Source organism: Hydractinia symbiolongicarpus, chromosome 8 (assembly GCF_029227915.1).
Source record: "Hydractinia symbiolongicarpus strain clone_291-10 chromosome 8, HSymV2.1, whole genome shotgun sequence".
Lineage (NCBI taxonomy): Eukaryota > Metazoa > Cnidaria > Hydrozoa > Anthoathecata > Hydractiniidae > Hydractinia > Hydractinia symbiolongicarpus.
In genome coordinates, this window is record NC_079882.1 from 8,318,416 (window position 1) to 8,373,663 (window position 55,248).

The 55,248-nt window shown below is 34.5% G+C and overlaps 4 protein-coding genes and 1 long non-coding RNA gene across 8 annotated transcripts; 4 read left to right on the plus strand and 1 right to left on the minus strand.

Moving 5' to 3' along the window:
* Positions 1 to 2,520: 2,520 nt before the first annotated feature.
* LOC130655801 (4-hydroxybenzoate polyprenyltransferase, mitochondrial-like) lies at positions 2,521 to 8,700 on the plus strand. 2 transcript variants are annotated; one of them, XM_057458602.1, is made up of 6 exons: positions 2,521 to 3,296; positions 4,387 to 4,508; positions 4,582 to 4,667; positions 5,875 to 6,008; positions 6,493 to 6,681; positions 7,026 to 8,700. In XM_057458602.1, exons 1-6 carry the CDS (start codon positions 2,754 to 2,756, stop codon positions 7,176 to 7,178), a joined length of 1,227 nt encoding a protein of 408 aa, XP_057314585.1. In that variant the 5' UTR covers positions 2,521 to 2,753; the 3' UTR covers positions 7,179 to 8,700. The 2 variants fall into 2 exon arrangements, with proteins under 2 accessions (XP_057314585.1, XP_057314584.1); XM_057458601.1 differs by lacking the exon at positions 5,875 to 6,008 and adding an exon at positions 5,689 to 5,822 and having other exon boundaries at positions 2,527 to 3,296.
* A 3,227-nt stretch (positions 8,701 to 11,927) lies between these two features.
* On the minus strand, positions 11,928 to 15,921 carry LOC130655806 (uncharacterized). Of its 2 annotated transcripts, XR_008984750.1 has the most exons (5): positions 15,823 to 15,921; positions 15,612 to 15,678; positions 15,183 to 15,289; positions 13,830 to 13,911; positions 11,928 to 13,526 (listed from the first exon to the last, which is right to left on the minus strand). It is a non-coding gene; the product is annotated as an uncharacterized LOC130655806 (long non-coding RNA). The 2 variants fall into 2 exon arrangements; XR_008984752.1 differs by lacking the exon at positions 11,928 to 13,526 and having other exon boundaries at positions 13,836 to 15,289.
* A 756-nt stretch (positions 15,922 to 16,677) lies between these two features.
* LOC130655802 (uncharacterized) lies at positions 16,678 to 20,385 on the plus strand. The gene is made up of 3 exons (XM_057458603.1): positions 16,678 to 17,211; positions 17,320 to 17,437; positions 18,891 to 20,385. Exons 1-3 carry the CDS (start codon positions 17,018 to 17,020, stop codon positions 19,431 to 19,433), a joined length of 855 nt encoding a protein of 284 aa, XP_057314586.1. The 5' UTR covers positions 16,678 to 17,017; the 3' UTR covers positions 19,434 to 20,385.
* A 2,513-nt stretch (positions 20,386 to 22,898) lies between these two features.
* On the plus strand, positions 22,899 to 30,269 carry LOC130655804 (uncharacterized). The gene is made up of 3 exons (XM_057458604.1): positions 22,899 to 26,462; positions 26,809 to 26,929; positions 28,780 to 30,269. The coding sequence occupies exons 1-3, from the start codon at positions 26,233 to 26,235 to the stop codon at positions 29,266 to 29,268; spliced, it is 840 nt and encodes a 279-aa protein (XP_057314587.1). The 5' UTR covers positions 22,899 to 26,232; the 3' UTR covers positions 29,269 to 30,269.
* A 5,598-nt stretch (positions 30,270 to 35,867) lies between these two features.
* LOC130655805 (uncharacterized) lies at positions 35,868 to 38,262 on the plus strand. 2 transcript variants are annotated; one of them, XM_057458605.1, is made up of 3 exons: positions 35,868 to 36,291; positions 36,360 to 36,474; positions 37,145 to 38,262. In XM_057458605.1, exons 1-3 carry the CDS (start codon positions 36,104 to 36,106, stop codon positions 37,655 to 37,657), a joined length of 816 nt encoding a protein of 271 aa, XP_057314588.1. In that variant the 5' UTR covers positions 35,868 to 36,103; the 3' UTR covers positions 37,658 to 38,262. The 2 variants fall into 2 exon arrangements, with proteins under 2 accessions (XP_057314588.1, XP_057314589.1); XM_057458606.1 differs by having other exon boundaries at positions 36,054 to 36,256.
* The last annotated feature ends 16,986 nt before the right edge of the window (positions 38,263 to 55,248 follow it).

Genomic DNA, 55,248 nt, shown 5'->3' on the forward strand with positions numbered 1-55,248 from the left:
AAAACTCAAGAATACCTAACCTTTTCGCTTAGGGGTCGTCTACAAATTTCGTATGATATTTTATACGAATATATACGAATTTAATTGCTTTTAATTCGTATAAAAATCGTATACAATTCGTATAGTGTTAAATAGTTATACGATTTTTAAAAAATCTAATACGAATTTTATACGATTTTCATACGAATTGTCATACGAATTATATTCTCTTTTATACGATTTTCATACGAATTTTCATACGAATTATATTCTCTTTCATACGAATTGTCATTCGAATTATATTCTCTTTTATACGATTTTCATACGAATTATATTTCGTTTTTAAACTTTTAACATGCGATCTAAAAAAACATTTCTATCGCCGTTTTTCGTTTTTAAACTTTTTAAAATGCGATCTAAAAAAATATTTCTATCGCCGTTTTTCGTTTTTAAACTTTTTAAAATGCGATCTAAAAAAACATTTCTATCGCCGTTTTTCGTTTTTAAACTTTTTAAAATGCGATCTAAAAAAAAATTTCTATCGCCGTTTTTCGTTTTTAAACTTTTTAAAATGCGATCTAAAAAAGCTTTTCTATCGCCGTTTTTCGTTTTTCAACTTTTAAAAATGCGTCTAAAAAAACATTTCTATCGCCGTTTTTCGTTTTTAAACTTTTTAAAATGCGATCTAAAAAAACATTTCTATCGCCGTTTTTCGTTTTTCAACTTTTAAAAATGCGATCTAAAAAAACATTTCTATCGCCGTTTTTCGTTTTTCAACTTTTAAAAATGCGATCTAAAAAAACATTTCTATCGCCGTTTTTCGTTTTTCAACTTTTAACATGCGATCTAAAAAAACATTTCTATCGCCGTTTTTCGTTTTTCAACTTTTAAAAATGCATCTAAAAAAACATTTCTATCGCCGTTTTTCGTTTTTAAACTTTTAGAATGCGATCTAAAAAAACATTTCTATCGCCGTTTTTCGTTTTTAAACTTTTTAAAATGCAATCTAAAAAAGCTTTTCTATCGCCGTTTTTCGTTTTTCAACTTTTAAAAATGCGTCTAAAAAAACATTTCTATCGCCGTTTTTCGTTTTTAAACTTTTTAAAATGCGATCTAAAAAAACATTTCTATCGCCGTTTTTCGTTTTTCAACTTTTAAAAATGCGATCTAAAAAAACATTTCTATCGCCGTTTGTCGTTTTTCAACTTTTAAAAATGCGATCTAAAAAAACATTTCTATCGCCGTTTTTCGTTTTTAAACTTTTTAAAATGCGATCTAAAAAAGCTTTTCTATCGCCGTTTTTCGTTTTTCAACTTTTAAAAATGCGTCTAAAAAAACATTTCTATCGCCGTTTTTCGTTTTTAAACTTTTAAAATGCGATCTAAAAAATATTTTATTTTGAAACTCATATACGAATTTAATACAATGTCAAACGATTTTCTTTTTTTTAAAACCATACGCATCTAATTAAAATCTCATACGAATTTTTTGTTAAACTCGTACGAATTTAACTCATACGAATTTAATTTAAAACTCATACGAATTTAATTTAAAACTCATACGAATTTAATTTAAAACTCATACGAATTTAATTTAAAACTCATACGAATTTTATACGAATTTAGAAAAATTTCATACGAATTTAATTACTGTATGGCAAAAAAAAATTCGTATAGCATATACGAATTTTTTTGATACGAATTGCTACGAATTTTGTAGATGACCCCTTATAAAATCAATTTGGAGCTACGGTTTTGGCTCACGTTATAGCGATTATAATATAGATACATATATAGACATATAGATATATATTATTAATAGCAGTAGAACCTGGTTCGGAAAAGTATTAAGAAATATAGTATAGTAGTTTTAGTTGAGTTCATTGTATTCTGTGTTTTTATATAATAATAAAAAAAAGCTTTAGATTGTTGCATTGATTCTAAAGTAAATTGAAATTTTTTTATGAAACGTTCGTCAAAGTTTCACATCCTTAAATTAACCTTGTCGCAATTTAATTGTGTATGATGACGTGACTTTTTTAAGCAGTTATTTTATAGGGTGCCATTAGAACAAAATATATCTGAAACATTTTATGGAATGGAACTCGGCAGAAAAGGTTGAAGGGTGTAATTTTTTTATAAGGAACGTGTTAGTAAACCAGCGAAATGGAAAAAAATTGTTGATAGTGAAATATTTTGGTGAAAAATGTTTTTAGAAATTAAATGTTTCGTCTTGGTCTTTCTTGTCTTTTACGTTAAAGTTAGAAAAGTTCATGGTGGGACCTTATTTAAATAAACCAGAAGAAAAGTACAATCTGACCTAAAGCTGCTGTTCTTATTTTTCGTGGTTTTTCCAGCCTGGTGTGTTTTTATTTTATTCGTGAGCACAACTTCACAATTCAGTCTCATTTTTTGTTATTTTTGGATTATTATCGGTGAGAAAAGAAGCATCCATAATAGAAAACTATGTTACGTTAGTTTGAAAAAGAATTGCAAGAGAGTTTCCCTGCATTGTTTTTGTTTTATTGCAAAATCAAAAACGGATTTGAGATGTCTTAGAATTGATAAAAATAATTTGATCCTGGGCCTTTTTTTGGCAAAATCAGAGGGTATTACTCTTGTAGAATTGTTCTAATAAATAAGTGTATTGGTTTAATATGCATTATTTAGAAAATATTGATGGCAATGTTGTTGTGAAGTAGATTGTGAGGAATCCTTTATTATGTATGTTTATAATATGATCCAGCTTTATATCTTTTAGATTTTTTTGATAAAATGATAACCTTGCATGGCAAAACCGTCTTCCGACATTCTTTATCAACCTTTCGAGAAAGTCAAGCCTGTGTATTGTACTGGAACCATTCTGTTATTGAGAATAAGATTGAAAATAAAGTAAAAACGAAAACGTTTTGTACATGTGCAGTAAATCAGTCAATCCACAAGAATGCATATCAAACTCGAAACTCTGGTTATCCACTTAAAAAGTATAATTTTAACAGATCATTTTCGAATTTGAACCGTACTTTTGCTGCAGTAAATATACAATCCTTAAATGTTTTTAAACGACATTCTGTAACAAAGGCTTTATTAAACGCAAGTCCAGATTCTATTAAGCCATATTTAAATTTAATTCGATTTGATAAACCAATCGGAACTTGGCTTTTATATTTACCTTGCACGTGGAGTATTGCTATGGCAGCCAATGAAGGTTGCCTACCAAATGCTAAGATTCTAGCATTATTTGGTACCGGTGCTTTTATTATGAGAGGAGCTGGCTGTGTGATTAACGATATGTGGGATAGTGAATTCGATAAGAAGGTAAGTAATGCATGACTGTATTAAATAGCACCTTATTTATAATCATTCACTTAAAAACTTTGTTTCCTTGTAACGCGCCTTTTGTGGTTTTTGGCTCAGACATGCTGTCTATAGAACTTGTTTTCGATAAAATCTGCTACAGTGAACAAATAATGCATGCTGAGTATAATGGTGATATCAGAATGTTGATTCTTTGTTATCTGAAAATGTCACTTTAGGCTTTAATTGGTAGGTATGTCATCTTTCGCACCCAGTACTATTTTCGCTCTAAACTGGAATAGTAATGAAAAATAAAATCTTATTTAACTGTAAGAGCTTTTAGGTGGTTGTCTGTAAGACTTTCAGAAATAACGCGTAACCATCTGTGCACTTTAGGTAAATAAATTTAAAAAGAATAGGGCCGTTTTAATTTTTTACAGATGTTTTTTGTTCAGAGGAGAGAGAAGTCAGGTAAAAAGGTACCGAGTGATGTCCTCAACAGTAATCTATTTTTTTTAACACATTTACTTTGTTGCACTGCTTAGCTTGAATATTGGTTGATTTTTGTAGTTGTTTTATAATTACTATGTCTACTAATATTTATTTTATTTATTTAACCTATCTTAATAAATAGTCTATGGCTTTTATCGATATAATTTCGCTGTCCATAATGAGGATTTCCGTAATTCCCGGACGCGGCCGGTATAGTTGAATGAATACTAAGAATGTACCCGCACGGTAAATTCACTTCCCGACCGATTTTTGACATGCGGTTTTCACCACCGGAAAGCATGATATTTTTATTTTTCAAAAATGGTATCATTTTTTATTTGACGCCGAGTAAAAGCAGTCCAATCGCCAAAAACGGGAAATGCGCGGTTTTCCGTAACTACCGGCCCTTCCCGACCGATTTTGACATGCGGTTTTCAGCACTGGAAAGCATGAGACTTTTTTGCCTCGGGAATGACTTAGTTTAGACATATTACCTCCTGGTGAATTATGCATTTTTCTTTAGTTGAACTAAGGATACTGACTCTTCGTAAACTGTTTTCGAGGATTGACGTAATAAAGTTGTGTTCCCAATATTGAAAAAGCTATTTTTATCAATTAGGTTAAAAGGACTTTATCACGTCCATTAGCGTCTGGAGAAATATCTCATCAGCAAGCTTTGGTCTATCTTGCTGGATTGTTATCATGTGGTTTAGGAGTATTGCTTTCTTTAAACTGGTACAGGTAGGTTTATCAGTGACATTTAGTTGTATCACGTCTTTTGTCCGGCCTTCCATTTGTATTTTCCTTTTTTCAGTGTCTTTCTCGGAGCTGCATCCATGGGTTTAGTTGTATCTTATCCACTCATGAAACGATTTACATATTGGCCTCAGCTTTTTTTGGGTGAGTTATTTAGTCTTCATGTTATGGAATCAATTAGATTTTTGTCCTAATTGAGGTTGGAAAACACTATTTTCTCCATTATAACATAGTAAAACTTTAGAATAGCGTTTGTAGCTTCAGCCATGGTGATGCCTCTTTGCCACTATGTTTTCTTCTCTACTTTTAAAACTAATTTTTTGGCTCTGTATTGCCTTGCAATTTCAATTCAAGGGATAATATAATTGTATTAGACTAAAATAGCAAACATTTGTACTGCATTATTCTCTGTATGTATGTAGGAGGCCAAGGCTAGTATAAAATTTCGCCAGTATTAAATTTTGCAATTTTAAGATTTTGAAATTTTTCGCGGGTATTTAATTTCGCGAATTTTCGCAAAATCGCAAAATTAAATACCCGCGAAATTTTGTACCTGTAGGGTATCTTTGTCATCTTTTCATCCATATCGAAGTTTAGCTATTTACTAAAAAAACGTTAAAAAGCCTTTTTTCTGTCTCCTCACTTGCCGCAATAATTTTTAAGTATTGGTTCGTTAAAAGTTCGTACGAATCGTAGAATTTGAACATGTTTAAACCTTTTTTTGTCGCATGTGACTTCCCATCCATAACAACTTATAAAAAAGAATTTAATTAACGCGAATTAGCTCAACTGGATTACGAAAGCATTAAAATAACGCGAATCAGGAAATTAAAAAACAAAATTCGATGTACATGTTTATTTTTATTTTGAGAATAGGTTCATTAAAAACAGTTTCTCTTGTTTTTAAAGAAAACAGTTTCTCTTGTTTTCTTTAAAAACGTCTACAATATCAGCTGCCAGTTTTTTTCCGGGTTTTAAATTAATACTATATTTTTTAACATCCTGAATATTTACGTTGCACTAACGGGGCATTTAATTCACGCGAATTTTTATAATCCCCTTTAATTTTGTGCGGCATTAATTTTCTGGAAGAAGGTAATCTATTCATACAACCACATACATCACAGACGCATCCTACTATCAAGACATCGTTCTTAATTTTCAGGATTGACTTTTAATTACGGAGCTTTACTGGGCTGGTCTGCAGTTCGTGGCTCGTGCGATTGGTCAGTTTGTCTTCCACTCTATTGTACTGGTATCATATGGACTTTAATTTATGATACTATTTATGCACATCAAGTGAGGACCTTTTCTTCTTCTTTTATGTTAAATTACTTTAAACATTTTTCAGGTATGGCCCTTAATTGGGGTGCTGTGTTAGGCTGGTGTGCGGTACGTGGCTCTTGTGACTGGCTTGTGTGTTTGCCTTTATACACCGCCGGTGTGTCGTGGACGATAATTTACGACACCATATATGCACATCAAGTAAGGGCGTGGTTTCTTTCTGATACATACCTGTAGCTAGTGAGATGTTACTGATCATATTAGACTTAACAACTTCTTAAGTTGGCTAATGTTCGCGGATTTTAGTGTTTTCTGGGAAGTTTTTAATTTCGTTAGAAGTTAAGAAAATTCCCGCCTGCTGACTTAAATCGGCACGAGATTTTAAATCTGATTTTAGTTTTTAAAAAGCGATAGACAAAATCAAATAGGATGAAACAAATTGGTTATCCGCGATATTTTATCCACGCGAAAAGGCTAAAAATCATCGTCCGCGTAATTAAATACGCACAAAAAGTCAATCCACCTAAGTTCAAGTTAATGCTTTCTCAAATAGTTTAAATTAGTTAGATTTTTAAAGCATGGGAGGCTTCTGTTTTCTCTTGTTATGACAAGGCATAACGCTTTCCCTTATATGGTTAGTAGAGCGTTCTTGCTTTAACTAAGTCAAGAATCACTTTTTACACAGGATAAAGATGACGATCAACTTATAGGCGTTAAATCTACTGCATTGTTGTTTGGTGATCACACTAAATTATGGCTATCCTGTTTTACTGCAACCATGACAACAGGATTATGTATCTCTGGTTATTTTTCCGAACAGTTGTGGCCATATTATCTAGCTGTGGCAGGAAGTTGTTCACATTTGACTTGGCAGGTATAGTTTTTTTTATGCGTTTCAAAGTAGCTGGGCAGCTCACAATGTATTATTGTTTCCTTGAAGCTCTACAAGTTTTTTATTCAAAATGGCTATCGCTGCTCTAGTACCATTTTGCGTTAAAACAGGCAGACGAAGTACGGGTATTATCGATATAGTGCAAGGTTCTGTCGCTGTAAAGCTATAATGTGGCATGCCTCGAAATACCTCTTTTAATTACGCTAGAGTTTTTCCCGCGTTTATATACGCATTTTTCCCAACACGACAGTTGTGAAACAAAAATCTAAATGTTTGATATTTTAGGACGATAGGATGTTAATCATTGTTAATTTTTTTGTATTTAGATCTCCACTGTCAACTTAGACGATTCCGATGACTGCTTCTCAAAATTTCGTTCTAATCAATTACTTGGTGCTATGTTGTTTTTTGGTATTGTTGCCAGCACGCTTTTAAAAAATTCAAAGAAAGAGGAGACTGGTGTAAAAGATAATGAATGAGAATGTAAAATATAATAATTTGATAATAAATAGATCTTTTTACATGTAGCGTTCAAAATTTTTTTAGTGTGTGTATGAGGTGTAGAAGATTTCAATTTTTCCTCACAAAAAAACGTGTAGTCGCGAAAAGAAATTCCTGAGAAATGTATACCAATCGATTTGTTGAAAGGATTGCTTGTGAATAGTATTAAATTTTAAAAATAGTGTGATTCACAAAGATTTCTGTATATAAATGAAAATTTTCAGTAAATAGCTAAAGCTGATGTTTCCTTTACTGACAGATCTTGAAAAGGGAGATTTTCTGGTTTTGTAGTTTTAGTAGGTCGTCTTGGTGTTTTATGAGTAGAATATTCTAGTTCATGCTCACAATATTTTTTGATACAATTTTTTTGTCCTGTTTGATCTATATGATATGTATATACGAAGATGGTGCTTTCCTTTTTTGATTACCTGACTGATACAAAACAACAGTTGTATGAAAAATGCGATAGTTCGATTTATTGCTCATTATAACAATTTAAAAAGAAATTTCTATACCACACAAGAAAATATAAATGGCTATAATCATCTTTTCGTTTCAGTTCTTATAAACACTGATTCGAATTTGTTTTTGTGAACTTAAAAAAGTTTAAAATCGAACGATATTGAATTCTAAAAGTTTCGAAATCGAACATGTTTTGTTTTTCTATCTTGCTGACTTGGAAATAACAACTTTAAAGAAACATCTACAGACTTTTTGTGTGCAAAAAAAATTGTATTCTGGATCTAGATGCAGGTAATAAAACGAATACTGATCACGCAAGCTCGGTCTGTACTTTTGACCTTGGCCTTTGTATTTTTCAGTGCCACATAAAAAACAGTGCCTGTTTAGTACAAACTTTAGCATATTTATGTAAGTGTAGAATTATGAACTTTGCAGAACATCAATTCTTTATTTATTTATTGTAATTTGTCTTTCACATTTTTATTCGTTAATTTGGACTTTGGTTCAGTTCTGGTTTGTAAATTACAGTGAGTTTGTTCAGTAAAAATGTACTTTTTAAGACATAATGTGATACTATACCTCTTAGTCATATTCTGACATATTATTTGAAGTTTTTGTGTTCTAATCAGGTCTTTTTTGATTCTGGTCTGTAAATTACAATGCCTCTGGTCTGCATAATGTAGTTTTTAGAACATCACATGGTAAGAATGATTTATTTCGCAAAACAGTTGCCATATACCATCCTGATTATTCACATCCTTACCTATATTTTAGTTATTTCAGTTTTTGGCGGTAATTTGGACCTGGTCTGCAAATAAAAATAAATCTGGTCTGTAAAATGTACATTTAAAAGATCACGTGATACCACATAAAATTGTTTGCAGAATAGTAGGTAGTATAACCACCATGTTAATGCATTTTCTTTTCATGTATTGACGTTTTCTACTATATTCTTAACATTTTTGACCATATTTGGTATTGTAATTTGGCGCATGCGCAATAATATTTCGTAAAAATATACGACTTTGTCATGTACTATTTACTTTGTCTTTATTCTTACCAAGTATTAGCCCTGCTTGATTATTTTTTAGCAAGTTATGTTAATCTGCATTATACCATCATTTTGACTATTTCTTGAGTAGTAAAATCATAGTTAATAGAAAAAAGTGTTTTTTCTATTAACTATGGTAAAATACGCCTTTTGGGGCCAAAAATATTGCCAGTGTTTATATGGAAGGATGCGCAAGAATTCGTCTAATTTTTGACTCCAATTAGGTATCTTCAAATCTTTATAACTTTGTAACGAAAAATGTTTGAGACTTAAATGACCCTCGTTAAAAAGCTAAAGCTCTTTCATGCATTCAAATTAACTCAGCGAGCAACTACGCCGTTAAAAATGGCCTGAACAGCCTATAGTTAAGGTCGGAAAGATGAAACTTTGGACTATTACAAAAAGAGTGAAACATATATGTGAATTGCATTATTTATTTTAAATTACATGTACTGTTAAGGTATCACATAAAAAACCCAATTGTGCACTAATTAATTCTGCACTTCCTAGCAATGTTTCACTCCAAATGTAAAGTAATCATTCATCAGCTTGATAAAGATTTATATACTGCATCACATGAAGTATTAATTTGTCTCTTTTTAATAAATGCCCTCTTCAAATCATTGAGTGCTGCCTTAAAGAGACAATGATTGAATAGTAACCTGGTGTTAACGCAGTTTGTGTTACAATTGTATTATTGTTCCTCATTTTTTGAATATTTTCTTTTTAGATCAGTCTTTATCAAAACATCCAACCGTCAGCATTTTCAAGAAATAGAGCAAGAGAAAATTTTCTAGATCAATTTTAAAGACATTGAGTTAAAGCTTTTATTTTTTTAGAGAATACTATATGTAAAATATTTTATCTTTTTATTTATATATAGACATTCTTTTTTTTTTCTTTTAAGAACATTAAAACGGAACTTGCAATGTTTTCACGTTTTAAAAATGCAGCCTATAAATGTCCTTGGGATGTTCTTAAATTACCGTAAATGACGGGCAGGGGTGCTTATTTAATTTCGGCCATTAGAGGGGGCGCCTAATTGGCAGGGCGGTTAATTAAGTAGGGTTGCTTATTCAGCAGGGGATGGCTATTCTGTAATTTACGGTATTACCATCATTCAGTGATAATTGCTACAGAGTGTAGCACTTGGATCTGTTAGTTCATATTTTATTAAAAACATTTGCAGTAAATCTCCACAAAGCCTTATAATAATCTTAACATGTTCTTAAATTTTGAAACTTATGTTCTTATATACTTGTCTTGGGAGGGCTAAAAAAGCGTTTCGAACGTAAAAAATGTCGCCCACCATTGTTGGGTAATTAGGAAAAATTCACACTGAAAACGCAGTTTCCTGCGGCGCGCCGCTTTGTCGCATGATATTTGCGTTTTTTCTCCACATTGGATTTTTATTTTTGTATACAATCGAAAAAGTCACGTGATTTCAGAATATATTTAGAAGGGCTACTTTAAATCAATTTCGTCCTCAAAACGAAAGATAGTTAGGCTTACTTAGTTATTTTTTGATTTTAGACTTGTTAAACTTTGGTTGCAGATAACATGCATCGCGTTTTTGTTCTTTGAGGATAGTCTCACACTTTATATGACTTATTTGACTCCTATACTTATTATTTCTGCTGATGGCGGAAATATTCAAGCCATCCGGTTTCTTGTTGCTATTTAATTACCATGGTTCTGAAACAACAACAAATGTCATATTTGTTGTTGCTTTTGAACCATGGCAGACAGATCATGTTAGAAGTATATCTCTCTTGTTTCATTTTATAACTACATTAGAGTTTGGGGGAAAGAAGGGAGGGGGTGTCAGGTTCGATATCTGGGAGCCGCAATGCGTGATGCGTGTGTTTCCTTCTTTACCCTTAAGACGTATTTCGTGAAAACGTCTGCGCCTCTCGTGTGCAACTACATTAATAGCAACGTCTATATCTATCAACTCTGACTCAAAGTAGATATTTTAAGCAACATTTAGTATTCAACACCATTCGATAAGAATGCTGACCTAACACTTTCTACTTTACAATCAGTTACCAAAACGTTGCATTAGGTTGTACATGTTGAACGTTTTGACGAGAACAACAGCTATATCCAGGTTTTTGTTCCAGAAAAAAATAATCAAGTGATTGTTTACAAAACATTTTTTAGCATTGCCGGAGATTACTTGTATGACAGTAATCTGAGTCATCATGATTTTGCTTATATCCTGCCTGGAAGTCAAGGTAGCTGTTTTGATTTCTGGTATACTTAATCGCTCCAGATGAAGATGTGCCTATTTCAATGGATATCACTATACAATGGCTGCCTTTTAAAGAAGATATGGTCAAAATGTTCAACAGCGTGATATACTTTTCTGTAATTTGCGATTTAAATTTATTAATTCATGTGGTGAAGAATAAAAGTAGGTACAGTGGTCCGTGATGTGTTCATTTCGGAGTGAATTTTCAAAACAGAATAGGCATGATATGTCAAGGGATGATTGGGGTGCAGTTCCCAGAATTTTATTTTATAGATTTAGGGTTGGATACTATCCCATACGCTTTTCTTCTTTATTCATGGTATACACGTTGTTGTTTGAAGAAAGATTTTTAACTGACGAGATTATTATAACTTCTACCATACCTTTTTAAAAACTAAATATAACTGTCAAAGAGCGACAAATTTTAAAAACTTTGAAGCAAATGCAAATAAAGGTACTGAAAAAAAATATTAGACACATTGGGTGTCTTTAATTTTTTCACAAAACTGACAGGATTAAATAATACAGTAATTTTTAAGGAGCTTGGTCTCCAAGAAATTATCCAAAAACAACGATGCATAGCAAATTACATAGCAACTTCATCAATCACGGATTATCGACGATCAAATTTTTGCGCAGTTACATAAACGAGAGATAATTACCAACTATTATGGGCGGAAACATATTTATGCAAAACTATACTTTTTTACCAAACAGCACAGTATTATTTATTGTCAAAATGTTAGGTCTAATATTGTGGAAACTGACGTTGGCAACCGGGGGTTTAAAAATCATTTTGAGTATCCTGAAATTTTAGAATTTGGATCTATTGTATTTTGGTAACTAATCTTTGATGTTAAATCAAAGTCATATTCTTAAATTGCATACATCTCAAGAAAAGGATAGTGTCCTTCGGTTTGTAAATCATGGAATGGAACATCCACGATGTCCTCGCCCTTGAACATGTATTTTAATGTCGATGTTATCAGTTGGTTACCATGATTATAATGTAACTGCCTATGTATTTATTTATCGTTTTAATCAATCAATTGAAGATGAACTCAATATAAGCTAATATACATAAAAAATTTTACAATATCTAGCACACTCTGAATCGATGTTTCTGACCTGTATCTTCCTACAACATGAGTTAAATATAAGTTATATACCGTAATAATCCGATTAAGCACCCAGAATTTTTAAGCGCCCAGGTAATTTCCTCAAAGTTCAATAAGCACCCAGCACTTATTAAGCGCTCCCCTCGAATAAGCGATTTCCTGATAAAAGGGGGTGCTTAATCGAAAGCTGCCTTGAGAAACTGGACGCTTATTTGAAATTTTTCTTTCTTATATTGAGAATAAAAAAACATATATTTTATGGTCTGAACATCTATTCTATGTTACATAGAGTGGGCGCCTAATTTCCTATACAGTCCTTTCTTTCTATGTTTTAACTGAAAATTACCGTTGTCTTTAATTTGTACAAAATTAGGAAAGATTTATAAGCGCCCAGTGTTTTTTAAGCGCCCTACTCGATTAAGCGCCCATGCAAAAAATCCAAAAATTTAATAAGCGCCCAGGGCGCTTATTCGGATCAATACGGTATGTGTCTAAATCAATGTGTGTCTTAGCAACAAACTTTATGTGCCTCCGAATTAAATCTAAAAAAGTTAAATACACTCTTTATTATAAGAAACAGTGAAGTTGTACGTAGCTTATTGTAATAGTGATAAGTGTGCGTGGTAAGGAAAATGTGTAATTCTTGTTTCAGTGTTAAATGGATTCTATTTCTTGTGAATGTCTTTGTGGTTCTTGTGTATAATATTCTAGCTGTGGGAAAAATCTTTTAACATAACCGGCTGTTTGATCGTATTTTGGGTACATAGGGGAAAAAAGAAGGAAGATGTTTGGGTTAGATTAAAAATGTGAATCACACGCAAAAAGAAAGAATTATAAATATGACAGCTGAAACTTATTCGAGTACCATTCTTTCACCTAAACGCGAGCTTCGAATTCTTGTTTTTAAAACTTTTACGTCATTTTTGTCGTTTAGTCCCAGATCATCGGTACAAAAGGCGTTTCGTAAAAAAAAGGCAATTCTTTGAGGTAAAACAGCAGCTGGGTTACGAAAAAAACACAATATTTAGGAATAAAGTCATATTTTTTCTTGATTTTATGGTTAAGTTGGATCAAATATCAAAAAATAATTTTTGGGTTAATTTTTCTTTTAAAGCCATCAGTGATCAACCGGGTTGAAGGTTTAAGTACAGGTACATGGTGTGTCACAAATCCAGTGGAATGCTTACAGCAATAAAGCCTTCCCAACGTTAAGCGTCATGCTGAGCGCTTAAGTGCAAGTAAACAGTGCTACACAGCCAGGTGAAACATTTTCGTGTATGCGGTATGTGGATAATCCAGTGTAGCGTTCGCAACAAGTTGCCATGAAAATTCAAATATTATTTAATCCTGAGTGACATCAGGATAAGGGCTTAATAGAGGTAATCCCACACCCGTGTGTCGTGCTCGCATCAATACAACCTATTCGGCGTAATACCCTTTTCTAAAAATAATTATCAGTTTAAATAAAAAACAAAGGTACAGCCAGTCGCTACCCCATCCAACTAAAACAATCACTCAAGCAGAATTAGTTGCCAGATTAAATTAAAAAACAGACTACAGCCCTTGTTTACATAATTTATTAGGAGGAAAAAATGAACCATAAGTATCAAAGATTATTTGAGACTTTAGTATCATCGAGTCAATAAACTTTTGCCAAAGAATATATTAAAGTAAAGATGTAGCTGCCCAACTACATTTAGATTATAAAAAATGATTATAAAAAATGTTGTTGCAGCAGACTCACTTCTTAGCCAGAGGTCGCCTATAGGTTGATAGTCACAACACACAACAAGATAAACGCTCTTATACCAAACTGAATAACAAATCTAAAAGTATATCAACAGTAAGCTAGTAACTAGTTAGATCTATGTCTATAGCCAAAATCTTGAAATTGGCTTGTTTCACCTTATTCGCTCCGAAAGGGGTGGAAAGGTTTCCCACTCTACCATGGCAAAATAAATAAGGAAAAGTAATTAAATCAGTATTTTAACTACTCCTGAACTTTTCAAAATAACTAATTTTCTGGAAAAAAAGGTGTGTTTTGTATCGAAAATTTACATTCTACAGACATGTTTATTTATATCCTGTTACAACAATATAATGCAGTATCAAGGCAGTTCTCAGAGAAATTAAATTGTATTCTCCTATACTTCGAGAATGTTGAGAGATTTAGAGCTGTAACAAATTGTATTGAAAAAGGAGGAAAATTTTGCGGAAATTATTTTTATGATTAAAAAGCTTAAATAGAAAAAACTTGTGAGATTTTACGTATTAAACATTTTTTTTTATTTCGTTCGACGTTTGTAATGTATTATTTTCAAAAAAAAATAATACATGGGCCGTCTGTTCCTGATTCGAGAATACCTGACAGTGAAAATATTTAAAAGATTTGACTGCGAAAGTCAATTCTTGAATTTTCGATGTGATTGAAAGTTTCTTCCCCAAGATCCTCTTCCTCAGGCCTCTTTAGAATTTTTGTTAAATCAGACAATCAAAACCAAATTTATTTGAGTTTTTTTTGAGAAAAATTAAAAAACTGTATTAACATTTATTTCTTTGTTCTCTTAAAGGGTCAAAGTCAGTAAATTAACCTGTGTCTATAAAGCGCAGTAAGGGCACTGGTAAGCATTTTATCGTGTTCAAAATGCTGGAGAGAAAGGAGCTTAGAGAGGAAGTTAAAAGCTTAAGTTAAGTTAAAAATTCTTTTGATCAGTTTTTAGTAATTAGCAAATGTAGCATAAAATATTATTATTTTGTTAAATAAAACATTCGGCATCTATTTTTTTTGCTCGGGAGGTAATCTTCAAGATTTATAGATGGCAAACAAACGTGGTTATATAGCTACTTATGTTAATATGTAAGAACATATAAAAAACAAATTTTGCAGAAAAAAAGGCTAGCAATATAACTGATATCCCAACAGAGACAAAAAGCTAAACTTCAGTTACAGAGTATCATAATGTTGAATGTACTTGTAATCTGTATTGACATCTCAGATATCTCACTTTACACCCATTTGCTGACCTGAAAATCTGTAAGAATTACTATGCAATGCGTGATTTTTGGTCAAGTAATTTACGTTTTATTTATAACTTACCATGTCAACATCTTCTGTCATGTGATACAAGCCGAAGGAATATGGACTAATCATAAACAGGATGCAGCATAACGTCGGAATATTTATCCAAGTATGGCTTTGAATCGCTAAATGCGAAATAATAAATTGTAATATTCTACAACTTGTCATCTATCAAGAAATCGTTTTAAACAAAAAATTGTTATAGATACTGGACTCTTTATATTTTGTATAAAATACTTATGATGCATTTAATAAACGTGTAATTTTACATCAAGTAAATTGGAAAAATTAAACAAGACCCTATTTTTAAAAATATTAGGTGCTCTGTTAATATTGCCCCTTACGTAGATAACCATTCCTGGTATAGACTAAAATAATTTTTTTTAAATTATGTGGCTACCTTCAAACGTATATCACAGTTTCTTGAAAAAATAAAAATTTACTTACTAGTTTTCGATGTTATCTAAGGATTGCTTATACCAAGAGTGATGGCTTAAAATTGGGAAAATTATACCTTAAAGGGAATAAAAATTGAAATTTTAGCATGTTTTTAAAACCTTAAAAAAAAGCACATCGTGCACATCATGATTTCTTTTCCAAACTTGCTTGGTTTGTGCAAAATGCTATTGAGTAAACTAGCCATATAAATGGAACCCACCAAATTCTCGCATTCGTCTAGTTTATCACACATCATCTCTTTTGTGGACGCTAATTACTGAGAGTGATCTTTTATAACTTGACAATCAGTCTATAAGTGTTTATCCACGGAAATACCCGTTTTCAGATTGTAAAATATTTTCCCTGATGCAGGGGTATTTTATAATAAACTACACAAATATGTGGTTAAAATAAATAGCCAGCAACCTCTATCCATGGCGTACGATGATGACTCTCATACAATTCAACTATTTTGTATCTACGCATTTTCTTAAGTGTTGTAAATCATTGCGACCCGCCGTAGAAAGCGCACATTTAAGCGCTAGGGCCAAAGGGGCTTTTTTTCCATGTGCATGCGAGTTTGTTACAATGCACGCGCAAGCAAAATTGCACCGGGCATATTTTTCAATGCAGCAAAATTGACGAAAAATAATGTTGTACTAAATCAAATAATTCGATTTCATGCACCAAGCAGCACAAATGTTATAATGTTGCACCTTGAGGTCATACATTGATAGCAGCAATTCATTTTTTTGAAGTATAATTATGTATATATTGTAATATGTATATAAAACCTGTATAAATATTACTTTATAATAATAATAATAATAATAATAATACTAATAATAGGTTGCAGCACTTTTTCTTAATTAACCAATTAATCAATTCCATGCCCGAACGTTGCCAAACTAGCAACCTTGTACTCATGGTTCATGAGAGTCTCCAATAGATTCATTATTATCTTCTTCTAATTAAAAACTCCCGGTAATTTTAGAATTTTCATTGACAACATTTACAAAGAGCTCTGACCGTTCGTGTAGCGACCAAAGTGAGAAGAGCAGGAGAGGAATGGGCTCTACTTTGTTAAACGATACAAGGTTGGGAAACATAGTATTAGATCGCCGGATATTTTATGAAATACTTATCTGACATTGCGATATGTTATTATTATAACTGCTATTTATTGTTACTGAGGTGCGTGATATTTTTAGCATTCATCGTTACAGAAATTTCAGACAAGAGTATGACGGGAATTTCCTAATTTTCTGGGAAATTCATAACTTCAATAATAATGGTAGATAAATTTTAATCAAAAGATATTCTAATATAGTCTTGCCACAGCCTCACAAGAGAAAAGATTCAATAAAAGATTTAATAAAATCCTTTGTGGAATATTAAAATCATATAAAAAAAATATGAAACCTTGGCAGGGATTCCGTTTATTTTCGGTACCAATTTTATGGTTTGTATTTTCAGTTGTTTTATGCGTAAGACTTTCAAATCAAGAAGATTATAATAATAACTGGAGATTTATTCTCTTGGCTGTTTTTTGGTTTTTGGTTACATTCGCAATACAGATATATATCGCCTTCAAGTCTGCGGAAAAATAGTAAGTTGTTATTGTTTTTGTTGTTGTTGTTGTCGTTGTTGTTGTTGTCTCTCTAATTTGCTGAACTACTTATTTTTATCAGTGTGACAGTTTATTAAAATTTCTTAGCAATTCGAAGCCGTACAAATGGACATGGATAAATGTCCCAGCTTTATCCTTCATCATCTGTATGATTGGTCCGTACTGTTTTGCTTTGCATAAAATGACAACTGCTGACATCAAAAAGGTAAACATATTTTTTAGACTTAACGGTACTTAGAAGATGTAGAAACAGATAAGTCCATATAATAATGCTGAAACTTGAAGATAATATTCTAAGATATATAGCTAGCAACGAAGGTCTAAGCAGTCTAACTCTAAAAAATGTTCATAGTCACGCGATCTGAGTGTCGGACTTAAAAATGGTGTAACAAACGACGAGGCAAACGAAGATGGTAAAATCGATACTACAAAGCTTTACTTAGTTGGCATTTACGAAAAAACAGAGATGTATCATATTAAGAGTAGTATACCTTCGCATGTGGAATATAATTATAAATAAACTTTGAGAACTAAATTGCTAGCTCCAAAGTTTAGACATATGTTTTTAGGTACCTAGCTAGCTATGCACATGTTGACATGGGTAGACATATTCAATTCTTTTGAAACCGATTCAATTAAAACCTGCTACTAGTTTTCAAATTGAACTGATTTGATTAAAAAAAACTTGTGACCTTCAAAGTCACAATATATTGTACATCGTGGTTACATCTTTACAATATCTTGTACAAGAATATACAATTTTATACAATTAATTGTTTACAATATATTGTGGTGGTGGAAATTGCCTTTAAGTTACTTTGAGAAGTTACCTGTTGATACAGAAAGTTATGCAGAATATAAACTTAATAATAAAAGGTTTGTGGACACGTTAGTTTACATGTAAACAATGCTAGACTGCGGCATGGTAACCCACTTATACCTACCATTTTGTTTCTTCTAACGGGGGATTCCCATGAAGTTCCTGCGTAGCTGTTGTTGTTCTTTCTTTTCACTATTAGAAACTTGTTTGTAAGAACATTTAGGTTGATATTTAGCTAAAAATTAAGAAAGTTAACATGAAGGTTAAATTTCATTTTTTGCCTCTCCTTATGAAAATATGGCGTCTTATAGGAAATTATTTAATACTAGTCGTTAGCCCCTGGAAAAATCCACGGGATCATCCATATTTTTTTCATACATTGCGTGCCCCTCGCTACTTGCGGTACCATTTTGCGTGACGGACAGACGTATACGGGTATTTTAATATAGATTTAAGAAGAAATATCTTATTATTCTACTAAATCGGAAGCTTTAATTTAGAGAATTAAGCAGTTTTCTACATCGGTTCTCGGTGACACACATGAAGTCTTCCTTGAGTTTCCCGAACTTTCTCTACACTTACACGAAACTATAGAAAACGACACGCGATTTATATAGTTGATTTAGATCATTCAGCGTTTTATTTAGCATATTGATGTTATTCACGATTATTTTTTTATTTTGTTTTAAACTAAATTCTTGTAAATGTAGTTAAAGTAGAAAATAAACTATGTATCTATCATTTCACTTTTAATTAACACGGGTTTCAAATCAACTGGGAGTTAATTAAGTGGGCGTTAATTAAGTGGGCGTTAATTTCTTACACGTTGCATATTTAGAATGAATATGTTCCTGATTTGGATTTCGCTATTCTACAAACCTTAACGCCATTACTGGTGATGACCAATCTAATTTATCCTCTACCAATACGTAAAAAAAACAAGGCTGCTGGTACAGCCAGTGTTATGATTGGTTTGTTGAATGCGTTTGATATCTCAAACGTAATTACAGATTACAAATATATTCAACACTACAATACTGCGTCTAAAGATTGGTTTTTTGTCTCTGTTGTAATATCAGTCATATTACTCGCTTTTCCAATTGGTTTGGATAACGAAGGCAATGATGACTTCGAAAATGGAAGAATTGTAAAATCTGCAGTTTCTTTAATCTTTACGGATGTTTCATTTTTTGTTTTGAGATGCATCGTGATGCACAAAGAAAAGTCGTTAATAATGGGTTTAATTTTTTCATACAAAAATGTAATTTTTACGTTTATAAGTATTTATTTCATACTTAAAAATTGCTGTTGCTCAGATGATTCTAAGAATGTTATGGACGACCATTGTCTAAATGAGTGGTCAGAAAGTGATTCTAACTGATGTGCGAGAATATGAAGAAAATTGTCATTCCTCTACTATTATATGAGATATATTTTACATCATGAACCGGAAAGGAGCTTTGCATCAAGTCGTTTCATACAGTATGGTCAAAATCGATACAAAAGCCAAATTTCAATTGTTGGTGTGCATTTAGTATTTAAACCAAACGAAGTAGTGTGATGGGTTTGTTCACCCTCTCGTCGCGGCGTAAATATTTTGTTACCTCTTTAATAATAGTCGTATCCCGTCTATATGTTTGTGCGCAAAAAAAGTGATGTCATGGAAACACGAAACACGGTATATATATAAAGGACGGGCGAATCTGTGGATTTATCCACGGGCCACTGACTAGTCTATATTAAAATACTTGTCACGCAAAATGGTACAGTAAGTAGCGAGACGCACGTAAGGCGGTGTAAGAAGGAAATTTATGTTAGAGCTTGGCTTTATTCTCAACTTGTATTTTCTTTCTCCCCTTACACACACCATGTTCTAATTATTTCTATCAAGAGTTTAGTCTGAATTTAATTTTCTCCTTTATTACATATGCAAGAACATGTAAGTGATGCAGCTGAAAACGCAGCTAATTATTTTTTTTTCATTACTATCTAGATCGGTATTTATTTATTTATTTTTACTTACTTACTTACTTCTTTTGTTTTTGTTTTATATGTGTAAATTTCAAACCGACCGCGGTTTCTTGATAATTTTCAAATTACCACGTGGTAGCTTCTCGTTTCTACTTTGAATTTATTTTAGAGAAAATTTCTTGCATTAACTCCGGAAAGCTAAAAAAATCAAGTTAAAGCTCTAATGAGCGTTTTTGTTAATATGAAATATGCAATGCAATGTATTTAACGATTTTTTTAAATTTGCCAAGAATTTTTTTGAAGACTTCTTTGTTGTATCTGTATTCTTCGATTAAATGAGATATATTTTCTGTTTTTCAGGATTACTTGTGTATTTTATTTATAACCATTTGCGTAACGTAATAACAATAAAGAATGTGAGACTACAGTTTCCCGGATTACACGTTTTGTTAAAGATCATTCTAACCATGTAATATTGTTTCGGCATTATTGAATTGATGTGTGTATAAGTTGTCAACTCAATTCAGCATGGGGAGGTGCTGCTTTGGCGGCATTATTGTTACGGTTAAAGCCTTCTTAATTTCGACTGGTACTAATAGCTAAGTCTCGTTTTTAAGCAGAGATCAGTTAGTACAAAATGAAAAAAACTTGTTACATCAGGTTGTTTGTATGCTGATGACTTAGTAAATTCCACGACCTGTGAATGATTTCAAAAACCACATTATTTTCCAGGTATTTTCAAACCGTGTGACTATCCCATCCTACACCACCCATCCACATACCGCCCCATTCCAAACTTCTGAGACAAAACAAAACAGACACATTTAATTGCCCTTAGTTATGAAGTCAAAACAACCTGTAACGTAACACAGAATTGAATGATTGCCTTAGTTTGGTCCCAATTGGTAGGTAGTGTTTCCTCTGATGGAATGAAACAATTGACGTCATACCTCTTTCCAAGTTTTTTGGCATGAAATTAGTAAGCTTGATGGAATGGCTTCCTTAATTAAATTAAGTTAGTGACGCCAAACTATAATTTATTATCGTCAAGAATGAGTCGATTTATCGGTAGGAAAGGAGATATAGAATCATCTTCTTTGTTAAAGTCACATACATTATCGCGCTGATCAACGCATTACTATATAAGCCTGGACGTAAATTTCTACTTGATCGCAGAAAAAAATTTTGTCGTAAAAAGTACATTTTCCCCCGAAATTTCCCGCTTTTGTTTATTTCTTGTGTTATTAACTGATAGCTATTTTCAACCAGTTAATACGGGAAATCCGTATGATCGATTCAAGTATCATATGGTGCACAACTGCGTTTTTAATATAAACATTCATCAGCACATTGAGCAACAAGCAAAAAGACGTCGAATTTGTGTGATAGACTCTTCTGACGAAGAATAAACTTTGGTTCAAAAAACGTTTCAAAAAAGTTCTATATATAGTTATTCAAATGTTTTGTTTTCTCTTTGTACATGTATTTGAAAAATTGAACCAATGAAATTCTAATCGAACGTTTTCTTTTTTTAACAAAACCTGGTTTTTACAACATGTCACAAGTGAATCTTTAGAAAATAACCCTAGTTTCTACAAACATTCGGTCAGCGTATCGACCTCGCAAGCTCGGTCTATACTTTTGACCTCGGGTAATACTTCTCGGTATAGATAGACAAACCAGTTTATATTGTATTAATATTAATCAAGAAAATTTATCGAAGAATGTGCTTATGACGAATGGTTAGAGAGATATTGAGATTTAAAAATTCTTTTCTTTCCTAGTAACTTGCGCAAACGAAATAACTGACGTTATATATATATATATATATGTATATGATATGGTCAACACGTAATTAACGCTATAATGAACGAAATTGTTTTGCAAATTAAATGAAAAAGCATTGCATGTGTCTCTACTCTAAAATCTCTTAAGGTTCAGACGTTGTTTTTATATAATATATATTTTTTAACTTTGAATTGTTTATACTTGTCAGATATTGCGAAACTGGTATTATTGTCATTATTATATACCCGTAAGCAAAAACAGCCATTGAATAAATAATCGTATTCCACCCGTATTATTCAATGCTTGTGACGTAACAATAGTTTTGACAAAACATTCGTAAACGCATGTTTTGATTTTATCCTTTCCGCCTCATTAATTTTTATCGTAATTAACTGTGATTGGTTGTTTCTTAGTGGTCCGTTTTCTGATTGGTCAATTTCCAAACACGTGAATTCCACCCGTTCAATAATTGCACATTTAATTTCTAACTTGCACATTTAGTACCATGTAAACTTATTTAGATTGTAACTTATATTGTGTTTATAAACTATTGAATTTTGAATTAAAAATTTGTGTTGTGTTTCAACATTCAAAAAAAAGAAATGAACTTTTTGTCTCTTTATACCGTGTCGATTTCAACAACATTTCGAAAACATGTCGATTTCACAAAAAAATGTTTCGATCTACACTATAAAATGAAACGAAAAGAAAACAAACACAAAACAAAATAAGTAATATTAATTATAACAATCTCTTTTGGGTATATAATAAAACATATATACAATAGGTAAACATAGGTTATTGGATTTATTAACCCTCGGTGATATTATATTCAACTCCGCTGCGCGTCGTTGAATATAAATCACCTCGGGTTAATAAATCTCAATAACCTATGTTTACCTATTGTATATCTACTTATTATCAGCACGAAATGTATTTCACGTGATTTGGTAAGAGTAGCACGAGAATGCGTGTACCCTTAGGGCCATTTGATTTTCAATTAAATTGAAAATCAAAAATCAAAATTTGTGAATAATTTTGATTTTCAATTCGATTTGAAAATCAAAATTATTCACAAATTTTGATTTTTGATTTTCAATTTAATTGAAAATCAAATGGCCCTAAGGGTACACGCATTCACGAGAATAAAATAAACACTCTAATTGCCACGTGGTCTTTGCGAAATAACATTAACGTCTTACGATATTCTTATTATTTTTTACTTTAAAGCTTAAAAAGATAAATTTATGTTCATAGGAGAAATAAAAGGAGTGGTCATGTATATGTCATAAGCACAAAGCCACGTTGTCATATACTCAAATTTTTTCTTAATACTTGTTTCCGTTTGTTTTGCAATATCTTTGTTTACCAATTTGATGTAAAAGTGCTTGCCATGAGCGCAGGAAACCATCAGATAAAAAGTTCAAAACACCTAACAAAACACCACATAATATTAACAATTATTCGTTCTTGTCAACTTTCTTTGTTAAATACACGTTGTTGTTCTGTAAGCATATTAAATTTTCAGATGAGGCTCAGTTATGCTTAACCTATCACAAAAAAAAGGCTGAAGTTATACTTACTGTATGCTTATTACGATGAAACCTAGTATTCCCGAAAATGTGAAAAGGTTAGCATAAACCTGTTATTACTTCTATGGCCTCCTTAAAAACCCTAATTTCACCGTAGGATAACGGTGACTAATTTTTCGTTATCGCCATTTCGTTGATAGGCTTGTGAATATACTTTGCAATGCTTATTTTTCACAAAAAAGAGGCCGAATGGGTATGCTTATAAACGTTATGCTTATAAAAAAACATTTGAGCATATAAAATGAATTGCTGGAAAAAATAGTCGGTAAAATGTGACGAAGGCTTTACCGACCAAAATTTTATACCAGATTTTTTTTGAATATTTAATTCAACAAGTATTTGAATAATTATTCGGTAAAAAAGACTAAATGGTTTGTGTCGATTATGTTTCGAGACTTCAGGAGAGAATAATAACAGGAGAATGAGCACAAACGTATTAAAACTCAAGTAATACGTGTCTCTCTTTTGTTGCTATGTTGTGTGGCAGCTTGTCAGCAATCGACATTACGCAATATTTTTCTTAGTTAGACAAAAGATTTCTAAGAATATTAACGGGGATTTCCCTTTTTTTGACAGAAAATCTGTTATATGTATAAATATATTGGTAAGTAAATGATTCTAATGTAATGTAACTCTTGACAATAAAACGGTAAACATTTTTGTAAGGATTAAAGATACATAGATGATGGTTATGAGCAGATAAGCCGATAAAAAATAATAAAACTCGCAGTATAAAGCGCTTCTGAGCCTTCGTTTCAAATTGCGTAACACATACGTAAACTGCGCACATAAAAAAGTCCACAAAATATGAATAATAATACTTGTGAAAAAAGGAAAAGTTACCATAAGAATCATAAAAATTACCTACAATATAGTGGGGGATGGTTGTTTTCTTTTTTTAAAAAGAAAAATATGCTCATCTTACATGGGTATTATCTTGTCTGGAGGGACAAGACTGCTGTCGTTGGTCGGGTTAGGCAAGTGGTCGTTTAAAAGCAGATTTAAGTGTATATAGAATGAATAGAATGAAGATGATCCTGATTGAACTTTTTGTACATTCTAAACTGTGATGCCTGTACTGGTGATAACAGACCTCTCTTTTATAGTTGGGAAATGCTGTAGTTCAAGTGAATCTAAAGTGGTTATAAGCAATTTATATGAATTTTGAATTGTAAATTAAAGAAAATATATATATGAAAAAGTAACAAAAAAACAAGAAATAGTAAGTATTAGAGAGAATCCTAACGAAATTGTAGCTACAGCTATTCAGTACATAAATGTACAAGTAGTAAAAGATAATGTGGCACTAGCATCTCTGCTAAAAATATTAGTAGTCAAAAGTTTCTTCAATTACATATTTCAATAAGATGAATTAAAAGATAGTATTTTTTTCTCAATTAATTTGTTTGGGTTCAAGTAAACTGATAAAGTAACACGAGTTAGGTCTTCTTTTTCATGAAATATGGCAAGCATGAAATAGTTCTTATTATTATGAATATTATGGTAGTAACACGATACTTTTATTCATGCTTATTATAATGGAAGGGGTTGGATTGCCCTACCAACCCGCTTTTTTTTTTCTTAACATATTTAAAAATTTTCAGAATTTTATTTTTGAAAACACCATGGCAACAGTGTTGCTAAATATGGTGCGAGAGAATTGTTCTTCTTCTTGTACTTTTCAAGCATTTTTTTATGCTATACCTGTTTCAACAACATAGCTTAAAAGCTGAGGTGGCTTCTTACTCTCCCCAGGATATTTGACACCCGAAAGCCCAGGATAAATAGGGTTAATTTATTCCTGCATTGTCTACTAACATATCTTTCATTTTTATGAAATTAAATTTTTAATTTTCAGTGACCATACGTAGTAAGCAAACAAATCAATTTTTTTTCAGCAGAAATGGAGTAAAAGAAGAGAAGTGTAATGTGTGAGTGAAAGCTTACAACGGTTTTAATGAGAATTAAACACTCCGTCAATACTTAAGAAAGGATTTTTAGGTATTGAGTACCAGTTAATTATATGACAAACCAATAAAGTTAACTGTAGCAGCAACCAGTGAACAACTTGTGCTAACGTTCCGCGGGAACAGAGAATTTACAGACATTGTGTGTTATTATATGTTGACATAACAACTTAAGTTTTTTGACCGCAAATGTTTTTTCTCTTGGTTGTTTATGAATTAATTTGTGGGCTAATAAAAACGATGACTCATCTTGGTTGCGAGAAATTTCATTCACATGAGTTTTTTCCCAGATGTACAGAGAGCGCAAATATGCCCTTTGCCGTTGCCCTATGTTGTGTGCTTTCACCCGACATGGTGCACGTCAAATTGACTAGTGCTGTGCTGCGTTACTAACTATTGGAAATACATTTTTTATTGAGGTATAGGTTTAAAACAATGTTCGTCTAACAATGTAAACAATATTGGCCTGAAGTATTACCGTTATTTTATGAATAGAAACTTGCAGTACTTTTATATAAAAAGAAATCTTTATACAACAGAGACTATAAAAACAATATTTTTAAATGGTTTGTACACATTTTGTAGCCTGCCGTTCATCAATTAATTATTCAATAAATAACCAACTAATCTAAACAAACAAGATTATTTTTAATGTCAAATTTCCATTAACTTGACCATGCATGTTCGCTCATAATATAAATATTTTTCTTGGCAAATGTTTTTGTCTATTATAAAATACCTCAGTAAAGGGAAAGTGTTTCAATCTACATCTTGAACTAAGGGTTTTCCCCGAAATAGTGATTTATAAAGTAATGGCCAAGTTCCGAAAAGTCAGTCTGCGATTGTTTGCTCCAACAAAGAGATGCCGCGGTATTTTCACCTGGAAGATTCTCACCTGAAAGATTCTCACATAAGCAAAATCATTTGGGTTCCAATTATATGGCTTATTTACTCAATACCCTTTTGCATAAACCTAGCAAGTTTGGATGTGTGCAAAAGAAATCATGATGTGTTTATTGGTTTGTCAGTGGCTTGGTTTGTAGTTGTGTTTGGTCCGCAGTTTTACTTAGTGTACTCATCTGTCAATAACCAGTAAGTAAATTTTTATTTTTTAAAGGACATGCGGTATACGTCTGAAGGTAGCTACATAATTAACACAAAATTTATTTTAATCTATACCAGGAGTGCTAAATATGTATTTACGTAAGGGGGCAATATTAACAGAGCACCTTATTATTTTTAAAAAAGAGGAATTTGTTAAATTTTGCAATTTGTTTGATGTAAAATTACACGTTATCAAACGTATCAAAAGTATTTCATGCAAAATATAAAGAATCCAATATCTGTTTTTTTTAACATAAATAGCAATATTTTGTTTTAAAGAAATTTTGATAGATGACAAATTGTGGAATAATACAACTTATTCTTTCGCATTTAGCGATGCCAAGCCATACTCGCTAACTTGGATAAACATTCCGACGTTATTGTACATCCTGTTTATGATTGGTCCATATTGTTTTGGTTTGTATCAAATGACAAAACATGTTGACATGGTAACGGTAAGCTATGATTGATTACCTCAATGAATATTCATTGTCAACTTTTTGATTTCTTAACATTTTGTTTGGTGGTGCTTGTGGGATCTATTGCGAATCTAACATGACATGTGAAGATAGAAAATTCAAATATAAAGAAAGTGTAGTGGTAGGGGTAGGGCATTCAACTGGTAATTATAAGGTTTCAGGTTTAATTCACACAGCGAACCAGCTTGTGTTGCGGGCAGGCAACTTAGAGCAATGCTATAGGTATCTCTTGCTGTAATGTACCATACAGTAGACTCTCTGTAATTCGTCTTCCCCTAATTCGAACCTCTCCTTAATTCGAACAAATCTTCTGGTCCCGTCAAAATCCCTTAACAAACTCTCATGATTCACTTCCCGTAATTCGAACCTCCATAATTCGAATACCTCTATATTTCGAACCATATTTCCGGTCTCTTTAGATCATTTCAACCCGTAAATCGAACTTTTAAAGATTGAATTGCGTAAAATAGCCATTTTATCTCCCTCTACTAATCTTTCATCAAGTGTAAACAGGGTTTTACATGTTCGATTTCAAAATCGAAGGTCTAGGATTCTTTTCAAACTACAAAGGATATATTTTTGTTATTAATCAACAAGATGGCGACTCTTCCAGCAAAACGTCGCCACATGAAAATCTATGAAAACAAAATACGAGGCACTCCAACAACTTGAGAAAGGAGTTTCATCAAAAAAAAGTAGCTGCACAATTTGGAATTCCTAAAAATACTCTTTCCACATGGAAATAGAATAAAGTAAAAATCATGGAATCATTTCAATTGGTTTGCAAGGAAATAAGAGAAGAAGACCAGAAACATTCGCTGAATTCTGATCTTAATTTTGGTGAGCAGATCGGAATTGGTATCACACCTGACAACTACATCGATTTTGACCAAGACGTGAGCACCAACGAAGGCATTTTAACAGAACAAGAAATTTTACCTCAAGTTATTAGTCAAGATGATGATGACCAAGAGAATGAAATGTTCGATGAGGAGCAACTCGTTAAAGGCACTACGAACCGGTTAAAATGCTCACATTCCGTATATCCCGCGCACATATTAAAAATCCGGCTAACGCGTTTTGCGCAATGAACAGACCAGTGCACTTTGCTCGCTGGCTCAATATTTTTTTATTTTTTTTTTGAAAAGTATATTACAAAAAAATATTTCAGAAGACTCATTCTGGATAAAAACATGACCAAGGCTGGAGACGATAAAAATTCTAGATATATCTATATGTTCGAGTATGTAAATTACATACATGCCGGAAAAATAGCCATTTCTGTTTTACTCCTCTATCAGCTCGACTTTCATGTAAATCACTAAAGTCGAAAACCAACAGCCGTTCCGTATCCCCTTTAAGCTTGGAATAATTGAAGTTCGGAAAGCTATTGAAATTTTAGAAAAGTTTAGTTTGTTTTCCCGATTTGGCGAGCAAATGATGAGACCGTTGAATATGCTTGATCGTTTTGTCGATAAGGAGAAGCAACACTGTAAAAAGTAAACCGGTATTCATGACTTTTTTGCAAAATAAGAAATACATATAGGAGATATAATTCTCAAGATATATAGGTGGATGTATCTATGAAATCTCTTTACTACCACCAACCCTGATTTTTGGACAAAATTTCACAAACATTTATGAACTTCCCCTAATTCGAACTCTCCCTAATTCGAACTTTTCTTTCGGTCCCCTGCGAGTTCGAATTACAGAGAGTCTACTGTACTTATAGGCAGAGGGGATGAAAATTTAGCTAGTATAGAATCAACAAGGATGTTAAACTTTCCGTTAATTACATTATATACTATAGCTAGATTCTTTTATAGGTTAAAGAGGTACCAAAAAAGGATTTTTTTATTCTACAAACAGTGATGCCAGTGCTGGTGATAACTAATCTAATCTATCCTCTACCAATTCGTGTAAACAAAGCAGCTGGTACAGCCAGTGCCATGGTTGGCTTCTTGAATGCTTTCGATATTTCAGACGTGATGGTAGATTACAAATACATTCAGCACTACAGTACTGCAACTGAAGTTTGGTTCTTTATCTCTATTATTATATCAGTTATACTGCTTGCTTTTCCAATTGGTTTGGATGAAGAAGACAAAGATGATCCCGATGTTGGTAGAGTTTTAAAATCTTTTTTATCCTTGGTGTTCACAGATCTCTCATTTTTAGTTTTAAGGTGCATGGTAATGTACGAGGAGGATTCATTATCAATGGGTTTGAGTTTTGCGTACAAAAATGCAATTTCAGCATTTATTAGCATTTATTTGATACTCAAGTACTTTTGTCAGAGGTGCGATGATTGTTAAAACAAAGAAGGTGGTTTCATATCGTAAGCAACAACACATACGAAGAGAAGGCTTGTTTTATGAGCATAAATTAATTAACGCCTAAGGAGTCATCTACGCAGGTTAAAGGGAGATGGAGCCATACAAGCTAAAAGGAGAAAAAGCGTACGCATTTTTACATTTTTTAGTATTTTGGCACACAAATCTGTAAACGAATGTTTGTGAGAAACGCGTAATAGAATGTTAAATCAGGGTTTTAACAATAAAAATATTTTCGCACTCTTTTTTCTTATTTTCGTTACAACTACTTTTGTTTTTGTAACAACTATTTGTTTTTGTTTTTATTTATTTGTTTTGTTTAATAATTTATTACAAACCTATATTTTTTTCCTGCATATTCCTAATTTTATTTTTCATAATTCTTTGCCTAACTAACTGATTCACCTTCCAACGTATTTGCGCTAAAGGCAATGAAACATTTAGGCTTAACGCCTTCCCATGTTTTGCAATGCAGAACTTACTAGACGAAAGCAGACAGTTTTTTAGGCCCCGCCTAATTACGACCAAAAAGGCTTCAGAGAACCTTTCTATATCGAGCGAATACGTTTTTTTAAGTTTTATTGAGATGACTTGTAAAAAGTGAAGATTGCCAAATTCAAACTTAAAAAGGGCTTCTTTTTCACTCATATTTTTCACTCGAGTATCATTTTAGGCATCGTTTAACTTTCTTTCTTATTATAAATTTATCAACTTTATTCCAAACTTCCACTAGTAATATTATAATTTTAAGACGATTTTAATTTTTAATTTTATGTTTGTTCTAGTAAAAATTAAACGCCTCGGGGCTTGTGATAAGCCCTTAGTCGATTTTAAGTTTTAGTCGGTAAATTTGAACACAGTACATCAGCTATATATTTGTATCTTATTGTAATTTGTTTTTATTATGTTTTAAGTTATGTTTACGTTATGTTAAACAGTGCAACATAATGTAATAATCATAAAACTTTAGTAAAAAAATACTTTAGAGGAACCCAGTCAATTTTCTATACGAAGCTCCCCTGTCTATAGCGCGTGCTTTTTTCGTTGCCTATATTAGCTATTAACTGAATGGTTCAACTCAAGTATTTACAAAAAATTGTCGACCAACTGACTTACCTTAGTAAATTCGAACTTCCATGCTGCTATAACTACATAAAAAGAATGCCTACTACTAAGAATACTAGCGTCAAACAAATTCCGGTCCTCTCTTTTTTACCCGTCTGCCATATCTCTCGCGCATCGCTATTTCGTATATAATTTCTTGTCTGTTATCAAAAGGGTAATAAAATAACTCTGCAGAGGGACGTACAATAAAGCTGCAGCGAAGTTATTTTAACCCAAAAAGATGACTGGATAGGAAGAGGAAAAAACTAAGCATAATGACCAAACATAAGTATAATTAAATTATTCTTAGCACACGTGTATAATCTACGTGTTCGTTGCGATGATGACAGATTAGTTCAAGCATGTACACCTCCATGTTATAAGCTTTCTTTCACTTATTGTTACAGGTATCATTAGTTCGACATAGGAGTATCTAGTATCAACGAAATATATCAAATATGAATCACTTAAAGGATGCTATTAGGTGAACCTAATAATAATTTTTGAACCATTAGGTGAATTTTTTTTTTGTTGATAAAAAATACATCGCTTGGTGTCTTTCTTTTCGCCGTCACGATTAAAGACCGAGTAGCACCAAGGTTGAGTTTGATTTCCCAATGCTTTCATCTTCTAACTATTTTCACGTTCTAAGAAATTGCAGGAAATCCTATTTATTTTGAAAATCGATTTTTGATATTTACTAGTTATTTATAGAAGAATCCAAAGAACGCGATTCCAAAAAGAATGCTAAATTAATACAAAAAAAAATTAAGCGAAAACTAACTGACGAAATTACAGACAGTTATCTTTTATCATTATTTATTTTGATCCTTCAAAATAAATAATAATAAAAGCTATGGAAATTCATGACAAAAACGTAGCAAACAAGTCAGAAAATGATGTAACTGCAAAAAGTTACCATAGTTTACCCATTTGCGGAAGCCTTTCACAGAAAAGAAAGTTAGCTGCTCGTGAAAAATTCAAGCGGTCATTGGTTTAAACATAGGTAATGCTAATTACATAATGTGAATGTGCTGAGTTGGGTCGAGGGTTTGGATCAATTTGTTGCCAGTTGTCATCGATAAGATGCAGCTGGATAAGAACATGTTGATCAAAAAAGAAAACAGAATGAATGCGAATCGAAGGCAGCACCATCTAAAACACAAACAAGAAATAGCCGATTTTTATCAAAACCGAATAGAAATCCATACATTGGAAGAGTTGGCGTTTTCGCCATGCAAAGACATTATAAGGTGAAAGTTAATGTGTTTCAAAAGAAAGAGAAAGTAAGAGTGAAGAACGTAATTGTGGATGGTACAGTTGAAATGACGATTGAAGAAAATGTCAATTTTACCAAAATGAATGAAAAAGATCTTGAAATCACAGGCGTGGTTTCAATAACAGGACCAAATTACAGATTTACTTTCAAGTTGGACCAGAATATGACAGACAAAATGGAATGAAAAAATATTAAACGATAAAGTAATTAACCATGGCCTTTTTGATCCTGTACTAACAATTTTTCATGATAGAAGGGTACGAAGATACAGAGAAAATATAACGCGAAAAAACAAGAAGCGGCTTGAAGATTTCCGCCATTACAGATTTTTTTCTCATTAGAGATTTTAAAATTTGAAGTGGACCCTGAATACGGAGAATTATGGGGTACGCAAATAATTGAATATTCTCAATTATTATTGTACTCAATAAATAAAAAATAAAAAATTTACTTAGCTATATGAATTATTCTAAAATAACAGTTAAAATTTTAAGTGGATTTTTTAAAAACTGATCGGGAAAATTCTGAAAATTTCAAAATACAAATCTTGTATGTATAAACTTGCCGATTCGAATATTATAACTTTGGACGAGCTCAATTTAAATGGTGAAGTAGTTCATTGTTATTTAATTCAGCAATAAATACAAATTAGCATTTGAATATTTCAGTATTTAGTGTATTTAGCTCGTATTTTTATATTTCAGATTTAATTTTTCGGATTTGATAAATCAATGGTCCTTTTCGTAAGATTTTTAAAAATCAAGTATTTTCTAAAAAACCTTAGAAAAATATTTCGTGATACTTTGGGTAAGTTCAAGAAAGATTTTCAAGCAAATTAGGCACTTAAAGGGAGCTGATAATAAGCCAGTAACAGAATAGTTAGCCGTTTTTATAGCACGGTAGCTTAGTTGTTATAACTCTGACATTTTGTGCAGGAAAACAATACCCCTTGGCGCAACTTCTCTTACATGGCTTGGGTTAACACAAGTCATGCAAAAGAAATTGGTGAGAAGGCACATTGTGTGGGCTGTTGGATGTTGCTGGGAGTTGTCTGCGTGCTTAGCTCAAAATGAGCATTAAATATCCTAGGACTCACCATCTAAGCCATGGCTCCTGGAATTAATAGACAAGGTATATCCCTCAATATTTGTGAGGCTAGACATACAAAATATACAAATCATCTATTTATCTATGTAAAATAATTGTATATACAGTAAAATTAGCCGCTCATACAACTACTTATACAATAAATATTTTTTTTTACTTAAATTTCCACACTCTTCTTCCCATAGCCATGTATATTTATACAGATCCACATAAAGTTGTGCTTCAATTAAAACCAAAAAAAGGAACAAGAAACGATTGTTGAAAATAGTTATTAAATTTACTGTAGTCAGCAGAATGTCGTATTATTAAACAATAACACTATTCTGATTGCAAGAAAAAACATTAAAAAGACGTAGTTCAGTGCAAGCAACAATAAACTTTTGTCACGTTTCGACAATTTTTCTTCAATAAAAAAATCCTGTACACGAATATATTTTTTTTATCTGATTTTATCTGACAGAAGTTGGGTGTTTAGCCATGGAAATATTATGCAAAGCAGGACAAAGTTTTCTTGTTGCTGGCTCTTTAAGAAAAAAAGACGCTCTAATCATAGCACTATTTTATGTAGATAGCTAGCTCGATAGCTAAGTAACTTCACGACTATAGAAAGGGGTAGCTATGTCAGCGCCAATCAAAAGGAGGCCCAAGTCAGCACCAAAAATTGAGATAGCTAGCTAGCCAGCTCACTTCTCTCACTTGTAACTAAAATAATTTTTACCTGATAAAATACACCAATTTAAAGAATAGTGTTTAGCTCCCCAGCTGAATCCATAAAGCTACCACGCAACGACCAACCAAACCAGCAAAAGGCGAACAACGAAATGTTAGCACTTTCAGTCATAGCTGTACACAGAATGTTCTGGCCACACGAAGAGTACACAAACTCTGTTCGGATTGGTCGTTAAGTTGGCAAAGATTAAAATGAAGCATCTTCATTGGCTTTCGAGAAAATAAAAACTTAGGAGCGTCCAGGCTCTGGGCTGTCTCTATCTATCTCTCTATCTGAAATCATCTGCCAAACTTGCCATTCAACATCGAGATTGTCACTGGGTCACAGTCCGAATAAAAACAACATTGTTGAGATACACGATTCTTTACACAATGACATCAGTAACGTTTTCTGATTTGTTCGCTCGTGAAAACTCACTCATCAACACTTCAATTATGTTTACAACCTTGTCAGTAGCAGCAGAATGGTGTAGATTGTAGATTGTTCGCTCTCGCTTTTATTGTTGACTTATCTTTCGGTTGTAATCCTGCCAAAAGAGCGTATGATCCAGAAAAGATGAGAAAGCACTTGGTGTAACCTGCTTGCAAAACAATTTATCCTCAGAATTCCAGCAAATCTCACAAAAAAGCCCATAAAGCGATGCAAGTAGATCAAGTTCTCACGAGAGTTATTTTGTGTTTGTCTGCAAACGTAATTTCTGCAATGTCAAAAGAAATATATTTTATTGTAGAATGTGGTGTCTGTGGTGAGTGGTTCCACAAAGGATGCCTCCGCATTATTACTTAGTACTTCTTGAAATACTTTTGTAAAAGTCAAAAAAATATTATCATGAATTGCACACATTATAACGAAATGCTCAAAACAGAGAAGTTTTGCTCAACCTGAAAACAAGCTTTGTGTTGATTTAAAACATTTGCATGCTGGATATTTTAAATTCACTATAACAGTAAGCTTTCGAATTAGTCCATCCCGTTGTTGACAGAATAATTAAGGAAAAAAGTCTGTGTCTTGGTATCTTGATATCGAAAAATTATGTCAGTACGCTTGTTTTTTTAAAAAAAAATACGGAAGAAAACAGAATTCCAACAAAATGCATAAGTATACACTTATCCTGTGTCAATAGTAATTAAATCTCGCTATTAAAAAGATGCAACTACAATATATCCACAGTTGTGACACACTCAATTCTGTTGTTGAAAACCAAAGTTGTGTATGCTACTTTGCCTAGTCAGTTGCTAAAAGAACATTTTTACACAATGAAATCTTAAGACGTCTAGATGTAGCCATTAAGTTTGCGCACATTTACAGCAACTATATGGGGCCACCAGCGATATTGTGATTATTATTAAAATTATTTTATGAGGAAACGATCTGAAAGATGTGATTGTTCACGGTACACACGCTTTTTATAAGAATTTTAAAATTTAAACCGAGCTGTCCATTATTTTTTTTCTTAATTGTTTTTTCATTTATCTCTATTTTTCTTAACAATAGGCTTAAACACAATAGGTCAAAATAGAAACAAAGAATGACCAGCCTGGTTAAAATTTTGATATTCTTATACATCAAAACAGCTAATAGATTTTAAACTAAATATACACGGCGACTTAATTTACTCCTGACGTTGGTTGGTATGAAGATAGAAAGCTGGAAAACGTAAGACGTTTAATGCGCACCCGGTCACTGACCTGAACGTTGTGTTTAGTATTTTGAAGAAAAAATTAATATTTTTTGCGTTCGTGAAGTGTTGATCCACATGCGAAACAATTGTCCATTGTCAGACACTGCAAACATAAATCTATGTAGTATGTATAAATTTTAACGTTATTACGGAGTGGCCGACGTCTTAAGTTTTTTTTGTGTAATTATGTTACTTTAACAATGACTAGGCCAAGTGCCTAAAAATAGAATACTTAACAAAATAATTAATAGTGTATTGTTCTGAAAATTATTGAATAATTATTACAAGAAGCAAAAAAATAGCTTAGTTTAGCTACGAATAATATCAAAACGTTTTGATTTGATTTGGCAATAGCTTAGCAAAGATCAAAGAATACCGACTTCCGATAGTAATTTGTACAAAACTATATTTCTTTAGACAGGCAGACGTTACGGGTATCATAATATAGATATAAGCATTATCTTAAAATGCAAGAGCAGGATACAACGCGTGTTGTGTGTATTAATCAGGTGCAATTATTATTTCCAGCTGTAAGATGGAGATATACGACACTCCTTCGTTCATGTATTCTGTAAAATATGAACACCTTAAAAAATTATGGCAGTGAGACCTATCCGATAGATGCTATATCACTTGCAAAGCGTGGTGATATCTATCCGATACGTATTTCATGCCGATGTGGTACGTTTGACGGAGTCTAAGGTGCGTGAAATTTTTAACATTCATCGTTACAGAAATTTCAGACAGATTATATATAACGGTAATTTCCCGAATTTCTAGAAAATTCATATACATCAATAGAAATGGTAAATAAAAAATAATTAAAAGTTTTTTTAATATCATCCTGCCATAGCTTCTCAAGAGAAGAGAATTAATAAAAATCAGTTGTGGAATATTAAAACCTAATGAAGAAGATATGGCTTTAGAAGGAACCCGTATATTTTTAGTTCCCATTTTGTGGCTTGCTTTTTCAATTGTTTTATGCGTACAACTTTTAAAGCAAGAAGATTATGATGACAATTGGATATTTATTTTGTCGGCTGTTTTGTGGTTCCTGGTTACATTTGCGGTACAGACATTTATCGCCTGGCATTCTTGTAATTAGTGAGTTGTTGTCGTTGTAGTGTGCTACAATATTTTTTGATCAGTGTGACAGTGTTCTTCTTTTTTAGCGAATCAAAGCCGTACAAATTAACATGGATAAATGTCCCAGGTTTATGCTTCATCATCTGTATGATTGGTCCATACTGTTTTGCTTTGAATAAAATGACAAATGACATCAAAAAGGTAAATATTTCAAATTTATTTCAATATGAAGTGTTACCTTTGCTTTCTTTTTTTAAATAAACCACTAGTTTGACCTTCTCCACGGTTTCGCCCAGTGCTTAGAGCTGCACATTTTTTCAAATATTTCCTTGTCTCCTATAAAAAATAATAACTTTAGTTTAAAAATTTTACTTGGCCATGTTTAAATTTATACTATCTGTCAATATATGAAAGTTTAGGTGACTTCAAATAGGGATTTCATATATGGGTTGTTTTGCACGTGTATAAGTGCGATACATGTTTTTTTTTATTAGAAACTTGTTTGTAACAACATTTAGGTTGATAATTAAGTAAGCAGGCTTGCACGGGACTCAAGCTTAATTCTTCCTTTTTTAAAAATAAATTAATTAACGTGGTTTTCAAATTAATTAGGCGTTAATTAAGTGGGCGTAAATTCTTACTGGTGTTAATTTAGACTGCAATAAATAAGTTACAAGTTAATAAATAAACATTAATTTCTACGACTTACAAAAAAAATATTGAAAACGGTCGCGGGTAACCATAACCTGCCTTATCTTCTGCTGGTATATATATTCTCTTTTCCTACCTGTTCTCAGGACTGAAAAAGTAAACGAGATTGGCTAGATCAGGATTCTTTTAACTTTATTAAGCATATAGTAAACATATTTAGAATGAAGATGTTCCTGATTGGGATTTCGCTATTCTGCAAACAGTTATGCCAGTTCTGGTAATGACCAATCTAATATATCCTCTACCAGTACGTGAAAAAAAAAACAAAGCTGCTGGTACAGCCAGTGTTATGATTGGTTTCTTGAATGCGTTTGATATCTCAGACGTCATTACAGATTACAAATATATTCAACACTACAATACTGCAACTGAAGTTTGGTTTTTTGTCTCTATTGTAATATCAATCATATTACTCGCCTTTCCAATTGGTTTGGATGAAGAGGACGAAGATGATCCCAGAGATGGCAGAATTTTAAAATCTATAGTTTCTTTGATCTTTACGGATGTTTCATTTTGTGTTTTGAGAAGCATCGTAATGCATAAAGAAAATTCGTTAGCAATGGGTTTAGTTTTTGCATACAAAAATGCAATTTCAGCATGTATAAGTATTTATTTAATATCTAAGGAGTGCTGTTGCTCAAGTGAGTCATCAAAAAGTGATTCTAGCTGCTAATTAAGGATATGAAGAAAATTGTCAATCTTTCTACTACTGTATGAGATTTATTTTACATCATGAGCCTGTCACAAGCTCTGCATCAAGTCCTTTCACGCAATTTGGTCAAAATCGATACAAAGCCAACTTTGTATTGCTGGTATTAACTCCTCACATTCTACTTTGCATTTATTTTAGCGTAAATTTGATGCATTAAATCCAATTCAGTTAGAAAAAGAAAACACCCACCTAAAGTTTTAATGAGGTTTTTATTTTTCGTAGAAAAATGCAATGCGATGTATTCGACAACGATCTTTGTATTTCTTTAAAAATAAATTTCCCAAGGAATTCTTTGTATCTATATTCTTTTATTCTGAGAAATATTTTTAGTTTTCCAGGAATTCTTGTGTATATTTATTTACAACCACTTGCGAAACGTAGTAATGGAAAAAGTGAGGCTAGAGCACAAGTTTCTCGATAAACATGTTTTTTAAGTCGGTATCCCGTGGATATATCGTATATTTCGTGTTTCCATAGCACAACCTTTTTCTCACGCACAAACAGGCAGACGGAATACTGCTATTATTTAAAGAGACTAGCCTGAAGAGCCAACGTCGAACGACGGTTTAGGCCACAAGTAAATGTGTGACCCGGTGGTGAACAATCTGTGGAGCGCTTAATAAAAGCCGTAGTGCTTTAGTACATGTATATAATATGTCGAAAATCAAGTGAAGCGCATACACCATTATAGTTTTGCGACTGTAACATATTTTTCAAAAATAACATTCCCGCAACGAAGTTATATATATAGTGTTTTAGGTCTAATTTATTTTTCAAAATACAGTATACTCTCCAATTATCGGACACCATCGGTGTATGACGAAAGTGTCCGCTTTTTTTGAAGTATCCTCTTTCTGGAAAGTTTAACATTTTAAGCCGCAAATTAGAAAATAAAGCCGCTTTATCACAAAAGAAAAATAACAAATGATAATATAATATTAACATAATGATAACGAACCAAACTTTCAATCTTTACAGACCTTTAAAGTCTTTCAAACAAATTTCAACAAATGATGCATAAATGAATAAAGATGTTATTTTAAAACGTCTTTAATTAATTATTGTTTTCTGCTATTTATCTTGACGATGTCTGGTCTCTCCTCAGTGATGGAAAGAGTTTCTCTTTCCTCTCTATTGAGATCGTTTAGTTCTATAAGCTCGTCAAGCATTAGCGCTTTTTTAAATCACAGAATTATCATCAACTTCGTTGTCGTCATCAGATAAAGTCTCTTCTATATTTTCAGACTACTTTCGAATATATTCTTCTACACATTTTGTAGGGAGCTTACTTTCCAGTCTACTTCATCTGAAAAGAAATAGAGAAATGTATGTTCTAGCGCAGTCGCGTGCGCGCAATGCCGTGACGTCACAGTAAGTCAAAACAATTCCTAATAGTCACCGCACCATCCAAGACCTATAGTGATCATCATCATCCAATACCTAGTCCCTATTATTCACCACAATGACGTCATCAAGATTCTAGCAATAATCAACGCATGCGCAGTAAAGAGGGAATTTCCCTGAGGGAAATAACTGCGTTAGTTTTGACCGCTATGAAATCTTCTGACAATGTTAAAATTTTATATAATAAAGAATGAACACACATACGGTCAAACAATTACGAGATATCGCAAAAGGTCGTGGATTAACAGGGTATTATAGACTACGTAAAGCTAAATTAATTGCCTTATTGGATGTGCCACAGAGGCCACCCAGAAGGGTTGGACAACGAAAGCCAATAAGGCCGGTAACCATACTACCAACGCCGGAGGCCCAGGATATTTTCGAGAAACAGAAAATGTCGAAAAATCGATCGATCGTGAAATCCAAGATGCAGGAATAGTACAACTGGCTTGTGGAAGCTGTTCCAAGGCCTATAAAAGAGGGGGTCAAAGGTGCATATGCGATCCTTAAACGTACGGTTGTGGGATTCTATAGTAGGGTAGCAAACACAAGACCTACACTACATGATGAAGTCGAACAGGAGGCCGGGGAAGACTATTTGGAAGATATCCATAATCCCCACAATCAGCCGGGACGAGATTTTACACCGCAGGAAAATGAGCATGCTCTTCACAGGACCTTCCGGAGTTTCCGAATTCCCGGTATAGGAGGTGCCGACGTTGACGGGTATATCGGGAAGGTGCGGCCAAACGTATAAACCTTGTTTGAGACCATGCAGAAGATATGGGGTCAGCGAAGGTACAGCTGTCATTATGGATAAGGGGCTAATGAGAATGAGGAGAACATTGAGGTGAAAAAGGTCTTTCATACTAATATGGCCTCGGCATTCCAGGGTAACGACGTGGATGACATGCTGGATAGGATGTTCGCCTAGATCAAAACAGGCGTGGAAAATCCTGCACTACAATATCCCAAATTTCACACCTCGATGTGGACTTCCACAAATTGAGGTTAACAAGGGGTTCATCATATATACAAGGACCTAAATGGATAGGCTCCAAGAAGGCCATCATTAACCCAAAAAATGAGGATGAGGAGTGTTTCAGGTGGGGCATCATCGCTGGTCTACATTATGAGGAGATTGAAATAGATCCACAAAGAATCAGCAAGCTGAGGTCTTATGTAGACCTCTATAATTGGGAAGGTATAGAGTTCCTGACGAGTACCAAGTGCATGAGCAAATTCCAGACAATAAAGAGATTGCGGTAAACGTCCTATATATAACGGGGAAGAAGATAAACATTTTAAGTAGGTCAACGCACAACGGACGTAAGAAGCGGGTGAATCTACTCCTCCTTACAGATGACAAAAAGACTCACTACACAGCTGTCAAAAGCCTCTCGCGGCTCCTGGGTAGTGATACCTCAAAAAATACGGCAAAAATGCACTTCTGCCTAAATTGCTTACAGGCCTTCCCAACAATTGAATAGAAGGAAAAGCATTATAGGTACTGCATCGATCATGGGGAAGTCAAGATTACAATGCCAACAGAGGCTGAAAAATGGTTATATTATATATGCTGATTTCTAGAGTCTATTGATACCGATGGAATATGCAAGAGGTAAAAAGACCAAGAAGCTTAGCAAGCATGTACCATCCGGCTGGTGCATGTATAGCACATTTGCCTATGGGAATGTACCAGATCCCCTAAAAGTCTATAGGGGTGAGAAATGCGTTGCCCGCTTCGTTAACCATTTGGAGGATGAGGTGAAACGTCTCTATAATACCTACCCGCAGCAACCCATGTTGCCTCTAACAGAGGTCCTAAAAAGGGAACATGACGAGGCATCGAAATGCCCTATCTGTCTGAAACCTTTCGATGACAGCAAGAATAATCATAAAGTCGGGACCATTGCCACTATACCGGGCTGTATAGGGGCGCGGCGTATAACAGCTGTAATCTGAAGTATAAGATACCTAACCATATACCCGTGATATTCCATATCGGGGTATGACGCACATCTGTTCATAAAGGAATTAGGTGAAAAATATGATACTCAGGACATTGGGTGCATCGCCGAGAATACAGAGAAGTAAATCAGCTTCAATGTTAAAATCAAGTACCCCTTGGAGGTATGGCATATGGTGACGGGGAAAAGTAAAAGATCATAGAGATACGGTTTATCGAAAGTTGCCGATTCATGGTATCAAGCCTCTATAAATTGGCAAGTCACCTCATTGGAAAAAACGCCGCAGGTATGAAATGTAAGCAGTGTGCAGATACATGCCTGGAATTCCAGAGCATAGACACCGAATACATGGTAAAGTTTTGGTGTAAAAATTGCGACTCAAATACCACAAAGCAGCTTCATAAGGACCAGGTAAAGGCAAATGTACCATCCATGGACAAATTTATAGACAAAGATTATATCTTCAGGCTGATGCTGAGAAAAGGCGTGTACCCCTACGAGTACACGGATGGATGGCAGCGATTTGAGGAGTTGGAGCTACCTCCAATGAAGGCCTTCTACAGCAAGCTCAATATGAAGGGCATCAACGACAGGGATTATGCCTATGCAAAAGAGGTATGGGATGTCATTACCCCAGAGGATGATAATGTTACTATGGATGACTACTATGACATATACCTGACCATAGACGTCCTTTTGTTGGCCGACGTATTCGAGACATTTCAAGGCGTCTGCTTGGACAATTACAGCCTTGATCCCGCCCATTTCTACTCCGCACCCGGGTTGGCATGGAAGGCAGCCCTGAAATTTACCGGGATCAAGCTAGAACTCCTTACGGACCCTGACATGTTATTGATGTTCGAAAAAGGTATCCGAGGAGGTACACCCAGGCCGTACACCAGTATGCCAAAGCCAATAAGAAGTACATGGGAGAGCAGTACGATCCAGAGGTTGAATCCTCCTACCTGCAGTACCTCGACGCGAATAACTTGTATGGCTGGGCGATGCGTCAAGACCTTCCCACGGATGGATTTAAATGGGTGCGGAATGTTAAGGCATTCAATGAAAGGCGGATCGGGAAGCTCGTCGACGATAATAAGCATAGGTATATCCTAGAGGTTGATATTGATTATCCAGAGAGATTGCACGATAAACATAATGAGCTGCCGTTCCTACCCGAGCGCACGATGGTCCACAAGGTTGAGAAATTGGTACCAAATTTGGGGGACAAGCGGAAATATGTAGCACACATCGGGGCATTAAATGAGGCTATAAAACATGGGGTTAAATTGCAGAAAGTGCGCAGGGTCATCCGGTTCAACCAGAAGGCATGGCTTGCTGGCTATATAGGTAACAACACGAGTTGAGAACGGCTGCCAAAAACGAGTTTGAGAAAAACGTTTACAAGCTGATGAACCTCTCAGTATTTAGCTAGACCATGGAAAATATCAGAAATCACTGCAATATTCAGCTGGTTACAAACGAAGACAAGTACACGAAGCTTGTGATGAAGCTTAATTTCAGGGGTGGAAGCAGGTTCAACGAGCATCTGATAGGCGTTGAAATGGGCAAGACCGAGGTCAAGATGAATAAGCCGGCGTATATAGGCCAGGCCATCCTGGATATGTCATGTATGAGTTCCACTACGATTTCATGCAGCGTAAGTACGGTAGCAAGTTGCAGATCTGTTACATGGAGACGGAATAATTCGTATACCACATTCGAGCCCACGACTTTTACAAGGATATAGCCAACAATATTGAAGCAAGCTTCGATACAAGTGCCTATAATCCCGATGATGGAAGGCCCCTCCCAATAGGGAAAAACAAGAAGGTGGTAGGCTTGATGAAGGACGAATTAGGTGGCAAAATCATGACCGAGTTCGTCACCCTAAGGGCCAAGCTATATGCTTACAAGAGCCTTACAAAAGAGGGCGGTGACAGGAAAGCGAAAGGTGTGTCGCCAAGAAGTCGATGACCTTCGATGACTATCAACGATGTCTGGAAGAGGGCGTTGACGTCTACAAGAGACAAGTGCTAACCCAAAACAAGGGCCATAAGGTATACACGCAAGAGGTGAACAAGTTAACACTAAACAGGCCAGACGATAAGCGGGTTGTACAACCAGATCAAATTAAAACGCTTGCGAGGCCATTACCACCTAGCGTCCACAGGGGAATAAAATTGAGGCATGTCTGTATATAGCCATACTCATGTCCTATGCCCTGATCGCATTTTGCTTCCTCATATATCGACGTATAATAAAAGGAATGTCCGACATTGCACAAGTATTCGACAATGCCTCCGCAGAATATTAAAATATTGAAAAGCCCATCAATAAACGCCATGCTTTGAGGGAGGCCCTACGCAAGGGCAAAGGGCATCTCCTGCCCAGAAATTGTACGAAGGCCTTTGTCAACAAGGTCCCAGAGGAGGCTATCGACAAGGTACATACAGAGTATGTACAACGGGAACTTCAGGAGAAGGGAGAAAAGACCGCAAAAGCTCTGTCAACCCATGATATAAGCCTATATGCCAACATGATAGGGAATTTTGTGGATATTGACAGTGTCGAGGAGCTAAGAAAGGATATTGAGGATGACCCTATTATTAAAGACTCCTTCGCGAACTTGAGTATACTGGTCTACTGTACATCTGACAAATATCTTGCGTCTATTTTAATTGTTGGGCATACAGTCTGACATATCAGCAAAAAGAAGGATGCTGGGAAGGAGGCGGATACGACGGAGGAGACGGCATCATAAGATGAATGAGTGAAGAACAACAAAAACGAGAGGAGAGAGTTATAAGAACAAAACCATCGAAGAATGAGGGTCGTGTTGCTGCAGGCAAGAGACTTGCCGAATGGAACCGAAAGAACAAGGCAGACTTAAAAAAGAACGTGGGCAAAGAACCTTCACAGGAGGATAAGGAACCTGCGGTAGGTTCTAGCAAGTCGATGGGCAGTGTCACATCTATGGAATCGGAGCGATAGCTGTGATTGCTATAGGTGTCGGGGTTTGGTATATGTTTGGAAGGCTAAAAATGAGCCCAATAAGCCGGTGGATAATCCGGAGCCTCAGCATGGTAAAACCCGGCCTATCCCCAGCATGCAATGAATTTTTGCTAAAAATAATAACACCTAATTATAAATGGCAACAAGCAAACATGATGAAAATATGGGACCAAAGTCCCAAAGAGTCGTTTCATACACGATACTAATCGCCATGGGTGGAAAGAAAACCTTGGGGGTTTCCATACCAGGTGCTAAGATGGACATTGAGGATGGTTTGAAACTAGCAGGGTATATGAGTGCAGTGATTCTGTTCGACGAATATGCAGTTAAGCAAGGATGGTACAAAAAACACTGATACCTCCAAAATAAATGTCCAGTAAAAACTCGTGTTTGTCCTAAGGACAAATAAAAATAATGGAAGAGGAGGCCAAACATTGCCATAAATGTTTAAAAACCCTACCATTGAACCAGTTCAAGGCAAAGGGTAAAGGGCAGCTGACAAAAATTCATTCCCTGCCTTGATCTTGGGAGAGTATCAAAAGGCAATGCCAAACGTCGCATTTACATGCAACCCTTATACGAACTAATAATTCTCCTACAGGACCATATCCAGGCCCAGTTTAATGAGAGATATACCTGGGAAAATTATGGGAGACATGTTAATAACAAGGTACGATTCAGATACGATGAAACGTTTAACCGCCCAACGCTTGCCGAAGTCACCAATGCATTACGGCGGGCACAATATGTTATAACAAATGGAGATCAGATGCTGTAGCATCTGCAAAAATATATTATACCTCGATTGATTCAAAATCAGGGGCAATAGCCGAACCCAGACCTGCTTGGCCTGCCTAGCCAAGGCCAAACGGAGACGGGCGACTCGTAAAAATAGGGACATCGAAGACGTTGAAATGATTAATCCCCTTACTATTGATAAAGAAATTAGGGGGTTTCAGCAGGATAAGAATTACCTACTTTTGTATACCCTGTTCACATACAACATTATACCTCAGTATATCGAACTTATCGCTTCCCCCGCAATGGGGGAACCGGAGAAGGCAAGGCTCGTTGAAAGGTACCGTAAGGTATAGCGATGCCTGAGGGGTAAGTTAAGGTATACTCCACCACCCCTCGAATACAAGACTCGAGGGACTAAGCTCTACCTGCCTGTCAGGGATCCTTGGTGAATAACCATGCAGTTACATGGGCATGTGGGTCATGCTTTGGAGTATAACCAAAATTTTATAATCAAAAGTGGAGCGAATATTGAAATAAAAATGCTGGATGTTGTAAGAGTACCGCATTCAGCAATATTTACAGATCCGACGTCTTGTGGCAAGACACAAAGTGCTTTGAACATCCTTGAAAATGAATACTAGGGACACTTCCACAATATTGTCATTCTATGCCCGACTATACGGTGGGACACTACATGCCTAGAAAGAGCCTCATTGTGGAGGGATGATTATGTATTTATGATAGACCCCAAGGACCAACTTTTCGAATGGGTTGCGAAACTATCCTCATTAATGGCAGGCGAAGAGACGTTGTTTGTGATTGATGACGTCATTGCCAACGAGGGCCTAGATAAACGTCGACAATCCCTACTTGAACTTTCTATCAGCGGTAGGCATTGTAGGCATAGTTTATGGCTCTTAACTTAATCGTATACTGCTCTGCCCAAGAATCTGAGGAGACAGAAGAAACAGCTCTTCCTCTGGTTTCCTCATGAGCGCTCGGATATGAAAATGATAGACGAGAAACCAACATGATCCCCGACTGGGATGATATAAAAGCCTGTCTGAAGAGGTCCAAACATGCATGTCTATACTTAAGGCTTGAATATCCCGGAGCTTGGAATATTTTGGAGTGAGCACAACTCGTGTTTGTCCTCGGAGGCAAAAACGAATCAATATGGAAGGAAAATGTAAGTGCTGAAACTGTAAACTCTCCTTATCTTTAGAAATTTCAGAACTAAGGGAAAAGGTCAACCGATATGCATATGCTGTCTGGATAAAGCAAGGGCGTATCAAGGGCGTAACAACTGCCTCCATCAAAGGGTGGGCATATTGTAGGGATTGTGGCGGTAGTCAAATATGTCCCCATCAAAGGGCGAGATCCTGTTGCAGGGACTGTGGGGGAAGTGAGATTTGTGAACACGAAAGACGAAAATCAATATCCAAAGAGTTGATGTACGATTCGCCGAAAGCCGTGAACGTATGGTGGTACATCGTGGTAGCCCTCTTGATCTCAACACCCTTATCCCCCAGTAGTTTTATTACGTCAGATTTGAACTCACTACCATTATCCCACTGAAAGGTTTTGGGGTTGTGTAAAGGTCCCACTTTGTAAATATATTTGATCATGTCGGCGACTTCGCTAGCTTTTTTGGTACGCAGGGGTCTTGCTACTTTGTATCTTGAGGCTATGTCAATACTTGTCAAAATATACTTGTACGTATTGCCATACAACCGATTTATCCGAGTTTTCCGGGTACACCTGCGCGAGGCTCTGATCAGGATGAGGGACAAATTTTCATAAAAAAAAGAGGAGATAGAATAATATCTCCGGGATGAAATAAAGGAGCGGAATAGACTTAGAAAAAAATTCAAAATGCATAATACATGGGTACGCTTCTGCGATCATGGTCTGCTTGGCGTAAGTGTGATTACGTCAGGGCTTGGGATTGGAACTATGGCCTCAGGTTTGGGGGTTCCCCTAGGCTGTGCCATGGGGGGATTCGCGATTGCCGCTGGAATAGTGCAGGCTGGTCTCTGGAACGGCTCTAAACGGTTGTGTGTTAAGTCTAAAAAACATGATAGTAAAAGGCTACTAAACTCGATTGTAGATCTGATCAGCAAGGTAATGGAAAATGACGTTATCAGTGACCATGAGTTTAGCCTAATTAGCCGTGAAAAAGAAAGGTACATGTTGTTGGTTGCCAAGGGCAGGGAGGAGGGGAAGAACAAAATTTTAAAAAAACTGCCATCTGTACAGTATGCAAGCACTATGTAGAGTCCCCACCTGAATATAGGCCTTAATTTTGTGTACATTTTATAGGTCATACGGAGCCTATAAAATATATTTTTTTTAATCCTTGCTTAGTAACCACTCCTTTTTAAAGTCTTTATGCCGACATTCTGTGATGTGTGTCTGGGGGTAGTGTTTTTTACCTTGTACGTATACAGACGAAAAGGCTAGAATAGCGCTGGCTTGGCAGGGCTCATCGTAGGGTACCGGCATACCATAGAACTTGGTGGTAATTGTGTCCTTGTAATATTGGGGCTTAGCACTCACATAACGATCCTTTTTTACAGGCTCTCTCGTTAATTGCTCGGAAATTAACTCTACGACCTTTGACCATATTTAACGATAATTAGCAACCCAATCAGGATAGTCTTCAAAATCTAGACTCATTGTCAGTGATGCATTAGCATTATATTTAGTCACCCCATTCGGGGACCAGATTTTGGGCGTCTTTACCTAAAGGCAACCACGAGATCCTGTGTATGATATCCCACCACATAATGTTTTTCCTTACCTCCATTGGCAGGCATGGCATCCGATACCGTCAGGTATTCTATATTAATATCTTCGAAGTTTGTGAATGTAGCAGCAAAATTATAGAATATATTAGATTTAACAAGCTCGTTCTCAAATTTCAGCATCTTGTTTATTATATTTTGAAAGATTGCATGTCATAGTACATACGCAAGTACCAGGATAGCATTTAACGACCTACCACGATTCTACATCCACAGCTTCTTATCATATGGATCGAGTACCCCTTCACAGTCATTACAATGCTCATTCATTTATTAGGAAGTCCAGAAGAGCCTCCAAATCCTTAATTCTCCGTTCATTAGACCCCTCCTCCTGTACGCATGCTAGGGTTGCAAATGGTAGGGAGAGACCAATGGCGGTAAGGAAGATCATGATTAACATACTTTTCAAACTATATTGACAGTTAATACACATTTTTATTAACTGTCAACCAATGCCAGGAATTCCTTTTGTGTCAAATCGCCCCCAAATCTGAGTCTCCAGTCCGGTGCGGGACTTCCTTTATAACGCCTTTTCAACAACTACAACGACATTTCATATGCGCTGTCATACACCTTTCGCTCCTCCACATAAGCAAGGCAGCACGCATTACTACAAAAGTAGCCCTCGTACATATACCCGTCACCGTCGTCATGTTCGCTTATAAGAGCAGCCATGTTTTCCATCACATGAAAAAATTCAGATTCCGTCTTATGTTTTGTACTAACCTGCGGCGGATTGTATCTCATGGGGCACCTGACGCCTATGTTATCATCGCACAATTCCACAGAACACCAGTAACAGAGTACCATTTTATACAGTTTTTTAACAAGGTCCGAAGCTACATATTGGACATATATTGTCGCGCATGCCCCGTTACACATATTCGAGTACCTCAGGATCCTTTTCAACAGCCTTATTGCACATGTCCTGGGTCTTGAAACGATCCGATATATATTGAGCATGCGTGGACTTTTTTCAACAGCCTTGTCACACATGCCCTGCGTTTTAAATTGATCCAGTACATGCTCTAACATATGGGGATTATTTTCAACGGCCTTGATCCAATTTTCATGGCTTGTGATATCATCCTCTAATAAGGCAATTAATTCAGCTTTACGTAGTCTATAATACCCTGTTAATCCACGACCTTTTGCGATATTTCGTAATTGTTTCACCGTACGTGTGTTCATTCTTTATTATATAAAATTTTAACATTGTCAGAAGATTTTATAGCGGTCAAAACTAACGCAGTTATTTCCCTCAGGGAAATTCCATCTTTACTGCGCATGCGTTGATTATTGATGAATATTAGTATCATTAGGGAACTTCCCCTGTATGCGCGTTGATTTTTAGAGAATTGCGCTACAATCTTGATGACGTCATTGTGGTGAATAATAGGGACTAGGTATTGGATGATGATGATCACTATAGGTCTTGGATGGTGCGGTGACTATTAGGAATTGTTTTGACTTGCTGTGACGTCACGGCATTGCGCGCACGCGACTGCGCTAGAACATACATTTCTCTATTTCATGAATTATTCATTTTTGTCTATTTTTCTTTGCTCGCTTTTGATTTGACTGTCCGCTAATTGGAGAGAAATAAAATCCATATTTGCTCTTTGGTGCATAAAATATTGTCCGCTAAATAGAGTGTCCGCTAATTAAGTGTTCGCTTTTTGAAAAGCTTTTTATGAGACTTTGACCAGAAAACGGCTGGTGTATGATCAAGGTGTCCGCTAATCAGAGGTTTCCGCCTGTTAGAGTGTATAAAAACACGGTTCACAACCCGTTGTTACCTCGTCATAGCAAAAAGAGTCAGCCAACATTTTTTTTATTTTGCAGAATATATTTCCCAAGAAAGCAACAGCCGTAACAGTCTTTTCCAAAAAAACAGTCTGTTGTTAATACTGGACTAAGTGCTTAGTACAATTAAACAGAGTTGAACAGGCGTATAAGTGTAATACCCTTTTCCAAAAAAACTTCATTGCAACTGCGGTTTAAATAAAAACACAGGGAACAGCCTGTCCTTACCCGTCCAGCTAAAACAATCGCTCAGCTATTTTATTCGCAGAAAAAGTTTTCAGGAAAATAATAAAATATGTAACTACATAGGTAACTGCATTTAGCATAAGAATTATTGCTTTAAGAATATTTTTGTAGCCAAACTGCGATTTCCTACTTTGACTTTTTAGTCAAAGATATAGCTAAGGAGGTAGCTAAATAGCCACAGTCTCAAAATAAGGCTTTAGCTAGCTAGCCTTAAAAATGTTCGTTCCTAGCCAAAAATCCTAAAACTGGTGCGTTTAAGATCTTTACGTAGCTTAACATTAAAAACAAACAGAAAAAAATATTACAAAAATAAAAGTTTTTAGAAGACAAAAAGGTCAAACAGGCCTACAAACCGCACACTTACCACACGACTTCTTTCAAAGTCAAAATGGCCTTCGTCCCGTCGCGAAAATCTGGAATGGTTTTATAAGGAATCAGGTGTCGTGATTGGTATACTACGCGCGGGCGGTCAAAACAAAGTCGGTAAAAATAAAGAGATGGTTTTGAGAATTTAATATTTTTGTTTTCAAAACATATTCGGCATTATTCAATTGGTGTGTGTATGTTCTAAGTGTCATAAAGTACATATTTCTTCATAATAATGATACCTATTTCCACTTTTGTCATATAGATGTAAACAAAAAGCATACGTCACTGGTATCATCAAGAAACCAACGTACTCTGTACAGTCCCTCAAGAGGGCTGGGTACCAAGGGCAAAAATAAGGTATTGAAAGCACACAACAACCCATTCCCCCTTTAATAAAAGTTACAAGATTCATATAATATATACGTAGTAAATGCAAGTAAACTAAATAGTTTACTTACATATATTTACATATATTTACTAACATATCGTCGTAGACTTTTTTTATCATAACACGTCAAGCTTTTTGCTTGTCGAGTACTCATAGGTACTCTCGCCATTTCAAACATTGTGTCTAACTTTTGGTTGAATTGCTGAATTCCGTATGTATCTTTATCGGCGTTATTTCCATATATATTATCTAACGGAATTCTGAACTTTCTCCCAAACATTAGTTCTCCTGTACTTGAATAAATTTATGTGCTGCAAGCATAGAACATTTCATTCAACCACTGACCATTGTACAGACTTTTTTAACACCTAATGTTTAAAAAGTTCGGCTTCATAAGATGAATCTCTGGTAACATATAACTTATTATATTTGTTCGGATGAGTTCGCGCTAAAAAGAAAAGATTTCCCGATATTGACTACGTGAGAACAATAGAATTAACCAATCAAAAAGCGCGGTCAGTATTCTGACCGCAGAAGAATCGTTTGAGACTCAGCGTAATATTTAACTATTCCGATTTCCTGGTGGTAAAAAAATTATGCTTGGTTTTCTGAATGGAATAAAAAGTTTGGCTTCACAAGATGGATCTCTGTTAGAATATAACTAAATAATCAAATATACATTTACTGGCTATTAAAGCTGTCCGCCCCTTAACTGCGCAACATATCAAATATTTTGAAAAATTGTCGACTACTGTGAAAATGTGAACGTTCCTACGATTAGTTATTTCCAAATCAACTAGGAAGTTAATGGATATTATATCAATTGGTTTGGTTTTAGAGAAAAGTCTCGCTCACCCTGAATGAATTTATCTTTACTGTGTTTCGTCATGATACAGATTTTACAATTTTCAGGGACACAAGTTTCCACTGTAAAACTGATTGTGTCCCTCACGGATAATTTCTGAACGTAATTTCTCTAGACAGACATATAATAACTTACCATGCAAATCAGAATGTAAAATTTTATCGTTTAAGACATTATTGTTATTACGTTTGTAAACATTGTTCAATATTTTGATTTTACCCAGTTTCAATTTTATGTATACATTGGGAAATGTCATTTAGTTGTTTCTCGATTACCTCGTTTCCGTCGTAACTAACTAAATTTAATTCAATATAAAATGCATCAAAAACATTCAATTTTTTATCGCTTTTTGTTTTACAACAAAGGGATTTCCACACTCAAAATATTTTGTTTACCCGGGATGTAACAAATTACCGCGTTCACACTCTCCAAATACTGTATCCATCTAAAGCTTCAATTTACAATTTCTTTGAATGCTTTTAGATTAATGAGTGGCTGGTGATCACTATAAACAAGGAACTGCTCCCTCTAATAAGCGCCCTACTTTAAACCTGATATTTTTTAAACGCCTTCTAATAAACGCCTACCATTGATAATAAAATGATTAAGAAAGTTTAACGAGTCTGGGATGGAACCTTTACATCTTGGACTCTGATATTCAGAAAAACCCACCCGCATTTATCGACAGATATGAGGATGACGAAGTTCTAGTGTAGCGTGTATATAAGTCTGTCTTGGCAGGAAAAACTTTAATACTAATGAAACGAACGTTGTTTTTATTCTCCCCTAAACACTAAAATTCCAATCCACCTCATAGCAAACCCCGAATTACAATCAACCAATGAGCACAAAGTCGGCGTGGTCACGTCTTCACCTCTTAAATAATACAATAATTTATTATATCTGTTTGGCTGAGTAAGGCATTTGCGCTCAAAACAAAAGATTTCCCGATATTGACTACGTGGGAACAATAGAATTAACCAATCAAAAAGCGCGGTCAATATTCTGACCGCAGAAGAATCGTTTGAGACTCAGCGTAATTTTTAACTATTCCGATTTCCTGGTGGTAAGAAAAATTATGCTGGGATTTCTGGATAGAATAAAAAGTTTCAAATGTTATATTTTCTAACGTTACGGCGCGACGTCAATATCACTACCTTAACGTCAATATCTTAATGTAAATTAATGAAGTCATTACAGTGCACTTTAAACCTTGAGGCCATATAACTTGGAAACGAGGTGGTGATGTAAGTCATTTTTCACCGCGTGGGTAACTAGGGGCCACCTGAATTTGGATAAATTTCATAAACCCGTCCCCGAATCCGTTTCGACCCTATAAACTCCAATATCTCTGCAACCGTTTGTCAAAAGTACATGATCCTATACATTTTCTTGATCAGCGTTTCAAGATAAGGGCAACGGGTATACAAATTTTTAAAATAAAATCGTACTTAAAAATTTTAAACCTTTATATCTCTTTAATCGTTCATCGAAAGCACATAATTCTATACATTATTTCCATCAGATTTTCGAGCTCTACACAATGAGGCAACGGGTAAATAAATTTCCGAAAAATATTTTTGTGTATTGACGGGTCGCAGATGTCATCCAAATTCAAGTGATGGTTCTCTTTTTCATTTTCCCCCTGCCTAAGTGGATTTTTCCACGGGCCTTATCGACTAGTAAATTTTAGAAAGTTGCAAAGTATTATACCAACATTCAGGAACTAAGCATTATTTGTTCGTGATTTTATGGACTAGTTGGTTCTTAGATCAAATATCCAAAAATAATTTTTCGGTTAACTTCCTCTTTAAATATTTTTTAGCAACTCAAAGCCATACTCGTTTACTTGGATCAACATTTCAACGTTATGTTACATCCTATTTATAATTGATCCATAATGCTCTGGTTTGCACCAAATGACAAAAAATGTTGACATGGTAACGGTAAGCTATAAATAAAACATATCTTACTTACTTACTTTAATGCCCTGAAAGCAAGTGACCCGATATCCATAGCGCGTAAAAATACTAGGGCATGTTGCCTTTCTGAATAAATTAACATAACAATAGAGCTTTTTTTCTGGGTGAAAGAGGTTCAACGAAAGACCTTTCTTATTCAACAAACAGTAATGCCAGTGTTGGTGATAACCAATCTAATCTATCCTTTACCAACTTGCAAAAACAAAGCAGTTGGTACAGCAAGTGTGATGGTTGGCTTCTTAAATGCTTTCGAAATTTCAGATGTGATTGGAGATTACAAGTAATTTCAACACTACAGTACTGCAACTGGGGCTTGGTTCTTCATCTCTGTTATTATATCAGTTCTACTGCTTGCTTTTCCAATTGGTTTGGATGAAGAAGACAAAGATGATCCGGAGTTTGGAAGAGTTTTAAAATCTTTTTTTATTCATATGGGTTTGATTTTGGCGTACAAAAATGCGATTTCAGCATTTATCAGCATTTATTTGTAACTTTGCTAGACAGAATTGCAGAAACTACTGTACTGAAAATTTGGATGGAGTTAAAAAACTTTAATCTAACTGTTCCAGAGCATTGAAAAAACTTTAGTCAAATGACAGCGCTCAAATGAGCATGCGTGTCCCAGGCTATAGTTTTCTTATTCTTACGATTATATAACAGCAAAGCAAAAAATGAATCACCTGTTTTTTCTTGAGAAGGTTCACAACTTTCTTTATTAAACAATGCGCGTTGTCCATGACAACAACAATTCCCTTTAGGAAAATTAAGATGGCAGACAATGTCGACTGAACCACACGAGGCAGGATAGCTCATTTTACCAGGGAAATGTCGATAAAACAGTTTTAAATTATATTTATATTCAGAATAACCTCTTGTATCAACAGGTAAACTTCCTAAGGTAACTTATAAGATGTTAAATGTGTAAATAGCTGCCATTTTTAAATTTCTAACGCTATTGTTTGATTGAGTATTTCCGACTGCTGACATTGGCATGCTGAGACCTTCATCGTTATATATCAGCGCATATTATTTTTATAATTTGTTACTTGTCATGTTACTGCGTAAATTTTTTACATCTTAAAGTTGCATTTTGTGAAAAATAACTGCAATAATTCTTGTGTATGTGATATATGAAAACAACCTTCTAGGAGAATGTTCTGGATAAATTTTTCTATGCGCCTTCCTACTTTTTAGCGAAACAAATATTTTCTATAATCATGTACGGTTTCAACGAGTGGTCGCGCAACTCCTAACTCCAAGCCTTCTCAAGTAATTGTTGTTTTTTTGATAGATAGTATAGTCTTGCTTTGTTGTTTTGTTCGGAAAATTTCGTAACAAAATACGCACAAAGTATACTTTCAATTTTTTTTTTTTTTTTACGATTTTTATCTTTAAAAATCCTGACTGAGGCATAGTAAGAACCCTCACAATAGATAGTATTTGGTAAAATGAAAAATGAAATAAATTTTTAATGTTTTATTATTAGAAATGACGTCATAATGACATCATAGGTTAAAAATCTCCACAGACCGCTCTAATAGTAAGAAACAGTGAATAAACAATTTTTTAAACTGTAATCTTTACGTTATAGCTCACAAAAATATTTATGGAGGTGTGCAAAGAAAGTTTACAGGAACATAAACACTAAAAGTTGGCAGCTACTTAAAGATAAGACAAACACTCTTGAAGCGTGCAAAATAAAAAGTCACACCGAACTTTGAGACGGGGGTTCGACATAAACTATAAATGTTTTTCCTCCAGATTTGTCATTCAGTAATGTTAAGAATCTAAGTGAGACTACCTGTTGCATCCGCTTTTCTCTGCTTGCGCCGAGTTTACATTTCCTTCGTCGAAATCTGAAATCATTGTTGGTCGGTTGAGCAAGTCTCATGTGAAGAAAACAAATCTTACGTAACCAAGAGTGTATATCTGCCCAGATGCCATCTGTTTTACGCTAAA

What these genes read in the sequence shown, in the direction of transcription:
- LOC130655801 (XM_057458602.1), top strand. Translation starts at nt 2,754, where the DNA reads ATGATAACCTTGCATGGCAAAACCGTCTTCCGACATTCTTTATCAACC. An exon ending in CTTTCTTTAAACTGGTACAG is followed by an intron (nt 4,509 to 4,581) that starts GTAGGTTTATCA and finishes TCCTTTTTTCAG; the next exon opens with TGTCTTTCTCGGAGCTGCAT. An exon ending in TTGGCCTCAGCTTTTTTTGG is followed by an intron (nt 4,668 to 5,874) that starts GTGAGTTATTTA and finishes AACATTTTTCAG; the next exon opens with GTATGGCCCTTAATTGGGGT.
- LOC130655802 (XM_057458603.1), top strand. Translation starts at nt 17,018, where the DNA reads ATGAAACCTTGGCAGGGATTCCGTTTATTTTCGGTACCAATTTTATGG. An exon ending in TTCAAGTCTGCGGAAAAATA is followed by an intron (nt 17,212 to 17,319) that starts GTAAGTTGTTAT and finishes AAAATTTCTTAG; the next exon opens with CAATTCGAAGCCGTACAAAT. An exon ending in CAACTGCTGACATCAAAAAG is followed by an intron (nt 17,438 to 18,890) that starts GTAAACATATTT and finishes TTGCATATTTAG; the next exon opens with AATGAATATGTTCCTGATTT.
- LOC130655804 (XM_057458604.1), top strand. Translation starts at nt 26,233, where the DNA reads ATGCCGCGGTATTTTCACCTGGAAGATTCTCACCTGAAAGATTCTCAC. An exon ending in TACTCATCTGTCAATAACCA is followed by an intron (nt 26,463 to 26,808) that starts GTAAGTAAATTT and finishes TTTCGCATTTAG; the next exon opens with CGATGCCAAGCCATACTCGC. An exon ending in AACATGTTGACATGGTAACG is followed by an intron (nt 26,930 to 28,779) that starts GTAAGCTATGAT and finishes ATTCTTTTATAG; the next exon opens with GTTAAAGAGGTACCAAAAAA.
- LOC130655805 (XM_057458605.1), top strand. Translation starts at nt 36,104, where the DNA reads ATGGCTTTAGAAGGAACCCGTATATTTTTAGTTCCCATTTTGTGGCTT. An exon ending in GCCTGGCATTCTTGTAATTA is followed by an intron (nt 36,292 to 36,359) that starts GTGAGTTGTTGT and finishes CTTCTTTTTTAG; the next exon opens with CGAATCAAAGCCGTACAAAT. An exon ending in TGACAAATGACATCAAAAAG is followed by an intron (nt 36,475 to 37,144) that starts GTAAATATTTCA and finishes AAACATATTTAG; the next exon opens with AATGAAGATGTTCCTGATTG.